Source organism: Mesoplodon densirostris, chromosome 9 (assembly GCF_025265405.1).
Source record: "Mesoplodon densirostris isolate mMesDen1 chromosome 9, mMesDen1 primary haplotype, whole genome shotgun sequence".
Lineage (NCBI taxonomy): Eukaryota > Metazoa > Chordata > Mammalia > Artiodactyla > Ziphiidae > Mesoplodon > Mesoplodon densirostris.
In genome coordinates this window covers 10,783,065-10,855,153 of record NC_082669.1, presented here as the reverse complement: position 1 = coordinate 10,855,153, position 72,089 = coordinate 10,783,065, and the positions used below count along the sequence as shown (strand labels likewise).

At 34.7% G+C, this 72,089-nt stretch overlaps 2 pseudogenes; both read left to right on the top strand.

Annotated features, from left to right (window-relative positions):
* The first annotated feature begins 27,152 nt into the window (after positions 1-27,152).
* Positions 27,153-28,199, top strand: LOC132496450 (DNA (cytosine-5)-methyltransferase 1-like; annotated as a pseudogene).
* A 156-nt stretch (positions 28,200-28,355) lies between these two features.
* On the top strand, positions 28,356-28,890 carry LOC132496449 (serine/arginine-rich splicing factor 3-like; annotated as a pseudogene).
* Positions 28,891-72,089: the final 43,199 nt, after the last annotated feature.

Here is a 72,089-nt window from a genome sequence, read left to right as displayed (position 1 = left end):
AAATAGATATCTTAAGATCTTAAAGCATCAAAAAGGAAGGCATATTACATAAAAAGAAATAAATGATAATTATTGACTTCTCAACAATGGAAGATAAAGAAAATATCTTCCAAGTGATGAGATAAAACACCCATTATCTAGCATTGAATATATTGTAAAATTTACTTCCCAAAATGAGGAAAAAATGTTTTCAAGAAAAAACTAGAACATAAAAGGTTTGCCACTACAAGACCCTCAATAACAGAAATACTAAAAGCTATAATTCAAAAAAAAAAAGAATCCTAGTAAGAGATGTGAGGTACAAGGAATAATGCTTAGCAAAGAATGAGCATGGAAACTGATAAACATTGGGAGATAAATAAATAAGCATTTTCTGTGTGAAAAATTTTAAAAGTCTTTTAAGATTAAAATGCAGGAAAAAACTAAAAAATATAATTTAATCCGGGATGGAATGAACATAGCATAAAGTTTTGTAAAATTCTTATAGTTGATGTGATAAATGGTAAAATTATTAGCTAATATTGATGAGTGAAATATCCATGCTAAATTTTCTCAGATAACCAAGAAAAAAATAGAAATATAATGTATAAGACTAAAATTAGAAGATAAAAAAATAAAATGAGAAAAAAAAGATTTAATCAACCACTAAGAAGATAAGGAACAATTTTTCAAATGAAATAGAAAAGAAGGGCAAATAAAAAAGCATGTAACAAGAATTTGGAAATAAATTCAAGTTAATGTGAAATAACATCAAATAAATGACTCAAAAAACAATTTTTTTCGAATAGAACTAAATAAAACAAAAAAACTACAATATAGTGCCTACAAGAAACATATCCTAAGGGTAAACTAAGTTTGAGAGTAAAGTAATTACACCCACACATACTCATATACATACATAAATTCATATGGTATTTTTTATATTTTCTGGTTAAAAACTCACCAAAAGCAGGATGGTAAAGCTATATTAATTGCATAAAATATTTAGACTTCAAATCAAGAAACAAAGACGGTCAGTACATAATGATAAAAAGCTCAATTGACTAATGAAATACAAAAGTTTTAAAGTTCTATATATCAATTAATCCAGGCTCAAAATAAGTGAAACAAGAGGCTGACTGAACTATAAAGGGCACTATGGTAATACATCTTATTGCTAGATTTTAGCAGCTCTAATAATGAATAGATAAAGATATTTTTAAAATAGTAAAGATTAGAATATTAAAACAACTGAAAAAGTTTGAGCTCATGTATATATTGAAAAGTAGTCCTTTTTGTTTCAATCCATGTCTATATGAATTTGTTCATATGAGATAGGTAAACAGGGTGATAAAATCAGCAAACATTATTTTATGTTACTTAACTTATTATGAGATTATTATACTTTGCCCTACCCAATGACATCAATTATGCCCTAATATATAACAGTCATAATCTGTGACAGGCCTGAAAGCTAAGTTAGCCAGTCACAGTTTTAAGTAGTAGAAAACACAAAACTCCTGGGTTAGAGACAAAGTGCAGTTGATTACTCACTGCAGTTTCAAAAAGCAGAGAATTAGCATTTGCTTGCACTGCTTCCTCCAGTCTCCATTCCCACAAGGCAATATAAAGAGGGCCAGATGATACCTGCACACGAGAGGAATCCTGAGTTCACAAAACTCAATCATTTTATGCCCAAAGGGAATCACTATCTGTATCTTCCAAGGATTTTTGTGATAAAACCAAACTTGAAAAGATAGTTTATATGTAGAATCAAAAAAAAAAATGGTACAAAGAACTTATTTACAAAACAGAAATCGAGTCACAGATGTAGAGGACAAACTTATGGTTACTGGGGGAAAAGGGAGGGGAGGGATAAATTGGGAGATTGGGATTGACAGATACACACTACTATATATAGAATAGATAATATAGACCTCCTGTAGCACAGGGACCTCTTCTCAATACTCCATAATGACCTATATGGGAAAAGAATCTAAAAAAAGAGTGTATCTATGTATATGTATAACTGATTCACTTTGCTGTACAGCAGAAACTAACACATTTTAAATCAACTATACTCCAATAAAATTTTTTTTTTAAAAAAGAAAAGATAGTCTAGAACAAAGGGAAATAGTGTCTCACTCAGAAAATTTGAAGGAAAGTGAGAGGCTCCTGGATAATTGCTCCCAACAATCACTCCCCTTGTCTCTCCACCATCATCTTGCTTTCTGGTAAACTTCCCCATGAACATGTTATTTTCCTGGACAGGCATGGTCCTCCACCTTTTCCCTCAGCACATACAAGATGTTCTTGATGGCCCCAACTTGATGGCCATCACCTTTCAGATATCTTCCTTTGAGACCCAGAAACCCAGATTGTGAAAGATGTTCCTGCAAAGGAAGCAGGGGGCACAGCCCTCAGAGCAGTGTGCCCTGGAGGGCCAGGCAGTGGACCCCACTTCCCTTGGAAGAGAGAAGCTGGGACTGGGGCCCCTTTTTGCCCCTGCACCCCTGGAGGCCCAGTTGCCATCTCATTCCCAGCCCTAATGGGTCAATATCCCATCAGGGTTCACTGAACATTGGGTAGCAGGCGAGTCCCAGTTGGGGCCACCATCTGTCTCCCCAGTAATTGTCTTAGAACTCATCTTTCTGCCCGAGTCACCCTTTGCTCTGTGAGAAAGTCCTGCTTGCTCACCTTCAAAGTGCCCAGAATCTGACTTCTTACCACCACTACAGCTGACATCTGCCTGTATCTAGCACCCTCTTGTCCCAGACAATTAGGGTTTCTACTTCCCCCGAAGTCTCCTCTCCTCTCACAGAAAGATGTGTGTGCGCGCACGTGCACGCACACACACACACACACACACACACACACACACACACGACATAGGCCATAATAATTCATCTGATCAATAAAGAGACTGGGACAAAAGCTGTTTCATCTGTCTTATACAACATTTAACTAAAGCTTCCACCAACATGACTACAAACAGCAGGATGAAACCAACCTACAATGTTGACCTCAGTCATAGCCCCCAGGGTCAATACCCAAATAAGCTGAAAAAAATCCTAAACCCTCAGGATCTACCTTAGAAAATCTGATGTCTTTCTGCTTAATTTTCTGTACTACTGTTTCCACTTGGACAAAACGTTTAATGCAAATATAGCAGGACATGTTAATGATTACAAAAATATCACCTCGACCCACAAAGAGGTCTAGGCCAATTCTATCATCAGAAACAACCTGGATAGTGAGTTGAGGCTGACTTGAATGTCTTCTGCTTCTGAGTTGGTATCATTGATCATATCACCTAAAATCAGGGACCGATTTTATACCATGTATTTTAATTGGATAATTCTCATTACAGGGATAACTTCCCAAAGGGTAGGTAAATATAACAAGTCAGCTCTCCCAACAGCAAGCTTTTCGTAGGTAACCAAGGATGGCTTCAGTCATCTGAGGGTTACATATGGTATTGCCTTAAAGACTTTTGGTCTCGTATGGTCTTGTACAGCCATCCCTCATATGCCAATCACTGTGTTCTCAGGAGGGAGGCAAGTTCATGCCTGGCTTTAACAGTCTGGTATATTTTATGGTTCGCAGTTTGGATCAAATAATTAAGTCCAGATAATGGAGTGAACATGAAACAAATAACTAAATAAACAAACAAGCTAATTTCACTTCAGCACGTCCTTCATGAAGCAGCAAAAGTTTTAAATTTCATTGAATTTTGACCCTGGATTATATCTTTTTACTATTCTGTGTGATAAAATTGAGAAAAACACACAAATTATTTCATCTATATATTAAACCTTGAAGACGATCTTGAGGAAAAGCATTTGTGTGATTGAATTGTGAACTCAAGTAGATACATTTTTCATGAAACATTTTTTTTCTGATAGAATGAGTGACAAAATCATGGTTATTAGACTTGGGTATTTGGCAGATATATTCTTGTAAATGAATGATATGAGCCTGTAGTTTCAAGGGAAACTATTGGCTGTAATTGTTGTCAATGATAAAATTTGGGCTTCAGAGCAAAAATGAAAATTTGAGAAAACTTGTTCTGCCACTGTGAGCTTGATAGCTTTTCAATACTTAGAGATTTTTCTGATGAGATTGGTGGAGATATTAAAGAAGGTGATTTTGTAATACTGTATAAGAAAATGTATCAATATTCTTCTTTGGAATATCTGCATAACTTAGTGAACTAATATTTTTTGACTAATCAATGCATCAGGTTTTCCTTTTTTTCTGTGCTGCATATACTCATTTTCTCCTCAAAGAAGAAAAGACAAATGCCCCACTCAGTCACAGTATCAAGATCAAACTTCAAGATCCATGGGTAATTCTCAGTAGTCACCACCTGAGGGGTGACTAGAAGTCTCAAAATCAGGCTCACATACAGCTCTTCTTGAAACAGAGCACTTTATTTTATTTTTTAACATCTTTATTGGAGTATAATTGCTTTACAGTGGTGTGTATGTTTCTGCTGTATAACAAAGTGACTCAGCTATATATATACATATATCCCCATATCTCCTCCCTCTTGTGTCTCCCTCCCACCCTCCCTATTCCACCCCTCTAGTTGGACACAGAACACTGATCTGATTTCCCTGTGCTATGCAGCTGCTTCCCACTAACTAGCTATTTTACATTTGGTAGTGCATATATGTCCATGCCACTCTCATCAGTAATATTGGCCTGTAGTTTTTTGGTTTTTTTTTTTGTTTTTTTTCTGTGACCTCTTTGTCTGGTTTTGGTCAGGGTAATGGTGGCCTTGTAGTATGTGTTTGGGAGTATACCTCCCTCTGCTATATTTTGGAAGAGTTTGAGAAGGATAGGTGTTAGCTCTTCTCTAAATGTTTGATAGAATTTGCCTGTGAAGCCATCTGGTCCTGGGCTTTTGTTTGTTGGAAGATTTTTAATCACAGTTTCAATTTCAGAGCTTGTGATTTGTCTCTTTATATTTTCTATTTCTTCCTGGTTCAGTCTTGGAAGGTTGTGTTTTTGTAAGAATTTGTCCATTTCTTCCAGGTTGTCCATTTTATTGGCATATAATTGCTTGTAGTAATCTCTCATGGTCCTTTGTATTTCTGCAGTGTCAATTGTTACTTCTCCTTTTTCATTTCTAATTCTATTGATTTGAGTCTTCTCCCTTTTTTTTTTGTGATGAGTCTGGCTAATGGTTTATCAATTTTGTTTATCTTCTCAAAGAACCAGCTTTTAGTTTTTTTGATCTTTGCTATTGTTTCCTTCATTTATTTCTGATCTGATCTTTATGATTTCTTTCCTTCTGCTAACTTTGGGGTTTTTTTGTGGTTCTTTCTCTTTCCTTTAGGTGTAAGGTTAGGTTTTTTATTTGAGATGTTTCTTGTTTCCTGAAGTAGGATTGTATTGCTATAAACTTCCCTCTTAGAACTGCTTTTGCTGCATCCCATATGTTTTGGGTCATCGTGTTTTCATTGTCATTTGTTTCTATGTATTTTTTGACTTCCTCTTTGATTTTTTCAGTGATCTGTTGGTTATTTAGTACCGTATTGTTTAGCCTCCATGTGTTTGTATTTTTTACAGATTTTTTCCTGTAATTGATATCTAGTCTCATAGATTCTGGTTGGACAAGATACTTGATACGAATTCAGTTTTCTTAAATTTACCAAGGCTCGATTTGTGACCCAAGATATAATCTATACTGGAGAATGTTCCATGAGCACTTGAGAAGAAAGTGCATTCTGTTGCTTTTGGATGGAATGTCCTATAAATAGCAATTAAATCCATCTTGTTTAATGTCTCATTTAAACCTTGTGTTTCCTTATTTATTTTCATTTTGGATGTTCTGTCCATTGGTCAAAGTGGGATGTTAAAGTCCCCTACTATTATTGTGTTACTGTCAGATTTCCCCTTTTATGGCTGTTAGCATTTGCCTCATGTATTGATGTGCTCCTATGTTGGTTGCATAAATATTTACAATTGCTATATCTTTTTCTTGGATTGATCCCTTGATCATTATGTAGTGTCCTTCTTTGTCTCTTGTAACATTCTTTATTTTACAGTCTATTTTGTCTGGTATGAGAATTGCTACTCCAGCTTTCTTTTGATTTCCAGTTGCATAGAGTATCTTTTTCCATCCCCTACTTTCAGTCTGAATGTGTCCCTAGGTCTGAAGTGGGTCTCTTGTAGACAGCATATATACGGGTCTTGTTTTTGTATCCATTCAGCCAGTCTGTGTCTTTTCGTGGGAGCCTTTAATCCACTTACATTTAAGGTAATTATTGATATGTACGTTCCTACTACCATTTTCTTAATTATTTTGGGTTAGTTATTGTAGGTCTTTTCCTTCTCTTGTGTTTCCTGCCTAGAGAATTTCCTTTAGCATTTGTTGTAAAGCTGGTTTGGTGGTGCTGAATTGTCTTAGCTTTTGCTTGTCTGTAAAGTTTTTAAGTTCTCCGTTGAATCTGAATGAGATCCTTGCTGGGTAGAGTACTCTTGGTTGTAGGTTTTTCCCGTTCATCATTTTAAATATGTCCTGCCACTCCGTTCTGGCTTTCAGAGTTTCTGCTGAGAAATAAGCTGTTAACCTTATGGGGATTCCCTTGTATGTTATTTGTTGCTTTTCCTTTGCTACTTTTCATATTTTTCTTTGTATTTAATTTTTTATAGTTTGATTAATATGTGTCTTCACATGTTTCTCCTTGGATTTATCCTGTATGGGACTCTCTGCACTTCCTGGACTTGATTGACTATTTCCTTTCCCATATTAGGGAAGTTTTCAACTATAATCTTTTCAAATATTTTCTCAATCCCTTTTTTTTTTCTTCTTCCTCTGGGACCCCTATAATCCAAATGTTGGTTTGTTTAATATTGTCCCAGAGGTCTCTGAAACTGTCCTCAATTCTTTTCATTCTTTTTTCTTGATTCTGCTCTGTGGTAGTTATTTCTAATATTTTATCTTCCAGGTCACTTGTCCATTCTTCTGCCTCAGTTATTCTGCTATTGATTCCTTCTAGAGAATTTTTAATTTCATTTATTGTGTTGTTCATCATTGTTTGTTTGCTCTTTAGTTCTTCTAGGTCCTTGTTAAACATTTCTTGTATTTTCTCCATTCTATTTCCAAGATTTTGGATCATCTTTACTATCATTACTCTGAATTCTTTTTTAGGTAGACTGCCTGTTTCCTCTTCATTTGTTAGGTCTGGTTGGTTTTTACCTTGCTCCTTCATCTTCTGTGTGTTTCTCTGTTTTCTCAATTTTCTTAACTTAATGTGTTTGGGGTATGTTTTTCGCAGGCTGCAGGTTCGTAGTTCCTGTTGTTTTTTGGTGTCTGCCCCCAGTGGCTAAGGTTGGTTTAGTGCATTGTGTAGACTTCCTGGTGGTGGGGAGTGGTGCCTGTGTGCTGGTGGATGAGGCTAGATCTTGTCTTTCTGGTGGGCAGGACTGCATCCAGTGGTGTGTTTTGGAGTGTCTGTGAACTTATTGTGATTTTAGGCAGCCTCTCTGCTAATGGGTGGGGTTGTATTCCTGTCTTTCTAGTTTTTCGGCATGGGGTGCTAGTTGTTTGGCATGGGGTGTCCAGCACTGTAGCTTGCTGGTCGTTGAGTGGAGCTGGGTCTTAGCATTGAGATGGAGATCTCTGAGAGAGCTTTTGCCATTTGATATTACGTGGAGCTGGGAGTTCTCTGCTGGACCAATGTCCTGAACTCAGCTCTAACCTAATAGGCTCAGGCCTGCCACCCGGCCAGAGCACCAAGACCCTCTCAGCTACCCTGCTCAGAAGAAAAGGGAGAAAAAAAGAGAAAGAAAGAAAAAATAAATAAAGTTATTAAAATAAAAAATTTTAAAAATTATTAAAAATAAATAAAAAATGAGAAAGAAGAGAGCAACGGAACCAATGAACAAATCCACCAATGATAACAAGCACTAAAAACTATACTAAAAAAACAAAACAAAACAGACAGACAGGACCCTAGGAGAAATGGTAAAAGCATAGCTATACAGACAAAATCACACAAAGAATCATACACATACACACTCACAAAAAGAAAAAAAAGGAAAAAAATATATATATATATATAAAGGAAGAGAGCAACCAAATCAATAAACAAATCTACCAGTGATAATAAGCTCTAAATACTAAACTAAGATAAACATAAAACCAGAAACAAATTAGATGCCAAAAGCAAACCCCAAGTCTACAGTTGCTCCCAAAGTCCACCTCCTCAATTTGGGATGATTCGTTGTCTATTCAGGTATTTCACAGATGCAGGTACATCAAGTTGATTGTGGAGATTTAATCCTCTGCTCCTAAGGCCGCTGGGAGAAATTTCCCTTTCTCTTCTTTGTTCGCACAGCTCCTGGGGTTCAGCTTTGGATTTGGCCCCGCCTCTGCATGTAGGTCACCTGAGCGTGTCTGTTCACAGCCCAGGCAGGACAGGGTTAAAGTAGAAGCTGCTTAGGGGGCTCTGGCTCACTCAGGGCAGGGGGAGGGAGGGGTATGGAATGAGGGGAGAGCCTGCGGCTGCAGAATACGGTGTGACGTTGCAACAGCCTGAGGTGTGCTGTGTGTTCTCTGGGGGAGGTTGTCCGTGGATCATGAGACCCTGGCAGTGGTGGGCTGCACAGCCTCTTGTGAGGGGAGGTGTGGATAGTGACCTGTGCTTACACACAGGCTTCTTGGTGGCTGCAGCAATAGCCTTAGCATTTCATTCTGGTCTCTGGTGTCCGCACTGATAGCCGCAGCTCTCGCCTGTCTCTGAAGCTCGTTTAGGCGGTGTTCTGAATCCCCTCTCCTCGTGCACCCTGAAACAATGGTCTCTTGCCTCTTAGGAAGTTCCAGACCTTTGCCTGGACTCCCTCCCGTCTAGCTGTGGCACACTAGCCCCCTTCAGGCTGTGTTCACACAGCCAACCCCAGTCCTCTCCCTGGGATCTGACCTCTGAAGCCTGAGCCTCAGCTCCCAGCCCCCGCCCGCCCTGGCGGGTGAGCAGAGAAGCCTCTGGGGCTGATGAGTGCAGGTCGGCACCGATCCTGTGTGGGAATCTCTCCACTTTGCCCTCTGCACCCCTGTTGCTGTGCTCTCCTCTGTGGCTCTGAAACTTGGCCCCCGCCCATCCCCCGTCTCCGCCAGTGAAGGGGCTTCTAGTGTGTGGAAACCTTTCCTCCTTCACGGCTCCCTCCCAGAGGTGCAGGTCCCATCCCTATGCTTTAGTCTCTGTTTTTTTCTTTTTCCTTTTGCCCTACCCTGGTACGTGGGGAGTTCCTTGCCTTTGGGGAAGTCTGAGGTCTTCTGCCAGCGTTCAGTAGGTGTTCTGTAGGAGTTGTTTCACGTGTAGATGTATTTTTGATGTATTTTTGGGAAGAAGGTGATCTCCACGTCTTACTCCTCTGCCATCTTGAAGGTTCCCCGAACTAGAGCACTTTAAACTAAAAACACAAGTTGTGCTGTCCTCAGTACACCTGATATACACAGTGGTGGAACAGAGACAGGGATGATTCAACAAATACTCCTCTGGGGAATTGTGAATGGGAAAAATCAGAGAAACATAGCATAAACTGATCATTGAAAATTCTGAAATCTTTTGTGGAAGATATTTCAAGGGCTTGCCCTCCTAGGAATGGGGAATGTCCCTTGTTAAGCCTCTAAATCTGTTCCCCGGGAGTAGCTTCCTTGTTCGTCATTCACTCTCAGAGATTCTTCCTTTTCCATTATCATCATTAGCCACCTGTGAAGTGACTATGCCATGACATTTGCTCCTTGGAGGCTGACCAGCTTTCTTAGTCTGCTTTTGGCTCTTAGAAGATTTTCCCAGTGGTTATTTAAGGCATAAATTCTTATGGTCTCAGCTGCTGGTTCTGTTGACAGTACAGTTCTGTAAAAAATTTAGTAGATTTATCTGTTTAATTCTCAGTTCCATATGCAGTAACCGTACCATTACTCTTTTCATAATATAATTCTCTAATCTGCTATATTTCTTTGTCCACTCTTTCAGATCCTCTGTCTTTCCATTTAAGAGTGTACTTATCAGGCTTTGGGAAGAACGCACTTTTATCTTTCACAAACTGCCCCCCTTCAGCCATTTTGTCCAATTGAAAGCTTCTACTATGTGCCACCTTATCTATTCAAAGTTTTAACAATGACTGTAGTTTTTAAAAAATTATTAATTATTTATTTATGTATTTATTTATTTTTGGCTGTGTTGGGTCTTCGTTGCTGCACGTGGGCTTTCTCTAGTAGAGGCGAGTGGGGGCTACTCTTCGTTGCAGTGTGCAGGCTTCTCATTGCAGTGTCTTCTCTTGTTGTGGAACACAGACTATAGGCACTCAGGCTTCAGTAGTTGTGGCTCGTAGCCTCTAGAGCGCAGGCTCAGTAGTTGTGGCACACGGGCTTAGTTGTTCCATGGCATGTGGGATCTTCCTGGACCAGGACTCAAACCCATGTCCCTGCGTTGGCAGGCAGATTCTTAACCACTGCGCCACCAGGGAAGTAAGTCCCTATAGTTCTTTTGATAGTTGAAGAAATTGGGAGATTAAGTAATTTCCTAAGACCACAAAAGCTGGTAAGTGACAGATCTGGACATTGAACCTGGGCAGTGTGGCTCTACATACTGCACAGTTAAACATTGTGCTCCACCACTTTCTTGATGATGGTGATCATTTACTTTTCATAGAGCAGCACAGATGTGAGCTATGTGGGCATCTTTACATTAGGTACAGCTAAGCACAACAATCCATCAAGGATGTTACTCAAATGCTTTTACTTGAGATAATTATATTGTGAATTATTTTAAATATATTCCTGCTGGAATGTTACTGTTGTTTGTCTTTTTTAATTTCTTCACCTCCGAGGGACATAAACCTATTTTTTAAATGTTAACCCTGTGTACTCTGTAGAGTTCTAAAAATCTAGTTCAGACAGGGAAATGATTTTCTCTTACCAGATTGCCATGAATATCAGAGAATATGCTGCTTGTTTAAACAAAAGCAAAGGTTGTTTTCATTTTACAAGGTGTTATGAAGATATGTTAAAATATGAACTATATTTGAGGCGATGTCAACCCTTGCAAATGAACTTTTCTATGTAAGTGCTCAAGACTAGGTTTCTGCTTTCCCATCTGTGCATAAATGGGTCTAATATCACAGAGGATCTAATTTGAAAAAAGTTATTAACGAAACTTAAAATTCAAGTACAATATAGTGCAACTTATACAATATATTGCAGCTTATTTTTAATATTCTATACTGTGTTTCCTTTTGGATGGATCATCCTCACCACTTTCCAGACTATTCCTAGTACTTCTTATCTAACCCTCCAGCGAAGAAACCACACATACTTCAAATTTTTCTTCTCCTCAGCAAAATGCAGTGGTCTCATGTTTTGTTTTCCAGCTTTGTTCTCTTCTGGGTTATAAATAAGAAGTTTAGCAGTGTATGCTAATGGGTAAATGGATACTAATGGCTAAATATATGTTCTCTTTCAAGTGATCTAATTGCATTTTAACAGGGATTTCTAATTTTCTAGGATTTCTAATGTCACAACCCAAGATACTGAGATAAAAGCAGTAGTAATTTCAGACAACCTTCAAGTTAATGGGATAAATAACTTCCAAAAATTAGACTGAGTACTGCCCAAATCATCTGATGCAAGGACACTTTTATGGTCATTATTAGGTCTAATTATTAGCTCTCCTAGAAAGTCATCAGCTTCAATATTTTTAATAATATACACTACTCTTTAAACAAACAGATTAAACCATGTATGTATGAAAGGTTGAAATAAATTTAAAGTTATTAATTTATGATTTACTTTGATTGTCTTTCACCATAAATAAGAATATACAACAATCTTTGAACAATTAATGTTTGCTTTCTATCTTTTTCAAGAGAAAATGTACAATATTTTTAACATGCAATAAAGAGGTATGTGGAATTAAAAGTAGGCTTTTGTTGTGTGTGTATGTGTGTGTGTGAGAGAGAGAGAGAGAGAGAGAGAAAGAGACAGAGACACAGAGAGACAGAGACAGAGAGATAGATTGTGTTTTAATGGGGGTGATCCTGAAAAAGTGGCTCAGTCTTTTCTACAAGTTTTACAATAGAAGATGCCATTTACTCTTTAAGACCAATTATTTGGAGAGCTCATTATTTTATCTCCTCCTCCCTTAAGTGTCACTGAAATGGAAATTGTTGCAGTGAGACTGACTAGTGATGACAGCTCTGGTCAAAACTGACCTTTACTCTCTTGATTCATGACATCTCAGCAAGGCTTTGTCATCATTCATGGCAATGTATTCAGACAGATTCTCTAAAATAGGGCCCCAAGGCTTTATTTTATTGAATTATAATTGATTTCTCATATCTTGGTTTCATGTAGAGAGAAAGAGAATGAAAAGAAGAAAAGAGAGAAGAAAAAGTTAGAAAAATCTTTATAGCTTTCTTTTAATGACTTTCTTAAGTTTAGATTAGAAATACTTATTTTTGAAATATTTATTTTGAAAATTAACTCACATAACAAATATTAAGTCTCTGTTATGTTTTAACAACAAAGCACACAGCTAAAAAGATTATATTGTCAATTTGTAGGGTGACCAACTGTCCCGTTTTGCCCAAGACTATCTTGCTTTTAAAACGGAAAGACCCACATCATGGGAAACTCCTTAGTCCAAGGCAAACTCAAAGTATGACTATTTGTACACGTACCTCTAACAGTCATAACATAAATGCAAGAAAAAGCACTTCAAATAATATGCTTTATACCATTATATACTTTTCAGGTATCCAGAACTGGCAGATCATTGGCTAACTTGGCTTACAGACTTGCTTTGCTTGGTGTATTGTTTATTGCAACATAACAAATTGCCCCGACACATCTTAAAACAACATACTTATTATCTCAGTTTCTATGGGTCGTGGATCTGTGCATAGTTTAGGGGTTTGGGACTGACGGCTTCATTCCTCCCTGGCAGTTGGTTGGAGGCCACCATCCTCAGTTCCTTGCCAGTGGACCTCTCCAACATGCCAATTTGCTTTATCAAAGTCAGCAAAAGAATGAGTCTCCTAGCAAGACAAAAGTCATAATCTTATGTAACAAACACAAAAGTGGTTTGCTGTTTTTTATTCATTAAAGACATGTCAATAGGTTAAATCCGTATTCAAGGGGAGAAAGTTACATAAGAACATAAATAGCAGGAGGTGGAGACTAAGGGAGGACATCTTAAAGTCTGTCTGCCTTACTTGGCTGTCAGAATTACTTAAGATAAATTAGTTTTATACATATATGTGTGTGTGTGTGTGTGTGTGTATATAACTATGCAACATCATTATATAGGATAACATTCTCTGTCCATAACACACCACCCCTTCTAGTCATCATCCTCCCTTCCAAAGTTAATGATTTTTCTGAATTCAGGCACTACTGACTACTTTCATCTCTTTTTGATATTCATATGAGTGAAAACATACAGTAAGTACTCTTTTGTTTCTAGCTTCTTTTATTCAACATATTTTCTTTGAGATTCACATACATTACATATATACATCAGCTTATTTTTCCCATTGTTATACAGTATTTCCTGTATTAATATCTCATGATTTATTGATGCATTTCACTGTCTCAATTAAGGAATAGATGTTATAAAGAATAATCTTGCATTATAACCTCTTATACCTCAATTTCCTTTTCTAAACCTTTTCCCCACTTCAGTTTTTCTTCTCTTCCAGTCTTTCATGTTCTCATGGTGCCCTAGCCTTGGCTCATATAAACTTATTGCCTAGTCTTCCTGCTTTAATGTTACCATTTTTTGGTAAGATATATACTCTCTAAAATTAAAAAGGAACTTTTAGAATAATATCTTCATTTTAGGGCTTCCCCGGTGGCGCAGCGGTGGAGAGTCCGCCTGCCGAATCAGGGGACACGGGTTCGTGCCCCGGTCTGGGAGGATCATCCCACATGCCGCGGAGCGGCTGGGCCCGTGAGCCATGGCTTCTGAGCCTGCGCATCCAGAGCCCGTGCTCCACAGTGGGAGAGGCCACAACAGCGTACCGCAAAAAAAAAAAAAAAAAAAAAAAGAATAATATCTCCATTTTAATGGAAGACACTTCCTAGCTGAGAGGATAGTTCAGGGGGAGGGGGATATCTGTTGAAACACACCTGACTGAACACATTCATTCCATCTAACGTAAAGATACTTTAGACTTTCAAGATTCTTATCCTATGTTAGTTACAATTGAGAAATAATTTCTTTCACAGAATACCAAATATGATTGGAGGTGATAATGCGATATCAAATCCTTTATCATATGCTTATCTAAAGTAAGGTGTCCATTCTCTGAGTATATTGAGGTGCTGTTGAAATAAAAGAGCAGAGGTGCACAAATGCACTCTTGGAAGGGAGATGTTGTGCTTAGAGAGTGTAGAAGGAGAAAAACAAATTAGCTACAAATTCAAGAGTTAGTTATTTGAAGCATTTAAAAAATTTTAAGCCCTTTATGCAATTCCTCAAAGCTTATTAGTATGTTAAAAGTATTACAGGAACTTCAAATTTATTCCTCTGAAGAAAACGAACATGTTTCCTAAATTCTCCCATTTAGGATTTGTAATTCTGAGTAAGCCTATTTGCACCAAATTCTGCATTTCACATTCATGTTTGGGGAGTGGTGTCTACTTTAATCTTAAAACTCATGTACATGTGTGCTGATTTTCAGAAAAACAAACTGAATATTCAATTATGGGTGTGGTAACTTCCATGTTTGCAGATTTGGAATTTTCCATGTGTTGAAATCCTTGCTTTACTTTCAGTTTTGGGCAGTAATCATATCTTCCGAATAATCTCAATCAGCATGATGTATTGAGGAGGAGAGAGGGGCACTCCCCTAAAGTTATGCGCCACGAGGAAATTTCAACACTTTCACCATCTAGCTTATTTCAAATAAACAAAAAATGGAAGTGGTTCATGCATAATAAATCCCTGCTGTGCTATGCTGTGTTTTCATGACTAATTTTTTCACTAACCACAGCTTTGCAGCCCACAACTTTAAAACACCAGGCATCCTTTATAAAAACATGGGCTTACTGTTAGGGTTGTGCTTTTTCCTATCCACAAACTCCCTAGTGACTTGTTAACTGTCCAAACATAAATGTCTTCAAAAGACTTATGGAAAATGCAGTTGTAAGATATTTTTAGAACCATAAAGGAGCCTTCCTATTATAGAGTCGAAAATTAAAATAATAGTAAAGAGTAAGTTGTTACTCTAAGAATTGATCTGATGCTTTTAATTTTTACTCACAGAAATAACAGTTCTGGTAGAAACATTGAGGAATTATCTAGTCATTTCCTCATGATTGAACAGAATGACAAACCATCTCAGCTGAGATTTCTAAGTGACTTACCTGAGGCTAACAGGGGAATTTGAAGTGCTTGAACTTTATAAAGTCTGCTTTATGACTTCTTAAAAAACATAGTCTCCAGTCCAAAACACTTGTCTAACATTTTCTACTTGCTTCATTTTCTGTTAGCTCCACTAGATATTGTTACTATCTCTTGAATTTTTTTTTGATCTTATAGGAAAAAAATCTCTTATTTTCAAGTGAAATCTACTTATATAGGTAATAGTGAGGTTCAGGTCAAAACCAGGAATCTTCCCTGTCAAGCTTCTCATTCCCAAGAGCAGAACCAAGATTGTTCTCAAGTTTCAAATAAATATCTTAAAATTTTTAATTTGTTTTTCTACTTCAGCATTCTCCATGATTCAAGCACAACATCTTCTTTTCATTCTCAAGGGCTGAGGATCTCCTTAGGAGTCTGCTGATTGTGCAAGTGGGCAGCAGAATTGAACTAAGATACTGACTGAATAAGTAACGAATACAGTTTTTTTTTTTTTTCGGTACGTGGGCTTCTCACTGTTGTGGCCTCTCCCGTTGCGGAGCACAGGCTCAGCAGCCATGGCTCATGGGTCCAGCCGCTCCGCGGCATGTGGAATCCTCCCGGACAGGGACACAAACCCGTGTCCCCTGCATCGGCAGGCGGACTCTCAACCACTGCGCCACCAGGGAAGCCCATGGATACAGATTTTTTAAAGTGTCCATTAAGGGAGAAAAAGCAAGCAAATGGCTTGAATTCTTGCAGTTCCTTGTCCCTTCTCTTCAGCATTCATAGATAATACATAAAAGCACTTTTTCAAGCTTCAATATTCTTGGGGTTTGCTTTGCTCATACTTCTCTCTGGGAGAATTGCACACCATCCACCTTCAGGAACTTACTTCTGTGAGCATGCTATTTTGTGTTATTCTTCCCTTCCTTACTCATTGCTAATTGGAGCAGAGGTGGACAGCGGGAATCCAATCCTTTTGCTTAATGGAAACAATCTGTTTCTTCCTGCGGTAGTTAGGATTAAGGGCATGGGGATGATAATGGTATGACTGCTTGTGCTGGAGCTAAGAGGAAGATCACATATTAATGATCTCATTCATAATTATTTTTTCCCACTGTTTTCCTATTGTTTGCACTCCTCTAGTTCAGCACTTATGGACATTTTGAACTTGCAGTTTGCATTTTATTTTGGTGTTTCTTTCTGCCTCCTTGCAATGGAAAAGAAGCTTTTGAGGCTAGGTGCCATGGCTTACTCATTTCTTATCCTATTCTTTGTCTAGGATAGTGGCTAATAAATAAAGTGCGAATTAAACAATTTTGTTGCTTTTTTAAAATTCTGTTTCTGTCCTCTATTATTCAGCTTTTTTTTGTTGTTGTTCACCCTAGGATGTACTACAATGATCTTGTAACTTAATTCTGTTACATTTATTTATTATCCTTTTTCCAGATAATTAAGACCAATTTAAATTTTGAACATGTGTTCTGACAACCATTGCTTCTGTCTCTGGAACTCAATTATGTATGATGTCTAATCTATCAATGATGAAAGCATGAAACAGCCTTTGTGAAATATTATTTATGCCTTCAGGTTGGGGCATTGGTTCACTGATATTTACTCTTTGGTATGTTCCCACAACTTTGTACACCGACCTAATAATTTTATAGTTTAGATGGTGTTTATTAGTTTAGGACTAATATACAATGTTGAGATAAGATGAAAATTCCTCTAAAGATATTTTATATGATAAAAATATAAATATTTTGAGAAAAATAAGTTACTTACAGATTAATTTTTTTGTAGAGGTCTCCTTTAAGATTATTTCCACAAAATACTTAATGGCAGATAGTTTTGTATGAAAATACAGTGGGAAAATAAACTATTAGATGTGTAAATATCTACATTATTTCATAAATTAATTTTTTCTAATTATTTAAAAAGGGTAATGCATTCCAAGAATACTTTTTCATTATCTACTACTGGGCAAGTACTATTCTGTGACATGGGGATATAGCAGTTAAAAAGTAGACAAAAATCCCTGCCCTCACAGAACTTTACATCCTAGAAAGAGAAGGAAATAAAATAAATACATAAGTATAGTACTAATGACTCAGGAGAAAATTTAAAGCAGCGATTAGGTGACTGTGTTGCCGCAATTTCAAATAAGGAGATGGGGCAAGGGTCGTCTCACAGGGAAGCAAGGATCTGCAGGAGAGGCAAGGTACTATGTAATCTGGGGAAGAGCATTCTAAGATTAGGTAAAGGCAATTCAAAAGCCCTGAAGTGCTGAGCCTGGGGATTTTGAAGTAGGGAAATGAGGCCAGAGCAGTTGGAGTTGAGTAGGTTAACAGGAAGAGCACACAGGAGACTGAGGGGTGATGGTGGCTTGGAAGAGGTTATTAGCAGTGGAGGTGGTGAGGTGGGTATGGCCTTATTATGGATGTACATTTGACCCTTGAACAACAAGTGTTTGAACTGCACAGGTCCACTTATACTAGGATTTCTTTCACTAAATATATACTTTACTACTCCAGGATCTATGGTTGTTTGAATCCAGGGATGCAGAAGTGGGGATAGAGGGCCAATTGTAAAGTTATATCCAGATTTTCAACAGTGCATAAGGCAGTGCCCCTAACCCCAGAGTTGTTCAAGTATCAACTGAACTTTGAAGTTACACCTGACAGGATTTTCTGACAATTAAATGGAAGTTATGAGAAAAAAAGAAGAATTCAGGGTGACCAGGATTTTGGTAGAGAACCTGGATTATTTATCTGTGTAAATCATGAGTAAAATACAATTGAGGTCTAGCTTTACATATTTTTATTGTCCCATTGAATTTCTGGAAAGTCTGACTGAAGGTGTCAGAAAAAATTATTGAGATGAAATAACTCATTTGGCAGTATATGATTTTTCCCTTTATTACTCATGTATTTTAATATTTGAGTTGTATAGCTTTTCTTTCCTGCTTTGCAATTTTCTTAGTTCTACATTAACTTTTCAAGTTCTCAATTTAAAATTTTCATTGTTCTATACTCTCCTTCCTGATTGACTCACCATTTATATGAATGAATTAGGGCAGAGTCTTCAAAATATTACAGTTAAGGCTAAACCAGTATGACCACTATGGTGTGCCTGGGGGTCCAAATTGAAACACATTTATTGATAAACATTTTTAACTAACATTGTACTCATTTTTCAATATTTAATTCTTATTTGCATCCATGTTTTGTAGTAGATAAAACTTTCCCTAATTTAAAGATTAGAAAATTGAGTCAATATTAGTTAATGCACCCAGAGCTATGCAGGTATTAAATTGTGAAATAGTGTGGAAATGGGGGTAGAGAAATCTTTCAAGTCTGTATTATTAATACACAAACCCAAAGTGCCCTGTTAACTACTTAGGCAGTCACAGTCTGTCTTCCAGAGTGGAAAACAAGAGCACAGTAACCTTAATTGGTATATCATTTTAGTTTGTTGGTAAGATGAATAGCTACAAGTTTAACATAATTAAATTTTAGACATAAATAGTGTCCCTACGTAACTTTTACCAATTGATATATAAATTATGCAATTTCTTGGCAGTCTTCCATTTCTCAGTTATGACTTGCAACTTCATTTAGTGAAAACAGTGCTAGACTTATAATCAGGGGACCTGGTCTCAATCCCAGTTCTACAGTTTGCTGGTTTTGTGATCTTGAACAAATGTTATGTATTCTTTGTGTCTCATTTCCTCATTAGTAAAATGGAAAAAATAAAAATTTGCTTGTTTCACAGTTTGTCATGGGGATCAGATAGGATAGATGATGTGAAAACCCTTGGAAAGTTAAAAAGCTCTACTATTAATCTGTAGAATTAAAATGTTCCATTGAATTTTCTCTGGGGACTTAAAAACTTCTGTGGAGCTATATTAGTCTCTGATATTTCCAGCTTCTAGCACAATTGCATCATGCAACTTCGACCTGATTTCCTCCTGCAGGTATAGCTGCTCTTTGTTAGTCACTTTACTTTATAAGGTTAAAGTCTCAGAAAAACTTTTTGCCTTAATGAGATTTTGCCCCAAATTCCCTCTCAGAAAAAGAATTTCCAGTCAGGAATTGACTCCCAAGCTGATTTAATTTCCTTCAGGATTTACCTACCTGCAAATTCTGCTACCTCTGAGCTTGGCAAAGAGGGATCTAAGGGCATAGCTTTCTGTTCCCTTTCACATCAACACCCATTGAAAGAATTATCTACACTCCTTGTCTCCAATTTCCCTCCTACCATTGTCTCCTAAATCTAGTCTAATTATACTTTCACCCCCCAGCACTTACCAGGCTGACCTTGATGAAGAGACTGATGATTTCTATGTCGATAAATCCAATGCTCAATTATCTGTCCTCGTCATATTTGACCTATAAGCATAATTTGATAAAGTGCTTGAAAATCTTTATTCACTTGGCTTTCTTGGGTACACAGCCCTAAACTGTTTTTGTCTAGTCCCCCTCTCCTCAGCTCTCTCCTTTTCTGCTCTTCCTCTTAATCCCAAATATTGATATGACACAGGATTAAGCCCTTGAAACTCAACTCTTTTCTATCATCATTCACTCAGTAACTCATCTCACTTAGTCTTATGGCTTTTAATATTATCTATAGGCTTATAAATCTCAAATATTTCCTGCTGAATTTCTCTCATGCATTTTGGGCTCAGATTTCCAACTGCTGACTTTACATCTTCATGTAAATGTCTGATGTCTCAAACTTATCACATCTAAAACCAAGACCAAATTTTAGTCTTTCCCCTCAAACTTGCTCTTCCCGAGTTTCTTCTTCATCTTAATAAATGTCAACTGTATTCTTCTCTTGATTACTTAAACTGAAAACAGTATCAGTCTTCATTTTCTCTTTCTGGCATCAGACTTCACATTTGAAATCGTGAAAGTTTGAAGACAATGAATAGCATCTTCACACTATTGCAAACCAAGAATCATATACCAGGCAAATTATTTTTCCTTGTAAACTTGGACATATTTAAGGAAATAAAAAAAATTCAGAAAGCATATATCTCATATATTTCATTTGAAAATTATTTTTTAAATTACTCTAAAATAAAAAACTAGAGGACTCTAGATGGGGAAGAGTTTAAGAAGATAGGAAATCTCAACTACTAACTAATCTCAACTCTGTCTACCTATCTATCTATCTACACATATACAATTATCTCTCTACAGATATTCATAGATTCAAGAAATGCCCATTAGTCAGGGAAATAGTAGGATTTGCCTCAGAAAAGTTTCTAGAACTGGGTCCCTGAATCCTAGACCACTTAGTGAAATCAAGAATATGTGAAACCTGGATTAGATCATGTAGAAGAGAGTGAATTTCCTGAAGTTTTTCTATAAGCTATATTCCTCCTCTACCCAAGAGGTAGTTGCCAGCTTTGCCACATGAAGCCTAGCAGGTGGTGGTGCTTTAAGTGGATCACTTAAGAACTTAATGCGTGACCACTGTAATTTGGGGATTATCTGATCCAGGAAATCTTGAGGATAAAGAGAGCAAATCAGTTCTGTGGTTTCAGGGCCAGGTCAGTTGCATTAAGGCTGGAATCAGACTGTACTCTGAGTTTGTTGGAGAAGAGGTTGTGTATTTCCTATAAAACAGAAGTGAGCTATGCACTAGAAGACCAACGCCACTGTGGAATCTTCTTGGGACCTGGCTGATGGGTCACTTACGTACAGGGACAAAGAGACTCAAGCAGCAAGAAGCCAGAGTTATATAAGGACTTTCTAGGGGCTTCTGAAGGATTGCAAACCACCTTCTGAACTACTTATATATGAGTCAAAAGAAGTACATGTGGGAGAAAACCCCAGGAATCTCAGAAGAACTTCTGGTGTCCCAGTAGAAAAAGAGATAATTCTAAACATTTGCTAGGCCCAGTACTAATTTATAACAGGAAAAAACAGTGATCAGTTCAAATGAAAAATGTTTTATTTCCCTTATCCTTCTCTCTACCATACTTAGAGGTAGGCAGAGCAGGAAGATAAAAAAGCCAAGCACTTCTCCTTCCAAATGTCAGAGAACGCCAAACTGCTGGCAAGGTGGAAAAGAAGTCTTAGTTTATAGTGAAGATTTATGTTAAATGACATCTTGGACTAGATATTTTTAATTTTTGATTTAATCTCTGTTTTCAGAGACTAAAAATCAATATAGGACCCTTGATGACCAAAAAGTTAATAGAAAAGTCAGTGAGACCTACCTAAATTTCTCCCAGTGGCACAGCAAAAGATTTACCAATTAAATAAATTTGAAGGGAATATGGGAGACAAAAATATGTTACATTTTGATCACGATTTACATTCTACACATTATGTTTTTATTAGATTTATGCACAAGTACATACTTCTGACTACTATATATATGTGTATATATGTATTTCTTTCTGACCTTGACCTTTGTAAAATAAGAATCTGACAATATAATGTAGAATAACATAAAGCCACAGCTTTAAACTAAAAGATGACTATGATATTTTAACTCTGAACATTCTCTATTATTTTTATGCTTGTTTTTAAAATCTTACAAAATTTTAGTTAAATGATGAAGAACCAGTTCTAGCTCTTGGTGTGCTTTGTGTTTATCAGAATGTTTAGGTTAGAAACACATTGTTTTTTATATTTATTTGCATATAGAGAATAAAGTGCTCTAGGGAGGAGTGCAAATATATTTAGTAGTCAGTAGTAAATAATAGTTGCATGCAAGTAAAGGACTGTAATTTTTTTTTTTTTTTTTTTTTTTGCGGTACACGGGCCTCTCACTGCTGTGGCTTCTCCTGTTGTGGAGCACAAGCTCCGGATGCGCAGGCTCAGCGGCCATGGCCCACGGGCCCAGCCTCTCCTCGGCATGTGGGATTTTCCCAGACTGGGGCACGAACCCGTGTCCCCTGCATCGGCAGGTGGACTCTCAACCACTGCGCCACGAGGGAAGCCCAGGACTGTAAATTCTGAAGGTTGCCATAATGACTTGATGCTTTTAAAAAATCTAATTCATTGTTCACATTTATTTTAATGTATTTTTAGACATGATAATAGATATTATTTTATGTACATTTATTGTAATGTCATTAAAATGAGTATGTTTTAGGTAACAAATATTCATAGTTCTATTTTTTATGGAATCTTCTGTAAGTGTTCTTATGGCCAAGTGGAATAACATTTTTAAATTAAACAAATATGGACATGAGCTGAGATTTTGCCACTTAATGGCTGTTTGACTTTGAACTTTAGTTTATTCATCAGTAAAATAATTGAAAAAATAACATCGGCTCTTTAGGATTGCATACAAATATCTTTAAACTTCCTTATACTTAAAATTCCTTTCCCATATCTCTTTATTCATTAGGTAAGAAGCAAAGTAACAGTAACTGACTATTCTAAAACAAGTAGTTTATAAACTAGCATCTCTTCCTGTGTTATGCAGGCTTATTTTGTAGGGTTTTCTTGCCTTATTCTTAGGTTTCTATTTAAGAATATGCATGTGGTCATAACCAAGTATTTAGCTCTCTCTGCTCTTCTCCACTATAACATTATTTTTAACCACCTGTTTGTTTTTTCCAGTTGTAGAAAATATGAAGCATCAAATCTATTAAATCATTTAAAATTTGCTTCATCACTAGAAAAGTTTGGGGATAAAGTTGTTTACTTACTTTTTTTTCTTATTTATGAGCTTAAAGTTATCAGCTTTTCTGACATTCATCTGTGCAATTGCCTAGATGGATAATAAAACCCTTTTTCACTCACTGCAAATTCCCATGGGGCTGAAATTCATCTGCTTTGCATTATTGTATATCACTGCCATGTGGATAGCTTACATCACGTTAACTTTAAAAGGTACTGAAATGGTACTTTGCAGATACAAAGGAGAAAGGAATTGGATCAACAGTCTCCAGTAAACAAATGATATCCCTTTCAGAGGAAGGAACACTCCCAAACTCATTCTACGAGGCCACCATCACCTTGATACCAAAACCAGGCAAGGATGTCACAAAGAAAGAAAACTACAGGCCAATATCACTGATGAACATAGATGCAAAAATCCTCAACAAAATACTAGCAAACAGAATCCAACGGCACATTAAAAGGATCATACACCATGATCAAGTGGGGTTTATTCCAGGAATGCAAGGATTCTTCAATATACGCAAATCAATCAATGTGATACACCATATTAACAAGTTGAAGGAGAAAAACCATATGATCATCTCAATAGATGCAGAGAAAGCTTTCGACAAAATTCAACACCCATTTATGATAAAAACCCTGCAGAAAGTAGGCATAGAGGGATCTTTCCTCAACATAATAAAGGCCATATATGACAAACCCACAGCCAATATTGTCCTCAATGGTGAGAAACTGAAACCATTTCCACTAAGATCAGGAACAAGACAAGGCTGCCCACTCTCACCACTCTTATTCAACCTAGTTTTGGAAGTTTTAGCCACAGCAATCAGAGAAGAAAAGGAAATAAAAGGAATCCAAATCGGAAAAGAAGAAGTAAAGCTGTCATTGTTTGCAGATGACATGATACTATACATAGAGAATCCTAAAGATGCTACCGAAAAACTACTAGAGCTAATCAATGAATTTGGTAAAGTAGCAGGTTACAAAATTAATGTACAGAAATCTCTGGCATTCCTGTACACTAATGATGAAAAATCTGAAAATGAAATCAAGAAAACACTCCCATTTACCATTGCAACAAAAAGAATAAAATATCTAGGAATAAACCTACCTCAGGAGACAAAAGACCTGTATGCAGAAAATTATAAGACACTGATGAAAGAAATTAAAGATGATACAAACAGATGGAGAGATATACCATGCTCCTGGATTGGAAGAATCAATATTGTGAAAATGACTCTACTACCCAAAGCAATCTACAGATTCAATGCAATCCCTATCAAACTACCACTGGCATTTTTCACAGAACTAGAACAAAAAATTTCAAAATTTGTTTGGAAAAACAAAAGACCCCGAATAGCCAAAGCAATCTTGAGAACGAAAAAAGGAGCTGGAGGAATCAGGCTCCCTGACTTCAGACTATACTACAAAGCTACAGTAATTAAGACAGTGTGGTACTGGCATAAAAACAGAAAGATAGATCAGTGTATCAGGATAGAAAGCCCAGAGATAAACCCACGCACATATGGCCAACTTATCTTTGATAAAGGAGGCAGGAATGTACAGTGGAGAAAGGACAGCCTCTTCAATAAGTGGTGCTGGGAAAACTGGACAGGGACATGTAAAAGTTTGAGATTAGATCATTCCCTAACACCATACACAAAAATAAGCTCAAAATGGATTAAAGACTTAAATGTAAGGCCAGAAACTATCAAACTCTTAGAGGAAAACATAGGTAGAACACTCTATGACATAAATCACAGCAAGATCCTTTTGGACCCACCTCCTAGAGAAATGGAAATAAAAACAAAGATAAACACATGGGACCTAATGAAACTTCAAAGCTTTTGCACAGCAAAGGAAACCATAAACAAGACCAAAAGACAACCCTCAGAATGGGAGAAAATATTTGCAAATGAAGCAACTGACAAAGGATTAATCTCCAAAATTTATAAACAGCTCATGCAGCTCAATAGCAAAAAAACAAACAACCCAATCCAAAAATGGGCAGAAGACTTAAATAGGCATTTCTCCAAAGAAGATATACAGACTGCCAACAAACACATGAAAGAATGCTCAACATCATTAATCATTAGAGAAATGCAAATCAAAACTACAATGAGATATCATCTCACACCAGTCAGAATGGCCATCATCAAGAAATCTAGAAACAATAAATGCTGGAGAGGGTGTGGAGAAAAGGGAACACTCTTGCACTGCTGGTGGGAATGTGAATTGGTACAGCCACTATGGAGAACAGTATGGATGTTCCTTAAAAAACTAAGAATAGAACTACCATATGATCCAGCAATCTCACTACTAGGCATATACCCGAGAAAACCATAATTCAAAAAGAAACATGTACCAAAATGTTCATTGCAGCTCTATTCACAATAGCCCGGAGCTGGAAACAACCTAAGTGTCCATCATCGGATGAATGGATAAAGAAGATGTGGCACATATATACAATGGAATATTACTCAGCCATAAAAAGAAACGAAACTGAGCTATTTGTAATGAGGTGGATAGACCTAGAGTCTGTCATACAGAGTGAAGTAAGTCAGAAAGAGAAAGACAAATACCGTATGCTAATACATATATATGGAATATAAGAAAAACAATGTCATGAAGAACGTAGCGGTAAAACGGGAATAAAGACACAGACCTACTTGAGAATGGACTTGAGGATATGGGGAGGGGGAAGGGTAAGCTGTGACAAAGCGAAAGAGAGGCATGGACATATATACACTACCAAACGTAGGGTAGATAGATAGTGGGAAGCAGCAGCAGAGCACAGGGAGATCAGCTCGGTGCTTTGTGACTGCCTGGAGGGGAGGGATGGGGAGGGTGGGAGGGAGGGAGATGCATGAGGGAGGGGATGTGGGAACAGATGTATATGTATGACTGATTCACTTTGTTATAAAGCAGAAACTAATAAAAAAAAAAAAAAATGATATCCTTGTATTTAACACTGACTTATTTTAATTTATTTCTTAAAATTACCTATGTTCATTGAGAATAAAGGGTCAAAACTGAATTTGGTTTTCTCAGAATGATGTATTCTAGGTAAATTAATAAATTCATTAATGCTTCCATATTTGCTGATTTAACAAATCTTATTTGCTTACAAACTATGCACTAGAGAATAATAGGCTCTATGCAAAATCTGCCCTCCAAATTTTACTATATTCTTTTAATAATTGTGTTTATGGTAAATTATCACACAATGGGGGAACATTCTTTCTAATTTGATAGTTTATTGGCATATTTATTTGGTTAATGTTAAAAATTAGTGTGGAACTTTAGGCGTATGGCATTCAAGGCAATTCCTTATGTTTGGTGGGAAGAATTAGAGTGGTAGAGTAAAAAAAAAAAAGACTTAACTGAATAAATTATAGCATACATCATTAGAATTATTTTACTTATTTATTCATCCATTTATAATTTTTTTTAAAAAATCTTAAAACAGCTTTAAAAAGCAGTATTTAACTGTGTTTAACAAAACACAGTTAAATACACTTGATATCAAAACTTCTTTCAGCTATTTAAATTATTTAATCTGATTCTTGCTGCCTTATTTGTGAAATGGAATTTTACTGCATACTTCATAGTTTATGGAGATTTTTAATTGAATTTAGAGCAATTTTGAACCTGGTTCAGTGTAAGTGTTCAATAAATAAATAGTTTCAATAAAAACTATAATAATGTGATGTTCAATATCCAGCAAGATTGTACATATTAGGAGTAAGTAAACAGTTAAAAGAATGACAACATTGTGTATGGAAAAATTTAGTTGAACTTAAGCCAGATGATTGAAGAGAGTATTTATGATTGAGCAAAATTAATATTATATATATATGGCCTTTTTAAGAATAACTGCGTAAGTAGACAAGTAGAAACCATTAAGGAAAACACTAATTGTTTTAACTACATAAAAATTAACATTGGTTGTGTGCAAAAAAATCACAACAGTATAAAATCAAAACAATTAACTAGAAAAATCATTTGCTTAATTCATTGTAAACAATAAATTTCTGTCTCTGAAAACGCTCACAAAGCAAAACCAAAAAAATGACAAATATTCCAGGTTAAAATTGAGTGAAAGGCCCCGCCCCTCCGCCCACCACCCGACTGGCATGGTGTGGCGGCCGCGCGCCCAGACATGGCGGAGAAGCTGGAGCTGAGGCTCAAGTCGCCCATGGGTGCCGAGTCCGCCGTCTACCCGTGGCCGCTGCCGGTCTACGGCAAACCCCACGATGCTGCTCACGAAATCATCGCGACCATCCGGCTCAAAGATTTGGAAAGAGATAGTTTAACAGAAAAGGAATGCGTGAAGGAGAAATGGAATCTCTTGCCTGAATTTCTGCAGACAGAAATAATCAGTTATGTGACTTGGAAACCAAATTACATAAGGAAGAATTATCAGAGGAGGGCTACCGAGCTAAAGTCAAATCCCGTTTAAATAAATACTTGTCCTTGAGAACGGAGCTCATGCTTTCAGTCGGGAAGTGAATGGATGTCTAGAAAACGGGAGCCAGACAAGTGGTGAGGACTGCAGAGTGGAAATAGCAGAGAAAAACTAGTCCCCCAGACCTGTTTCCAAACTTTGCCTGCCCAGGAGAAGCAAGTCCGATGGAGAAACAAAATCAGCTGAAATCTCATGTAGCCCCAGGATTACAAGGCAAACTACCAGGCAGACCACCATCACAGCTCATTTCACAAGGGGCCCTGCCAAACGGAAACCTGAGGAAGACCCTGAAAAAGCAAAATCAGATGATTCTGTCGATGAAGACGAAAAGACCAGGAGGAAAAGAGACGTAGAGTTACATCCAGAGAGCGAGTTGCTGGACAGCTCCCTGCAGAAGAATCGGGAAGAGTAAGACCAGGAACACACGTGGAAGAAGAAGAAAGAGATGATAAAGTAAAGCCTGGTCACCTCCAGGAAGAAAAGAGACTCAGAAGTCAAACCGAAGGACTAACACCTGAACAGAAATCTAAGGAGGAGCCAGACAGAGATGCGAGGCCCGGAGGAGCTCAGGCTGAAACGAATGAAGGAGAAGACGAAGTTGAAAAGAGGCACAGAAGTGCACCCAAAGATCTAGCTAGCAAACGGACACCAGAAGGAAAAGAACCTGAAAGAGTAAAACCACAAGTTTCTGATGAGAAAGATGAAGATGAAAAGATAAACAGATCCCAGATATATTACTGAAATATCCACAGAAGTGCTTCTAAAAGGAGAGGAGTCTCTTCCTAAACATCACAGTGGGCTTCCCTGGTGGCTCAGTGGTTAAGAATCTGCCTGCCAGGCCATTTCGTGGACGACGGGTGTGCAAGAGCATCTGCGGGTGCCACGCGGGAGGGGACCGGGAAGACCCAGCCAAGGGTGTGTGGATTTGAGCCTCTGCGTTTCTAACCGGAGATCTCGAAATGCATCGTGATTCCTGTCCATTGGAATGTAAAGTTTATGTAGGTAATCTTGGAAACAATGGTAACAAGACTGAATTGGAATGAGCTGTAGGCTATTATGGACCACTCCGAAGTGTGTGGGTTGCTAGAAACCCTCCTGACCTCACTTTTGTTGAATTTGAAGATCCCCAAGTTGCAGCCGATGCTGTCCGAGAGCTAGACGGGAGAACACTATGTGGCTGCCGAATAAGAGTGGACCTGTCAAATGGGGAAAAGAGAAGTCAAAATCGTGGCTGCCTCCTTCTTGGGGTCGTCACCCGTGAGATGATTATCAGAGAAGGAGTCCTCCACCTCGCCACAGATCTCCAAGACGAAGAAGCTTCTCCCGCAGCCGGAGCAGGTCCCTTTCTAGAGATAGGAGAAGAGAGAGATCACTGTCCCTGGAAAGAAATCACAAGCTGTCCCGATCTTTCTCTAAGTCTCCTATCAAATGAAAGGGAACAGAAGACCACTTTGCAAGAGGAATGATGTACAGGAAATAACTTCATTTGACAGGTGTATGTACAGAAAATTCAAGTTTTGTTGGAGACTTATAAGATTGGTGCATTTTTAAAACGTTTTAGCTGTTTACATTTGTTTGTCTCTTGGAACAGTGACACATAAAGGTGTAATTCTCTATGGTTTGAAATGGATCACGTGAGGCATGTAATATGAATGATTGTTACTTTACAATGTTCCCTTAAGCAAAATTGAATTTGCTTTGAATTTTTAGTCTTGCCTAGACTGATAATAAAACTCTAACTCCTGACCAGCTTAAAAAAAAAAAAATTGAGTGAAAGACACTAATAAACACACCAAAAAAAGAACAGCAAGGTCAATAAATACTTGAAAAGATATAATAAAAATACAAGTTAAAGTAAAATATTTTATTGGTATTGTATTCGCAGAATTGTTAAGAAGTTATTATGGATGCAGAGGAAAGATTATCCTACTACACCTTCAGTGAGGGGATAAGATGGAGGGCAAATTCTTTCAAGAAGCAAAAAAAAAAAAAAGTGTGCAGAAGCCATAAAAACCTCTTGATCTAGCAATTCTAATTTCACGTAATTATTCTGAGAACATGTTTAATAATAGGAATAATTTGTACATTATCGTTTATAATAGCTATTAAAGAATAAAGCTTTTGATTTGTATTTATTGTCATGAGAATATGAGCATGTTATGCTGTTCATTTTTAAATGATCAAAAATGCATTCAGAATAATCTCCTTGTTCGAAATAAGACTATGCATACATACATACACACATACATACATACCTTCTTATAGTAGCAACTCATATACATGTATATACACATGCACATATATATATGAATATATATATGTGCCTATATAACAGGTTGTTAACTAAAAATAATTATCTTTAGGTGGTAACATTGATGGGTTTAATATATTCTTTATTTATTGCATCTCATCATTGTTTTAGTGAGTCTCTATAGCTTTTAAGAAGAAAATGATACAAGCTATAATAAATGATGTTAAGCAAAGGAGTAGGTGAGGATAAAGAAGACAAGCTACACACAAACAAAACAAAAATGTAGTCAATTAATTTATATCATGAAGTCTAAATACCTGAACACCAGTCATCACTGGTATTATATGAATTCCTCATTTATGTTTGCTAATGTTAAGTGTAGTATAGTCTTGTCTGTTGGAAAATATTGATGGGCAAATTTAGGTTAAAAGTTTTAATAAATCTATCTGCAGCTTCCCATAATTACAAACACATATGTGAATCTTTTGTACCTGGGGATGACACATGCCAAACAATTCTTCCATCACTGTTGAACTTGAAAAGGTTCCTTTGCATCTGAAGTTTAAGGAACCTCTGATATGTGATTATGTATTTTTGCTTCATGAAGTACATCCCTACTTCTACTTTCTGCACCCTTCAGTTGATGCACTGACTGCTCAACTCCTCATATTCCTTTGGACAATTAAGTGATGTTAAGGTTAATGTCTGCTATAGCATTCCTTTTGAGCCTCTGTAAACTTCTTGCTCCAAACTATTTTCCATAAATATTTATTTAAGATTCTAATAGCAGGCCTTTCCCATTTTACTATATCCTTGGTTTCTTGCTTGGCAGATTGGTTAGGTTATGTGACTACATTTTGGGTTATCTTTTTTGATATTCAGCGTTGACATATGACTCATAGGTGGCCTGGTTTTGAAAAGACATGTGCAAAATATATGAAAGGGGTATTTTGAAAGGGTTACATAGTATGACATAATAACAATAGAAAAAGGGTTATGTGGCATGACATAAAAAGAAAAAAAAATAATATTTGTTGAGATACAAAAGAAAGTAGAATTATATTCATGATAATACTCTTAACAGAAGGACATACCAATCACTGTTTTCAGTTATATAAAATTCTTCCATCTGGTACAATTCTAGCAAGAAAATAAATATTAAGGTGGAGTTCTGAATCTCATTTTACAGGGTTAATAATAATAATAAAATAGAGTAGAAAAAATGTATTCTTGTGTGCTCATTTCTTTTGCAACAGCATACAGCTGGGTTCTATCTTTTATTGTGTATATTATTTAAGAATTCTATTTCTTTAAACTTTGTTCATGTAATTTTCTTACATCTGGTTTTGTTTGGCACTTGCTAGAGAGTGTGTATAAAAGGTTAGTTGAACATGTACACTCATCTATAGTAAAAAGAGTGTAGATCTTTCATAAAATATACATGTATAATATTTATGTGCAATTTAGTTGCTATTTATATTGACTTAATAAATATCTGTCAGTGTGGTTTAAAATGGTTTAAACTAGTTAAAATTATAAGATGTTATTTTAATTCTGAATCTTTTGGTTGTTGCTACCAATCTATTCCATATATATTTCATCTACTACCACATATATTTTAAAATATATTTATTTTTTCTGTATCTTAGCATTGATCATGAAGCACTATAATTACAGGTTGAGACTTCAGATTCTGGTCAACTCTGTGACCCTGAGCAAGTAACTAAACCTCTCATTACTTAGCTGAAAAATGGGTCTAATCATAGCATTCACATCATGGTGTGATTGTAAGCATTCAAAGTGATAATGCACATAAACTATTTAGAATGCTGGGTGGTATGTAAACACTCAAAAATGTTACCTGTCATTATTATTTACCTTTATGATTACATTGCATGTGTCCTTTTGTGACGTAAGAATTTACTGTCTCTTTAGAATCAGTTATTTTAGGATAAAGTGAATCTGTAATAATTATCAAAACTGTGTTATTCAGCAAAATTTATGAATATTGAATTCCAGAAGTTGCCCAAATGCTATATTATTTTTTCCAAAGTAATTGTTCTAATCTTTACTCATTGAAAGGGCATTTATTTGAATAAAACATAAGATACACAAGAACAGAAAAAAGTAGAATGGTATCTTTTGTTATAAAAAGGAAAAATAAGATTATTCATATATCTAAATAGTGATATATGATATTGGAGATGAGAATAAGACTCTTAAGAGAGTCTTAAGAGTCTTAAAAATAAGAATATTCTTAATAGAATTTTTACTTTAGAACCATGTAAATTTTATATATTTGATTTATAAAAATTAAAAAGAAAAAAATGAGGCTAACACATAATGTGAACATGCGTGAGAATGCATTATTTCAGATAACTTTGAAATACAGTATGGTGACTGTACCTTAAGGCAGCTAGTCTACAGGGAGATATATTCCATTGCTTGAAATAATAGGTGCTATATAGGTTAGAGATATGTTCAATAATTTGATACCTGAATCTTTCACTTCAGTACCACAATATTATGTTTTTAACTTCAGGATAACCCCCGTGAGATCTTAAGAATTAAATGATGTGTAAAGGAATGTTTCACGGCACTTGATTTTCTTCACTATTCAGAAAAAGATATTGATGATAAATATTTTAAAATATGCTAAAACCACATGAAATGTTACCACAGAACATGACAAAAATCATTTTCAAGTGCCAAATGCAACTGAAACAACATACCACGAAGAAAATGAAAAAGGCAAGTCACTGACGAGGAGAAAATATTCACAACACATACATGTGAGAAAGAACTTATATCTATAATATATAAAGAACTCTTACAGCTCAATAATAAAAGGACAAACCAATTTAAGCATGGTCACAAGATTCTAACAGACACTTCATAGAAAAAGATGTACAAGTAAGCACATGGAAAAGTGTTTGACATCATGGAATGCAAATGAAGCTGCAATGGGATACCACAGCATATTCACTAGAATGGCTAAAATGTGTTGACCAGGATATATGACTCTCGCATGTTGCTGCTGGTGATGTAAAATGGTACAACCACTTTGCAAATTTATTTGACAGTTTCTCCTAGAGTTAAACATTCACTCTTATAATGCAAGAGAATTAAATACATATGTTCATAGAAAGACTTTACACAATAGTCATAGCAGCTTTACTTATAACGGCCAAAAACTGGAAAGAACTCAAAAGTCCAACAGGTAAATGGATAAACAAAAGCTGGTATATCCATACAAAAGAATACCAACCAGCAATGAAAATGTTTGAACTACACACAACAGTGATGAATCTCAAAATCATTATGCTAAGTGAGAGAAGCCACTTCTCTCACTTATAAGTATAAAAGAGTACCTATAATATGCTTCAATGACATGAAATTCTAGAAAAAGCAGCTCTAGTTTATAGGAATAGAAAGCAGGTCAGTGCATGCCTAGGACTGGGAATGTAGGGGATTGACAGGGAAAGAGCACAAGGAAACCTATAGAGTGATGGAAATGTTATATGTATATCTTGATTGTGGTAAAGAGTACCAGAAATATACATTTGATGAAACTCTTCAAGCTGTGCATTTAAAATGGGTACATTTTATTATATGTAAATTAGAGTTCAGTAAAGTTGATTAACATCTTCTGCACCTTATGAAAGGGGGGTTGAATTCCCTTTGACACTATTTCCCATGTTGAAAGTCCATTTTTTTCTTTTGAATATAATATGTGTTGACTTTGAATCTAAAATAGCACTGAAAATAGTTTCAGAGAAATTTCTCCTATTTCTCGATCTATCTATATCCACAGCTATCTTGTAGACATCATAAATATCTGCAGCCATTTCCAAGGACCTATATGTTTGAATTAAAGTTCTAAATTTGAAAAACTATGGATTTCTGATTAAACTGGCATTTTAAGATCACACATCATCTATTTCACACAGAGCAATAATAGGCTAAAAGTTAAAAAGAAAAATGAGAACTGCCTAGAGTTCTTTTAAAAAAGAAAAGACAGTTTCACGGGCAAACAAGAAGCAAATGAAATACAAAGAGTGTGTGTGTGTGTGTGTTTATTTATATTACAGATCACAAAATATACTGATGTGGTAATTCACAAAGCCAGTCACAATCATCACAGTTTTTCTATATTAAGCATCCTTTTGGTGACATGGGACTTTTACTAATAACATCTGTCCATGTCTTAAAGTAAAGAGCATACCCTTGGACTCTTTTTTGAAAACAGCATCTTTGATTAATGAATCTACTGTACTCATTAATCAAAATGATGTATTACTTTTTATTTATTTTAAAATTATTGGGAAATAATTTTGCATAGGATCTGAAAGAAATAATTCAGAGAGAGTTTATATTTGTGAATGACAATAAAGACAATAAAGAGTTTATATTTGTGAATGACAATAATGACAGTAAAGACATTGACAATGACAATTTTATTTTATTTTTTTAAATTTCTAAACATATTATAAAATCTACAAAATAAAGAAAAAGGATACTTCTTTTGATTACACAAAAATTCCAATTTTAAAAGTAACATACTCCCTTTACAGAAAAATTTAGGAATTACAAAATGATTTAAAACAGAAAAAAGCCACTATAAATATTTTATTTAATCTTTTAAAACTATTTTACATGCTTAGTTGTGATATTCCTCATATATAACTTTATATCCTACTTCCTACCTTAACATGACAAAAATAACATTTCTATGTTAACACTAATTTATTTTAATTCTTTTAAAATAGTTACATAGGGCTTCCCTGGTGGTGGAGTTGTTGAGAGTCCGCCTGCCGATGCAGGGGACACTGGTTCGTGCCCCGGTCCGGGAAGATCCCACATGCCGCGGAGTGGCTGGGCCCGTGAGCCATGGCCGCTGAGCCTGCACGTCCAGAGCCTGTGCTCCGCCATGGGAGAGGCCACAACAGTGAGAGGCCCGCGCACCGCAAAAAAATAAAATAAAATAAAATAGTTACATAATGTCACAGTACAATTTCTTACTTAAAAACTCTTGTACTAATGTACATTTAGGAATTTCCAAATTTAGCTCTAGTGGGTAACTTGACCTTTTATTTTCGTATTTTAAGCACTTTCATAAGAACAAATTTCCAGAAGTGAAAATACTGGATCAAATGGAACATTTTTGAAAAACAAGTGGAATACAAAACTGGCCTTTAGATGTTGCCTTTTACTATTCTCCAAATTACTTATCACAGCTCAAATGTTGTAGTGTTAAAAAGGCTTTCTATCCTTTCCACATCTGTACAGCTCTCTCTTTGTCATCAAATTCTACTTTTATATCCAGTCATAATTTCAGCCATGAAGATGGCCATCAAAAGAAACATATATAAATGCAACGAACCAGTTAGTAATTGGATCATGTTGTAAAGGTTTTTGGAAGGCAGCTGCAGAAACTGGCCTGAGTTAATTATTTGACTTTACTTTCCTCATTTGAAAAACGAGGCTAATAATATGTCCTATAGGGTAATTGCTTAGGTTAAATAATATTAGACAAAGCTGCTCTTGTCCAAATGTCATTGCCTTCTCATTCCCTTCTCAAAATAAGAGAAGGCGGCAAGTCTACATGTGTATTAAACATGAACTTTGGCTCTTGTCTTTATTGAAGAAGCGCTCAGGAAGGGTTTCTATATTAAGGACCAGGCTTCATAATTTAGAATATGGATAAGTGACTCAGTTACCAGTGTGTCCAGTCAGACTTCAGAGGATTCATTTGGTAATGTTTAGATATGGTCCTTTTCATGAATTGACTGGATAATGAAATTGCTGAAAATGAAGATTAAGTTTACTTTCTCACAATTTAAAATTGCTAAGGCAATTTTCTCTACTTTTTTAAAAGGAATTACCTTTATTCCACACTAATTTTTGTTGTTGTTTTTCTGGAACTGAGGGGACTTGGATTTTTAAAAATTTTCATATATATCCAGTTATCTTAAAATAGCATATGGTTATCTAGAAAAATAATTGAATTACAATGTCAGCATGAAATAAGTGTTTACTTTTGAACTAAATATTATTTTGTAGCATTTCTATTACATACACACCTTTAAAAAGTCAGTGCAAATCATTATTTAAAGAGTCTTTATATTTTGCTGTTTACATCTAGAAAAATAACTTCTGTTAAAAGTAATGCACTACTACCTGAAACTAACACAACGTTGTAAATCAACTATACTTCAATAAAAAATAAAATAAAACACAATTTTTAAAAAAAAAACTAAATAAATAAGATTTGTTTAGCTACTTAAAAAAAAGTAATGCACTACTTAATACTTTAAATAGAAAATTTTTATATTTCTCTAATTTGAGCCCATGAAATTTAATAAAACAGAATAATATTGGGGATTACTTAGGTTTATTTTTAGACTACTCAATTGTGTTTTACAACAGAAGTATAGAACTATGAATCAAAAGGTCTGAGTTCTCAAAAATGCTATCACTTTATTATAATATGATCTTACTTAATTCTCACCCAAAGTCCTGACATTGTTTTAATACAAAATTCACTGATAAGACAGTATAGACTCCCAGAGATTAATTTTGTCTAAACAAATCCTTTATTCTTCTATCGTGCCATCTTGCCTCAGATTAAATATTGGGTACAAAAGGAGTAATATACTGAGCCCTAGGCTGAAATATGAGGTTTTATCATGTATATTAATCTTGATACTTCACTGTGTCCTATGATGCTCTTCTCTATATGGACATTTTAATATTGTCTTGGAAGAAAAAAATCAGAGCAAAGGAAATGGAGGAAGGAAGAAAGGAACGAAGGAAGGGCTAGAGTGAGACTATGGACACACCTGTCAGAACTTGAGAGCATTATGGGAAAAAACATGACTGGGGTAAATTATAAATAAAATGATAAAAGGCAGTTGACAAGAGAAATATGAAGAATTAAGAAAATATAGGAAGAAATTATTTTTAACAAACTTGATATTTTGTAAGAGTTTATGAAAAGACTGTGTGTTCCACTACACACAGACTTAATGAGCTGGACCTCATATGCTGGATTCCTTCACTCCCACAAAATTCAGGCTTTCTTTATAATACTGTCATTGTCTGTCTAGATGTCTATGTCCTATCACTGACTTTGGGAAAATTTGAATTTCCTGGGATATTGAAAAAGATGGTTGTCTAGAAAGAATAATTTGAGCAAAATATTGGGCCAGTGGTAATCATCAGTCCTATTGGATAATCACTGGGCAACTGTCAAAGAGAGATCCTCCCCCGGTGCCTATAGAACTACAGACATACTCAAAGGCCCTGGAGATGGATGGTGCTCATTGATTGCTGAATGCACAGTCTGCAGGTTCTAGAAAAAATTCAAGGCTTCTTGTGCTTGGGGACAATAAAATTTACTTGGGTAGGGATAGCGTCAGTAGTTACTCCACTTCTTTCCATGAGATATAATCAGGTCTGGATTCCTGGTCCTATATAACTCTAGCCCTTCTCTCTATTTATTTATAATCTCAGAGCTTGGAGATTTCTTCATAGCAAGATACCAAAATTCAGAAAATATTTTGGAAAAGATTGATCAATTCAACTAAAATGCAAACAAACAAACCAAAAAAACCTCTGTATATCAAACAACAAAAATATTAACAAAAACCCTTTGTAATGCTAAAGATTGGCAAGAAACTCAGTTAATAGTTTATGAAGCAAAAATCTCATACAACTTGATACGACAGAAATAAATAATCCAATAGCGTAAGTGAATGATGAAATGGTCAGGCACTTTATAGAAAAAGAGATTCCAGTGGCTTATACATATAAAAGAAAATACTAAGTCCATTAATAATTAAATAGAAATTAAAATAGGTTTTATCTATCAGATTGGCAAGTATGCTAAGAGTTTTGATAAGTGATAGCAAAACTATAGAGAAATTGTCACTCTCACACTGTAGTCGGAATATGAATTGGTGCAGTCCTTCTACATGGCATTTTGACAATATTCATCATATTTTATAAACCATATACGTTTGTTCACAGCAAAGCACAGCTGGGAATTTGCCCAATGAATATATTCCCAAAAGATAAATGTTCAAGAAGGACTTTTGCGGTATTGTTTCTATCAGCAAAATTCTAGAAAAAAAATCAACCAAAATATTCAATATAAGATAATAATGTTAAATAATATATATTGCATTGTTATGATTAAACATTTTGCTCTTTTTAAAAGAAAGAGGAAGATTTGTACCTCTGAGATGGAAGTTTTTGAGCTCTAAGTTTTAAACTTGGAAAAAATAATGTACAGGATAGTGTGGATAGTTAACTACCTTGTTTTCTTTCTGGGCACATAATACATCCCAAGTGCTTGTCTACATCTTTCACATAAATAATCATCTTCTGTTATCTAATCCAATCTGTTATCTTTGGCCTTCAATTTGTTCTGCAATTGGTCATCATGGGTGTAGTTCAAAATAAGTATTTGGTAACAGGGCTTATTTGTGTTCTTTGTTTTAAATCACTAATTTACAGCCTCTTAAATATTTTGTACTAAGCCCCATGTAAACAAAATAGCATACCATTGCATACATATTTAATGCCCTTTGCCTGCTTTTTTGTTTGTTTGATAAAGCCTTGGGTAATTAAACAGGTAACTAATTCAAATTACTAATAAAAAAAGTATTTTTCTCTGTACTAACCCACCAAACATGATCGATCAACTTTGAAAAATAACAGTGCTATGCTTTCATCCCTGATGAATTAAAAAGTACAGTTCTTCATCCCCCCAAATTTGATAGCTTAAAAAATAAACACCTATTTTACAGTTTCTGTGGGTCAAGAACCTGGGAGCAGCTCAGCTGGGTGGTTCTAGCTCAGGGTTCCTTAGGAGGTTGCAGTCAAGCTGTCAGATGAGACTGCTGCTATCTCAAGGCTCAACTAGGACTGGATAAACTGCTTCCAAGCTCAGTTGTGTGGTTGTTGTCAAGCTTCAGGTCATCCTGGCTGTTGGGTGGAAGTCTTCATTTTCCCCCCCATCCCTACCTAAACGTCACAAGGTTGTGATTGGCTTCCCCCAGAAAAAATGATATAAAAGAGAGTGCACCCTAAAGATGGAAGCTGCAGTCTTTTTATAATCTAACCTTGGCAGTGATATAACCCATAACTTCTGCCACATTCTATTAGAATCAAGTCACTAAGTCCAGACATACTCAGAGTTAGGGGAGTTAAGTCCCACTTCTGGAAGCATGGTGTGTCAAAAAACTTTTTGGGGACTTCCCCGGTGGTGCAGTGGATAAGACTCCACGCTCCCAATGCAGGGGGCCTGGGTTCGATCCCTGGTCAGGGAACTAGATCTCACATGTATGCCACAACTAAGCAGCCTGCAAGCCGCAACTAAGACCTAGCACAACCAAAAAAAAAAAAAAAAAAAATCTTTTTGGACATATTTTAAAAATATCTCACCTGCAGAAGAGAATCATTCTGTTGTCCTTTTTCTCTTTAACATGTCATAATTTAAGCTTTAGATAAGGTGACTGTGGATGAGAATTGATCTATAATAAACAACATAAAGAGCACTATTCTACCTGAACATTGCAGTGTTATTAGTTAATCACTAATATGAAATTTCCAGCCTTGATAAATATTTTCTTATTAGATATGAATAAGATAATTTTGATGTAGGTAATTCCCTTAACACTGAAAAATTTTTATTTTTGCCCATCAATCAAAATAGCGCTTTGGAGAATATTTGATATCTATATAGTTTTTAGAGAAATTGAAACCTCTAACCAAAGACTTCCACACATTTTCATAATTCTACAATTGTATTTCATCTTTCACATTTTGCAGTTAACTTGGAAATATATATATTTATATATATAGTATATACAATAGTATATACATATGTATATATATATAATTTTGTATATTTGGATAGGAATCTATATCTTAATATTGATAAATGACACAAAATACTTAAAATTATTCAAAATTAAAATGGCTCTTTATAAAATTACCATAACTAAATGACACTCTTGAAATATAGATATTTGAAGTTTTATTTAAAATTCGTATAATTCATTTCTATCCACAACTTTCAAATTGGATTGTTTCCCACACATATCATGAGTTAGGCAAAACTTCAAATTAATTAACACATTTTTATCTGAGGATGCTTTTATTTAGTAATTTATATTAGTATTTCCTTCTTTGTGGCACTTAGCCTATTATAAAAATAAAGTTAACTATTTTACTGAACTGCTTGTTACTCTACTCTTTTATACTTAGGAAAGTACATCATGATGTTGCTGTTGTTTTAACTATACACACCTGGCTCCTTTTCATCCCCATATCTATTCCTTGTCTATCATAGTTTTTTATACAAAATTCGGAGGTAATATTGACAAAGGAAATACAAGCAATCACCATTTGAAACTCTTAAGTTAGGATGTCTCAAATGAATATTGGCTGGAACACTAGAGTAGGAAATCTGAAGACATAAAATATCAGGAAAACCAGGAGGAAGAAAGGGAAAAGAAAGTAGTATTTCAGCAGGATTACAAAATTGAGAAATGGCCTTGAACCAAGGGAAGAAGAATAATCCTAGTCTTTAGTTAAATTAAAAGAAATGTTTCTCATATTGAGTAAATTACTCAAGTTGGGAGTTAGAGTGGGAGAAACCCAGGAGCTGGTTACTGGATCTTCAGTAAAAGCCCTATTCAGTGCAACAAACTAAACATATTCATTGGCTTGATCAGATGCTAGAGCAGTTAGATTGATTCGCTGCAGCATAAACCAAGTGCTGAATTAAGGGTTTTATATATTTTAAGTATTTGTATTATATATTTAAATAGAGAAGGTAATATATGTACTATACTGAGAGCATGAAGGACTAGTTTAAATTTTAGATTTGCTACCAATCTTATATGGTACATCCAAAGATACAAATATTCATATTATTTTGGTAGCATCTAGAGATTTTCCTACATGCTTTACTGACCCATGTCAGAGGTTGATTGCAACTCCTTGCTGCAATCAGAGCCCTATCACAGCTACTTGCACTTAGCCCTCAGTGTATATACGAGCTTCTCTGCATTCTTCAAAGGAATGTTAAAGAAATTAACAGAGAAAATATTTGCATACCACAGTCCTTTCTAGTAGGATATGAAATTGCTTTTTGTCTACACAGCTGTATTAGCAGGCAGCAGCCTCTTGCATATTTCTCATTGAATACCAGTTTCAGTGATACTTTCTGCCTGGCTGACTTGGATATGTAGGATTTTTCTAACACCTACCCCAAATAGTGTGCTGGATCTTGTACATACTGGCTTGTAAGGGCTGATTGGTAAACTTTCAGAAAATTTACCAAATGGTAATTAAATTATTGGTAGGGTGAAATTGGCCATAGTGGGGTATCGATGTCTGTTCCCACCCCAGTCTCCACCTGGGCCTTTGAATCTCAGGAGGATAGTGTTCTCTATCAGAGCCAGTCTGAGGTCTGCTTTCGCAGCTGGTTTCTGCCAAAAACTTAAGTTTGGGAAACTGGATTACAGACCTCCCTTCTATCTTTTTGGGAAAATTTCTTTTGTTGTACCCTTGTTTTGCTTGAAATTAACACACTTTCTGAACGTTTATTTCTCCCTTGCACATCACACATGCCTACAGCTAGGATAGATTCCTTGTGTCCTTCTTTAATTCTGGTTCGTGATTGTTGCTCTTCCTGAGTTGCTCTTCCTATCCCTTCCTACCTGTCTCACCAAAAGTTCAGGTGAGAACGGAGTGTCAGACGATGCTCCTGATAGCTAGTGCTGACAGAGATAAAAGCTTTGTACATACAGGGAGATGTCTGGGAATCTGATTCTTTCTCTGATGCTCCTCCACTGGATCTTATTTTCTACCCTGGCTTTAGAAATTTCATTTTTGTAATATGTGAAAATGGAGACAGTTGGACTCATTGTGCATTTAGAAATCCAGTCTCTGCTGGATCTGAATCATATGGATCATTAATTGGGAATGTGAAAAAAAAGTTTTCTTGGCACTATAACAAAACACTTATTTGAAAAGTTGTAGTCAGTCTGTCAGCATGACTACATGATGTCACAGGAATTGACTTAGTTTTGAAAAGTACCTGAATCAGCCATTTATTCTGAATTTAGTTACATAGGGTGATGATTACCAACTGAATTTTTAGCTGAAAACACTGAATGCCTACACTTATTTGCCTATATATATTTCTCTAGCAGAATTTAATGTCACATAAGCATATTTATTCTTTCAACATATTTTATTATTAATCTAATTTCAGCAAGCCTAATTAATTTATGAATATTTTTAAACTTTTCAAATAATTTAAAAGTATAAAGATATACTAAAGTCTTATTCACCACTCCTTGATCACAATTACACTATCTTCTCCAAAGGGGTTATTGTCAACAATTTAATATAAATCCTATTATCTAAATGCTTTTCATTTCATAAAATTAAGTGCTTTTCATAAATAGGGCTTTATTATACTCATTATTTTATAACCATTTCATTTAAAAATATATATTTTTGAAATTTTCACTTCATTATATATAACACTCCTTAATTGGATTCATAGTGTTTTATTTTAAAATGTGGGTATACCGTAATTTATTTAATCATTTGCTTTTTGATTGATACTTAGGTCATTTTAATTTTTTACATTATAAAAAATCAAAGTTGAAAACTTTCAACATAAATGTTTGTGTGTACTTTTGTAAAATAAATTTCGAGAAATGGAATTACTAGATCAAAATGAATATCATGTTAAATTTTGAGAGATAGTTCCAAATTGTTCACCAAATGAATATATATACTTGTCCTCCTGTGAAAATTGTATAAAAATATCCACACTCTAACATTTTGAAATGGTCAAAATCCTGTTCTGAATACATTTTTCTACTCATTGTCAGCAAGAACATACCAATTTATAAAGGAAAATGTAATATGATGATATAAAATTATCATTGATTTTCTCCTCTCTACTTTTTAAGGAAAAAGGCATCACTCAGCATGGGTGCAGGGAATGGAATGGAAAAATCCAATATTTAGTTGACCATTAGGACAATAGAAAGGAATGTGAATAATCTGCAATGCAAATGATTGGAAGTAAGTGCTGCCTGACAGACATGTGTAAGGGGAAAGATGAATGATAAATATTTAACACAGAAGTAAATAACACTTGGACATAACTGATAGTTTTTCAGAAAGATGACATGCCCAAAGTTAAAGTCTCAGAATAAGGATGAAGAGAGATGAGTGTAGTAATCAACCTGGCAAGTTGTAGTTTGGAAAATACTGAGCATGAAGAAGCATGCCTCAGTGTGTGGAGAAATTGTAGTTTAGCCATGAGGAATCCCCAAAGACCTTCCACCTCCACAAATGAGATATTAAAACCTATATTGTTAAATAAGAACCAGGATGGATTAATGGATTTAGTGAAGAAGTGAAAAATGGTCAGGCAGGATAAATACAAAAGAGCTAGGTAAAAATGTAATAAAAATAGTCTTGAAAGGGAGATTGCTTATAATAATATCCAGAACCATTTGTTGAAAAGACTATTCTTTCCCTATTGAATGGTCTTGGCACCTTTGTCAAAAATCAACTCATCACAGATGTATGGGCTTATTTCTGGACTTTCAGTTCTATTCCATTTGTCTATATATCTATCCTTATGTAAGTGCCACACTATTTTGATTACTATAGATTTTCAGTAAGTTTTGAAATTAGGAAGAGTGAGTCCAATTTTATTCTTCTTTTTCAAGATTATTTTTTGGCTTTCTGTATCCTTTGAAGTTCCATATGGATTTCATGATTAGCTTCTACATTTCTGCAACAACAACAACAAGTAGAAATTTTGTTATTGATTTTGTTGAAAGTATAGATCAATATGGGGAGTATTGCCATTTTAACATTATTAACTCTTCTAATCAAAGAACATGAGATGTCTTTCCATTTATGTAGATCTTGCTTACTATCTTTTAACAGTTTTATAGTTTTTGGTGTACCTGTCATGCATTTTTTTGGCTGAATTTATTCCTATTTCATTCTTATCAATGCTATTGTAAATAGAATCGTTTTTAAAATTTCACTTTTGGGATTGTTCATTGTTAATGTAAGAAATGAAACTTTTTTTCTTTTAATTTTGTATCCTGTAATTTTGCCAAGCTCATTATTAACTCTGTTTTGTGTGTGGATGTGTGTTTGGATATTTTAGAATGTTCTATATATGAGATCATGTGATCTGTGAATATAGATACTTTCACTTCTTTTCTTCCTATCTGGATGCCTTCTATTTCTATTTCTTGTCTAATCTCCCCAGCTAGAAAATTCAATACAATGTTTTAATAGAAGTGGTGAAAGTGGACATCCTTGTTTTGTTCCTAATTCTTAGGGAAAAGATTTTAATATTTCACTGTTGAGTGTAATGTTAGGTGTGGATTTTTAATAAATCCACTTATTATATTGAGCAAGTGCCCTTCTATTCATAAATTGTTGAGTGATTTTATTGTGAAAGGGTATCTGATTTTTATCAAATTCTTTTTCTGTGTCTATTGAGATAATCATGTGGATTTTTTGGCTTTGTTCTACTAATATTATGTATTATGCTGATTAATTTTTATACAATGAACCACCTGTGCATTCCTAGGATAAATTTTACTTGGTCATAGTGTATTATCCTTTAGCTATGCTTCTGGATTCAGTTTCCCAGTATTTTATTGAAGATTTTGCATCTACATTAATAAGGGATATTGGTTTATAGTTTTCTTGTGATGTCTTTGACTTTGGTGTCAGGGTAATATTGGCCTCATAGAATGAGTCAGGATGTTTTCCATTTTATTGTTTTGAAAAAGTTTGAAAAACTATTGGTGTTAATTCTTCTTAAGTGTTTGGTAGAATTCCCAGTGAAGCTATCTGGCCCTGGACTTTTTCTAGTGGATTTTTTTTAGATTACTAACTCAGTTTATTTACTTGTTATAGGTCTATTTATATTTTCTATATCTTTTTGAGTCAGTTTTAGTAGTTTTTGTGTTTATAGGAGTTTGTCCATTTCATCTAGGTTATCTAATTTGTTGGCTGCTTCAAGTTCAGCAGAAGATGAGACCTTAGAACCTCATCAGGTCTTTCCTGAGCATGCAAACAGCTCTTAACATGCATGTGACCTTCCAGGTTCCCAGGAATATGTTGGAGCTTTTCAAAGCCCTTAAAGACATATAATTCCCCAGCCTTTTCTCCTAAGCATTACTTATCAACTGTTATCTATTTCCTCTGGCAGCAGCATCTAAGAAATTAAAACTAGTCTGTAAATTTTTTTTTTTTTTAAATGGCCTTCCCCTGCCCTCTGGAAGCAACTTTAGCACTGGAATAGTTCTGAATTAGGCATAAAAAAAAAGATAAGTCTTTTGAGCTGTTCTTCCAGGGAGCTACCAGCCAGATCTGAATAAATAATTAATTAAAATTCTTTGTGAATGAGGTCCATTGGTGAATGGGGTCCTGGTTCTTTTAGTACCAGGAATATGGACTGTTATTTTTTGCCTACTGCTAGGCGGAGGAGTGGAAGATGGGACTAGGGTAAGTTAAAATGCCACAATTTTAGTATTCTTACTTGGAATCAGCTGTTTTCTTGAATGGGTATTACCTGGGTTAATGTAAGCTTTTGACAACTTTCCAGAGGTCTGTTGATTTTGACAGGTTTTGCCCTTTTTAAAATTACTCTCATGGAAGGATGTATTTTGGAGGTCCTTTCTCTGCCATTTTTGCTGATGTCACTCTTATTCAATTTTGAAGCCCTTAGCAACTTGCTCAGTAACAAATGCAATAAATGTTCGTTGGTTGAATGAACGCTTTAACACATGAATGAATTTCAGGTGGCACACTTCATGTAAAAAAATGAGTTCTTTATAGGGTAAATATTTCAGTGGAATAGGATGTTTAAGATATAAAATTACTTACTCCCAACATTTTAATTCCTAAAATAATATTTTCCATGAGAGCTGCACATTTTTAAGGCTGTCATTATGTATTGCTCTGACATTGGTCATTAGAGAACACAGCCAGTTATATAGCTATGTTCTGTGTGCATAGATCATTCTTTTTTTTCTTTTAACATCTTTATTGGAGTAGAATTGCTTTACATTGTTGTGTTAGTTTCTGCTATATAACAAAGTGAATCAGCTATACATAGATCTTTCTAAAATCTGTTTATAAGTAGCATGAGGTCAATCCAATAGGAAACATAAGAAAACATGGTCAGTTCTTGAAAACTGAAAAGAGAAGGCTAAGCCATGCACAATTCAACAAAAGGAAATATAGCTGTAATCCTGAAACACAGAACTTTCAAAAAGTTCTGGCAAGAGTTTTAGGCGAAGGTCTATGCAGTGAGCATGATACCAGGAATATTGTTTTATATTTTAATACACATTAATGCTATTAAAACTATTGGTGAAGAAACTTCTGGGAGCTCAATATCTCAAAATAAATCCATCTATTGTCTAACTATCCTGGTACCTTTTATTTATTTATCTAATTTATTCATTAACTTATGTTTTATTGAAGATGGTTGACTTAAGTATTATATTAGTTTCAGTTGTACAACATATGATTCAATATGCACAATACAAAATTAATGCAATATTAGTGACTGTATTCCCTGTGCTGTACATTGCATCTCTGTGACTTATTTGTTTTATAACTGGTAGTTTGTACTCCTTAATCCTCTTCGCCTATTTCCCCCATTTCCCCACCCCCATCCTCTGGCAACAGCTAGTTTGTTCTTTGTATATGAGTCTGTTTCTGTTTTGTTATGTTTATTAGTTCGTTTTGTTTTTTAGATTTCACATGTAAGTGAAAGCATACTGTGTTTTTCTTTGTCTGACTTATTTTACTGTTAAATAAATATATTTGGAAAGGCTAAAATATGAATGTTTGAAATATGATTACTTTCAATGTTTTATACATGATTAGAGTCTTCTAAAATGGATTTTTAAACCGACAAATAAAAATAAGTAACCATGTAATAAAAATAGCACAAATAATAATGGATGAAGTCTGATTTTAGTTGTAAACCTTATAAAGTTTTGTGAAAAATTCTTTCTAGGCTAATTTTGACTATAGTCACTATTAGGAAACTCCTAGTTTCCTAACAATAGAGTTCTGCCTGCTCTAAAATCAGAGCATATAATCATTATTCCATCATTCAAACATAAATTGATGAAGGTTCTTTTATCTTTTTTCATTGTGTAATGGATAAGCCATTTTCTTATTACCATTATTGATCCTGTGATTTGCTACATTAGAAGGCTTAAATCACTGTAATATAGTGCCCTCCCCTCTACCAATTGTGGCCTAGAATTTATGATCAAAGGAGTAGAGAATCTGCATAAATGGAATATCATTATACTTATACTCCACCTTACTGGAAGTCTTCTGCAAGCCTAATTAGACCTTCATTAATAACTCAGTAAGAGATATTTGTGTGTTGTTTCTATATTGGTCTATTGTGGTTCACATTAGAATATCAAGCAACTCTCTTCTTCTACTGTTGCTGATCCTGAGAGCCTCATATTTAATGGAATGGAAAAAATGAGGGGATAAGCAATTTAAAGGCTATTCTTGCCCACGTAAGGAAGCAGCATCTTGTTTTATGCATATGAGAAGCAGCAGCAGGAGAGTATAACCAGGGTCACGACTAACCAATACTTTTCCTAAATAGAGTCACCTCTTCCCTTCTGGATCACCTGCATCCTGGAGGTTCTTTCTATTTCTAATCAGGTTTCCTTCTTATGTTCCAATTTTGCTTTTTGCTATTTTGTGAGAAAGCCTTAAACTATGCTTGAGGAGGTAGCTGATAGATACATTAGGTGCTGTGTTGAAATGAGTGAAACAAATAACACCAGTGTCTTTCACACAATGATGATTAAGATAATTAAGACCACCCCCTAAAAGAATAAGGAAAATTTGAGAGCAAAGCTATTCATATTTATAGTTCTAGAAAAGAAAAATCCTCTCAGATAAAGCTTCCATTAGGCCTAAACCAACTGTACTAAATTGAATTGATTGTATTCCATGTAGTGAGTCCTGTGGATATCTGTATCCCTAGTGTCCTTTTTTAAATTAATTTTTATTGGAGTATAGTTGATTTATAATGTTTTGTTAGTTTCTGCTGTACATTAAAGTGAGTCAGTTATACATACACATATATCACTCTTTTTTAGAGTCTTTTCCCATGGAGGTTATTACACAGTGTTGAGTTCCCTGTGTTATACGGTAGGCCCTTGTTGATTATCTGTTTATATATAGTAGTGTGTATATGTCAATCCCAATCTCCCAATTTATCCCTCTCCCCCTTTTCCCCTTGGTAACCACAAGTTTGTTTTCCACATCTGTGACTCAGTTTGTTTTGTAAATAGGTTCATTTTTACCATTTTTTTAGATTCCACATATAATCAATATCATATATTTGTCTTTCTCTGTCTGACTTTACTCAGTATGACAATTTCTAGGTCCATCCATGTCACTGCAAATGACATTATTTCATTCTTTTTTATGGCTGAGTAATATTCCACTGTATATATGTAGTACATCTTCTTTATCCATTCCTCTGTTGATGGACATTTAGGTTGCTTCCATGTCCTGGCTATTGTAAATAGTGCTGCAATATATCCAGAGAAAACCATAGTTTGAAAGGATACATGCACACCAATGTTCATTCCAGCATCCTCTTTTTAAATTTAGATATGTCGCCTCTGCTTCCCTATCAAAATGGAAGGATCAGATATGACATTTACACTTGTTTATTAACTAACTGTACTCTGAATGAAACCTACTCATGCAAATGTGCTTTTATAAAACAAAGTTTATTAGCTTTTGTCACAGTTGTGGAATAAAAACCATGATACATGAAATTTGAGAGATAATTGATTAGGGAAACTCATGAGAGAGTATACATAGAGAGGAGAGGTGATTGGTTGGTTTTGTGGAGAGGGGAGTGTCCTGAGGTTGGTGGTATAGTCAGTTGAATACACAAATAAGCCTAAAAGGCTGCCCTAAATATGAATAGAGTTCTCTCTCTCTCTCTCTCTCTCTCTCTCTCTCTCTCTCTCTCTCTATATATATATATATATATATATATATATAGTATATATGTATGATTTGGTACACAAGAAGCACCAAGCCTCTCTTCCAACTGACTAAAAAAATTTTTTCTTTGATCTAGCTGCAAGGCCATCAATAAAGAAAGTTAAGTCTAGCATGAGAATTGAAGGATGAGGATAGAGTTCTACGTGTGAAAACTTAGAGGGCAAATGGAAGGAAGAAGGCATATGACCTCGGTGGGTAATACATGTCTCAACAATGTTTGCCTATACTAAATACAACATGGTTTTTCTTGGTTGGTTATCAAAACTTCTTAGGATGTAGGCTAATAACATAGTATCAAGCTCAGCTTAATAAAATACATTTTATAGGGCACTAGAAAGATATGTTCCAAATACAAGACTCCCTGACGAGCTGAGTATATTCAACTTAGGCTGATTTCCACTTAAAAAAGGTTGAAGCATTTTACCTGAACACATTCTTCAACAGAAGGCTACCTTATTTCTGGAATTAGATGCACTACCAGCTCTATGGGCATGGCAGGATCATTCAAAATTCCTTAGATTCACTTCCTTTGATTTTAAAATAGTTTTTGTAATCCTAAATTGGCAGTTATGTTTTGATTATTATATATCATAACATATATGTTGAAACTGGCTGTGTCTATTCTCTTTAGAATGGAAATCTGAGCCTCATTTCAACATAATTTCTGTTTGTCCTTGTCTTATGTATTAGTAAGTCAATCTACAGAATAAGCATCCTAAGAAATATCTAGAACTTTAATTGATTCAGTTGTCAATAAGTATCACTATATTGTCTGGTTCTTCTGTGAAATGTGCATAGTCTCGACTCATTTACTTTAGAGTGGCTTCCTATGCTCTGGAAAAGGCTCTTATTTACAAAAATTATTTAGAAAATAAAATGTAAAGAAAACATAGCTGTAAGATAATATAGCCCTGAATGTACTACTGTAAATACTTAACAAATCTCAAATTAATAGCTGTTATTTTTAGGACTACCTGAATTTTTTAGTGGTTTTAGAAAAATCAAAAATTTGTCAAAAATTACAAAATAAAACCCATGTCAAAGACACAAATGCAAAACTGGCAGAGGAAAGGGAGTCCATACCTCAAGACTTTGGGTATTGGAAATTACTGTTTGGGAATTGAAAGTGAATTTTGTTCTAGTGTTCTTTATCCTGCTTTGCATATGAATGATTCCATATTTTTGGATTTATAATTGAATTAACTGTGGGTTAATGATTGGATTAAAGATAATTTTAACTTTTTAAAGGTATTTCTCAAGACACATCTATTCACTGTAGCTTCTTATAACCAGTAAGAAATTCAATATCTTTTCTGATATATGTTTTGTGTAATATAATGAGCTCATTCTATAATCCATGCCAAAACATTATTCAGTATCACAGTTCACTCTCAAGGGGTAGTACTAGTATAGCATGAAGCCATGTATAAAACATGCTTTTTTAAGAATTCTTTTTCTTTGGTGTTAGAATCAAGACATATGGGATGCATTTAGATCTAGTTTGCTTTTGTAGAACTTGTCTAACTTAGACAATTGTTGAAGTCATTCATCATTCTTATAATTAAAAGTTATTTATTTTTCCCAGTTGTAATGAATGATTAATAACAAATAACTGTCTTTATTTGTAATAATTAAGAGTTTTATATCATCACAAGCTAAAGAGTCCCACTTTTAGAGTTGTATTTTATTACTAAAACACTTTCTCTTCAGCAAGTTAAAACCCTTAGATGAATATCATTAATAGCATTAGAAGTCAAATCACACATGGAATACTGTGTATTATAAAGTGGATTCATCAAAATACAGATGAGTTGGGTAATTAATTAGTACTAAACAATTATTTAACCTTAGTAAGGTCCTACTAAAAGCTTGATAATGCAGATGTGAAGAGATATGACATATTAGCTAATCTCAATATTTTTTAAATTAGATTGGAGTTGATGGTAAAATTAAAAAAACAATTAACAAAATAATAATGCATATTCCAAGATCTTCATATAGGTCTTGAGAATTCAGAAGAAGAGAAAATGCATACTGTAATAGAGAAAAGGTGCTTCATGAAAAAGCAGGGAACTGAGTTTTTTCAAGAATGGGCATGGTTAAGCCAATAGAGAAACACTTAAAATGGGGAAATGGTAAAAGTAGAAGTTAAGATGTGAAACCGATATGTTTTTAGATGACATTAAATCTCGTTTCTTTCAGAAGTTTGATTCAATTAGACAGGTTTAGAACCTGAGATGACAGACTAAGTTTATAGACATTATGGAGCCATAGTTGATCAGGAAAAGAGTACAATCAAAATATTCTTTAATGGGCAGCATTATTTAAATGATTTGGACTATGGGAAGAATTGGATAGGATGGACTTAGAAGTGGAGAAACCAGTTAAGTGCAGGTATTGGTTTAATAGTACCCTTAATACAGATACAGAAAATATTTGAATTATAGGTTAAAAAGTTAAATGGTTCTATTATTATTATTAACATTTATGAATTAAAAATGAAGTGAATGGGCTTCCCTGGTGGCACAGTGGTTGAGAGTCCGCCTGCCGATGCAGGGGATACGGGTTCGTGCCCCGGTCCGGGAGGATCCCACATGCAGTGGAGCGGCTGGGCCCGTGAGCCATGGCTGCTGGGCCTGAGCGTCCGGAGCCTGTGCTCCACAACGGGAGAGGCCACAGCAGTGAGAGGCCCGTGTACGGCAAAAGAAAAAAAAAAAAAAGAAGTGAATGAAATCTATGTACTGAAGTGGGACTATAATTTTTAATATTCCGAAATAACTTCAACTAATTAATGTTAAATGCATATTTTAAAAGATAATTTGGAAAATATTTTAGTTAAAACCTTATCCCTGTGTAATATCAACATAAATCAGAGCTATAAATAAATTTTGTAAGTATATTGTCTCAAGTGAAAAATTCTCATGTTTCCAAAGGAAACTGAGATGAAAAGAATGCCGAAATTATATAAGAATGTACCTTTTAATTTATCTTTTCAAGTCACCAGCGAATTCATAATAAAAATGCTTGAAAGGAAATTATAAAGGTTATACGATATCTAATCTATTAGAAAGTGGTAAATCACTAACCCAAGTAGGGATGTATCTACTCATAGGAGATACTTTGTCAACAAATTCTATATATCTTTAATACTGTCTGATTGTAAGGAGCCCTTCCTTTGAAAATTATAACAATGCTTTATATATGTTCAGATTTTTTAGGTGTAAAGTTTATTGTATAATAATGCCATGTAATAATTTATTAGTTTATTTGGCATAAAAATGATTATTTATATAATGCATATATTTTGCTCATAGAAAGTTCCCAAATGGGTTTGATTTTAAATTGCATTAAGTATTTTTTTTTTTTGTATTTATGACTAGGAAGACAACACAAGGTATGATGATGATAAAGAGCTGAAACACCTTAAAACATTGTAATTTCCCATTGCTCCTTTCTTTGGAAGTTTTTATCATTCCCTGGCTGCTAAATCCTTTTATATTTATAGAGTGGGGTGCAAGCTTTAAAAAAAAAATGCTATATTAAATATAAAGGGTCATTCTGAGGTAATCCTTCAGAAAGAGATTTAAAGTTTTAAGTTAGGAGCTTAATGACTAATGATTTTTTAAAATACTATAAACATTGACTATCTCTTCTAGCAGTTCATGTTAGGATTTATATATTTGAGCTTTTTGAATTTTAATATTTAGTTTTACTTGGAAGTTTTTTGCCTCATGATGTGTTAAATTAAGCTTTAGATTTAGCTTTAAGTTTTAGGATGTACTGTGGATACTTACGATGACACAATGCCAAGAAAAATGATTTTATTTAATATTTCATGAAGAAAATAATTTATATTGTTCAAAGTGACAATCTTTTATCCTAATAACATATAAATATTGTTAGAATGATTATATGAATATCTAATTTAAGATTTCAGAAACTTTTTTACATTTAACAATAATCTATATGTCAAAGAAAATGGCACCATATTGCATATTTTGACTTACTCTGTGCACTAATCAGAATGCTGAAACGAGTTATGATTGCTATTTCCTGTAAATAAATGAGGAGAATTGCCTGCATTCTTTCCTTTTTTTAAGACTTTTTTTTTAGAGCAGTTTTAAGTTTTAAGTTTACAGCAAACTTGAAAGGAAGGTACAGACCTTTCCCCTATATTCACTATTTTCATACAAGCACAGCTTTGCCCATTATCAACATCACTCACCAGAGTGGTACATTTGTTACAAGTGATGTACCTACATTGACACATCTTAATGATGTGAAGTACATATTTACATTAGGGTTCTTGGTGTTGTATACTCTATGGGTTTGGACAAATATATAAAGACATAGAACATCGTTATAGTATTTTCACTGCCCTGAAATTGTGCTCTTCCTCTTTATCCCCCCCAAACTCTGGCAATTATTGATCATTTTACTGTCTCCCATAATTTTGCCTTTTCCAGAATGTCATATAGTTGGAATCATATAGTGTATAGTATTTCCATATTGGCACTTTCCTTAGTAATATGCATTTAAGTTTCCTCTGTATCTTTTCATGGCTTGAAAATTCATTTCTTTTTAGCACTGAATAATATTCCATTGTCTGGATGTACCCACCTTTTATTTATCCATTCACCTATTGAAGGATATCTTGCTTGCTTCCAGACTTGGGCAATGATGAATAAAGCTGCCATAAACATCCATGTACAGATATTTGTGTGGATATAAATTTTCAACTCCTTTGGCTAAATACCAAACCCAAGAAGTTGACAGTGGTACAGTATTGTTAACTAAACTAAAAAGCACATAAATCTTAAGCATGTAGCTCAATGGCTTTTCACAAGTTGAATATTCTATATAATTTCATGCATACAAAGTTCAAAAACAGGCAAAGTGAATCTATGTGGTTGGAAGTTAGGACCCATTGTGGGGGAAACAGGAGGGGGCGTGAATGTGTGCTTCTGGGGTGACTACAAACTTCTTTTAACATTTCTTGCAAGGCAGTTTTCACTTCTGCTCAGAAGCTCTGCTCAGGTGTGCCATGATGCCATGTATTTACCTGTTTCTCCAATCTTGGGACAGTGGTGTGTCCGGTGTCTTCGCCTCTCTTCTGGCTCCAAGAAAAATCGATTTTTCAGTTTGGTCAGCTTTTTACTTGTTGTTAGGACAGAATGGTGACTTCTAAATCCCTTACATGTGGAGCCAAAATCCAGAGTCCATTTAGAGGCTTTTTACAAACCCTTATTTGTGTTCTTTATATATAGTCAGGACCCAGTATAGAACAATTTTTAAATATAAAATTATGTTATATTTTGATTTAGCTATGAAATACCTTTGAAAGTGTAAATGGAGTGGAATTCTACATTCTTTATTTAAAGTTCGAATACCCTTGAAGGGAATTTGGATAAATCAAATTCTCTGATTAGTGTCCCAAACAAGATTCCAGCTATGTAATATCCAAACATATATATCTTTCTTCTTAACTATATTTGTCACAGAATGATTATGTATGTGAGCAAATAATATAGTAAGCAAGTAAGAAAAAGATCAAAGTAAGCAAAGCAAGCAGGTAGTACTAAGTATTACTTCTGGATTCAGATTCTAGAAGCTGAATTTTGTTCCATATCTATTTTTATCTCTTTATTTTTATAATCAATTATCAAAACATGTAACCTGTCAAAACTAATAGGGACATAAAAATATGCTACTTACAGTGGTCACCAGCTCTAAAAGAATAAAAACTGCTTTACCAAGATTGTGGATGGACTGGACCAACATCACAGTTCACTCCAAGTATATATGAAAGTTATGAAAAAATTAATCTTAGTTCAGTAAAAGGTGAAAAGAGAGGCATTGGCATAGAATATGATGCTTTCCTTTTACAACCAGTAAATTATTCATATCATACCTTTACTAACTTTCATGTTGTCCTTATATTTCTACAGACTGCTGATTTTGTAATCATCCTCTACTATGCTCTATAAAACTTTACTGGTATATGAATCAAATGTAAAACATGTGTTCGTAGGATGAGATAGGTTATGAATAATTTTCACAGTCTGCTAGCTTTTGTTTTCCTGGAACTTATTTTTTATTATTTGAAGAATTCGGTTCAACTTACTCTTTGGAAATATAGTATTAAATTGACCTCAGGCCATTTCCTGTGCAACTTTTTTTTGGGGGGGTGTCACTTTTTGTTTTTACATTTAAGATGGAAAATACTGTGCATCTTTGTAAGCTTATGGGAATGTTTAAGTATAAAGAAAAACTGACATTTCAGGAGAGAGGAGATACCTGAAAGACTGATATCTTTAGGTAGTCAGGAAAAGAGTGGGATCTAATTAGAGAGGCTGGCTTTACATGTGTCTTAAGAATCATTAAAGTAATAGGAGTGTGGTGGCAACTATGTAGCAATTCTCTTCTGATTGCTTCTGAGGCTAATTCATGGGTTGAGAGCAAGGAGAGGGGAAGGATTAACAGGTATTTGAGATGGAAGGAGAAACTATGAAATTAAATCATAGAGAGTCAGAAAGTGAATTGACTAAGGAAATTTAGTTGGATTGCTTGTAGCAATAACAGCAAAATTGATGTTAGGTAACCATGACTGTAAAGTCAATATAATGTTATGAAGAAAGAGTTTGGCAAGGGAGTTGAGGAGGCGTATGAGGATGTTATTACAAAAACGGGCCATGGAACCTAAGCCATGTCTGGAGGGTTTAAGAACAAAACAGGTGAGAAACAGTGTAAACTGTGTAGGTCCTGAAAGAGTGAAGACTATATTTAGCAAAACCTATCTTATGACCATGGAGGTAGCTACCCGAGGAGGGATTGGAGATGGCATCATTGGCAAGGAGGAGATCAGGAAATGGTGATACGAGATTGGAAGCATCCTTTCCAAGTATGTTGAAATCATCAAGAACATTTACAGGACTGATTAAGAGAGAGGAAATAATTGTTGTTATAAAGTTGTGGGTGTTGGTGGTAAATTTCTAGGAGAATGAGAGTCTCTGAGGGTCTCTGCTTTAGTCAGCCTCTGATGGCAGAATTGAGGTCTATAGAAGGTGGGTGGCACTGAAAGCATGAGTACCTAGATAGAATCACTCAAATTATAATGAATTATTAATAAATAATAGGTATAAATATTAGCTTATAGGTTGATCTATATTCCAATTTTTCTCTTGAAGTTTAGTTCCCAAAAAGTTCCTGATAAAAATCCCTCATTAACTCAGTTTTATAATTCTTTACATGTTTCTGATAAAACAGAGAAAAAAGTTTTAAACATTTTCAAATAGCCAAAAGGAAGGTCAATTTGCATTTTCTATGATTGCATAACTCACACCAAACTAGGCAGTAAATAAACAAATGGGCCTCACAATGGCCAGACATTGTGCTGTTACCATGTAGCTATCTTGGTATTTTAGCCTTAGTTTGGATACAGGGACTAAAATTCATTTAGTGGAGGTCTAGAAAACTTCCATTTTAAGAATATAAAGAATATAATGAAAGAAAATTACTGAAAGAAAGCTGACTTTAGTGGAAATTGGACTGTCGTGGAGCAGTTTTCTGTCTCACTCACTTGCTCTCTCTCCTAGGCTTCATTTCTTTCTGATCTCAAACTGTCCTTTCATACATATTCTTCCTTTATTGTCTTTTTGCAGACCAATTCATTACTGCTGCCCAAAAAGCAGCAGTCCTCACCCTTGATTCTCCTCACAGTAAATGCATCACAGCCAACTAACTTTTTGTCTCATTTTCAAACACTTAGGCTAGAAAATTTGTTTGGGTGTCTCAGTGTCAGTCAATTGTTTATCATAAACTAACCATCTGGATCCAGCGTGAATGGGGTTGATGATGGAAGGAAGAGTTGATGCAAAAGTTGTACAGTATTCAGTCTTATTGATTCCAGACGATGCATGGGTCAAGTTCTCCAAGAAGGGATGTTAGGTTGAGAGGGAATGACTGACCTCATAGAAAAGAAAGAATTATAAGGTGGTATCAATAAATCAGAGTGGATTACCATTTTGGAGAAATAAATTTATGATGCATGCACAGTTTACCAATGACATGATATATAATATATAGTTTATTAATCTTTAACAAAATTTATTTTAAATTTATTTATTAAAGATTTCTTTAACAAACATAAAGTAGTGTGTATTTATGAACAATATTGACTTTGAGTGGAAAAATGTGTTTCCTGCTCTAATTTAAACTTGCTACACCAAATTATCAGAATATGCCAACTAATGTTTCCAGGGCCCATCCTTGAGGGAAGATAATATAATAGAATTCATAATTAGAAAAAGAAATCTATGATTGATTTTGACTGAAGATACCTTAGTTCTGTAGTACTTTATAGCACTAGGTATTTTGCAGAAATTAAATTTTTTCTAATTATTACATACCCAGACTCTATGAGTTCTGCTAAATCCAGCATCATTGTTATCTATTGAATTTATTGACCTTCATGTGCTTGTGAAACATAAATTTCATGCAATTCTAATGGAATATATTGTTCCCTAGGAAGCTAAAGATAAGAATACGTTACATGCCCACAAGTAATTATAGACCCTTACAGTTAGTTAGTTGTCACTCATAAACTCCAGCTTTTACCTGCTACTACATTACCTGACACCCTTTAAAAAAAAAAAAAAAACTCAAGAGTTTACTGTCCTTAAGAACTTAATAATATGCACTCTCACATTTACTTTTTACTTGTAATTTGATCTTTCCAAGGAACAGAGGGAGAAAAACTTAAGTAAGAGATGTTTTATGTTGAATCACTATAAATGCACATTCAGGTTATGTCTACTGTAACCAGTACTATGCAGAAGAAAAATGGGATTAATTAAATCTTTCGTTCTCGCCATTATGTTCAATTAAATGATTCTTTTATGGTTCTTTTCTTGATGTTTATGACTTTGAACAACATTTATGGACTCCATCTAATGAAACAAATTAAAACAGAATAAGAGATAAAAAGAAAAATCAGAAAGTAGACTCTGGACTTTGATTGTAAGTATACAAACATGAAGAACTGACTAAAAAATTCTGATTGAAATCCATTACTTATAAGATTCAAGTTGATTACCATTCTTAGGCCTCAAACCTGTAATTTGGGAAGCTATCACCATAAAACAGTTGCACTTTGGCTAAATAATGAAGTAATCATAGCAGTGAATTAAAAAATATATTAACATGATCCAGTCATATAACTTATATATTAAAATGCTCAATTTATAATTATTTGTGCAAATTAAATAATTATTATAGCAATGCTTATACATGAAAACAAATAACATATATAAAATTTTAGCATTTTAAGCCTCACATGAATCCTTGGCCCTACCATGTTTTTACAAGTGAGGAGCTAGAAGGAATACTCCTACAGGATGTCATATTTTATCTATCATCATCAGTCATTATCAGTTTTTAGTTTGCCCTGGCTATCCATGTCAGGCTGTATAGAATTTTTTTCACAGTACCTTGAAGCTATCTTACTCTGCTTTTTTCTTTGTGGCATTTCATCAAAAGTTCCACAAAGCTTCTGATTTTTTTTACTTTCTGGTCCTGACTTAAGAGTCAGGTACCAGAGTTTCACATGAACTATGAGGTACGAATTCTGTGAAGACTTTAATTACAGTAGCTGTATCTTATTGGTCAAAGTCCTGACAATTCCCAGTGTGGTTGAAAATTTAGCGTAAGTCCTTATTGGTTTTAAGGAAATGAAAATTAACCATATAAGGGTGCTTCTGCCCCTAAGGAATAACATCCTAGGATCAAAAAAATCATATTGAAATAATGTGACATAACTTCTTGCTTGTTTTTATGCTCTTACCTTGAATAAAAGCATCAACAAACATATTTATTAAACCCTGTTCATTGATCTCTAAGATTATGGGCAATTTTCCAGATAAAGCTCCATGGAGAAAATCTTCTTCAGAGTGCATTTTTTCATCTATTAATGATATACATTTTAAAAAGGTAACCATGAGTGGAATCGAGTGGATAGTAGAATAACATTCTCAAAAGCAATCTTACACTACACTTCAACTGCAACAACAAAGTAATTACTTTTTTTTCTGAAGTAGAAAAGGTAGTTAAATTATCTTTCATTTCAAAGTGCTGAGACAAGGCCATCTTATGAGAACATAGTGTGGAGTATATAATTGTTCTTGAATGATAAGTGAAATAACATTTATTAACAAATGTTTTGTGATCTCTCCACAGATATGGAATGGATCTCATCCCAATTAATAGATTGGATGCAGAGGCTGATGCAACTTCGAGCAGCGAAGAATTTGAAAGAAGGTTTATTATTCACACAAAGGACTTCTGGAGAGAGAAAGGTAGGTGCAAGGCATGGTGGAAAGGCATGTGCAAAGAGCAGAGAAAGAGTTGGGCCTTTTTGGTGGCTAGTGAGTGGGGCTGGACGATGGTTCCATCCAAGGCTAGGGCTGCAGTATTCAAACTTGCCACCAGTGACTAGCTTTTTTATATAAAGTAAGTATAAAAGAAAGTGCCGGATGTGCATTGGTGAAGAAAGGAAGAGTGGAAGCCTAAATGCTTTTGTCAGTAGGTCAATGGTCGAACATCAAAAATGGAGTCAGACTCTTACACCAAGATAGGAAAAATACCTTGTGTGTGTGTGTGTGTGTGTGTGTATTTGTGATTTTGTGACTTTCCATGTTATTCATAAAATGACATGTTTAACATCTAGCAAATTTTCAGAAAAATGGTATCATAGCATTTAAGAACTTAAAGAGGACTTTGAAATCATCTGGTTCAACTGTTTCATTTTACAGAGGAAACTAAAGTCCCTGAGTTTCAGGGACTTATTGAAGATAACCCAGCTTGAAAATGCCCAGATTTCCAGGCCAAAACCCTGGGCTCCTAATTTCCAAGCCAGCACTCTTTCTAGTTCCATATTATTGTTGTGAAATCCATTCAGAAATGCTTGCAAAGAAACTAACTTAGTAAATTCAGATGTGTATGAAAAAACTCTTAGTTATGTAATATTTCTGATACAACACTTAAAAAAACATTCTTTTAAGTTTTTGCATTCCAATATATTGTGAGACCATTTATTTAAATTTAGCTCTTACTTTTAAATAAGTCTATTGTGCTACTTCCTGGCGTATTTGAGTAGTTTCATAAAAGAGCTGTATAAGAGAACTAAGCATAAATTCTGAATAGACATAATAATTAAACTTGACTCTGCAGGATTGTCAGTGTTTTCCTAATTCAGGGTGATAGGATGCAGTGCCCATAGAGGCCACAGGTACCTCTCAAGATCTGTATGTGAAGACATATTTCCCTGGAATGTGGTCTAAAATAATCACTGCAGGGAAATGCTCCAGTACACTATGTACACGTAGCTCTTGGGTAACTGAAGAAGCTCCCCTCAATATTTAGAGGTCTTTGATGCTCTTCATCCCACTGAGTGGTTTGCTTTAGATGAATTGTGAGCAGGTGAAAATTATAGAGATCCAACATTATTAAATAATTATATAATATATTATTTATATAAATGCAGCTTATGAATAGAAACTAAACTTTCATTATTAATTTTATGATTAAAATGTTTGAAAAACATTTAAAATTGCATATTAGATCTCTATTGATACCCAGCACCTAGATCTTGGTTTCTAATACCATTCTTCGATGAAAAGAACCAGTGCTCCTTGGAGAAATAACTGAATCTAGGACGGGGGCAGGAAATATACAAGATGAGCCTAGATCATCTTGTGTGCCAGGAACTAAGGAAGTGATCATAAAATATTAAAACCTGCAATGATGGAGTATATCAAATAGATACAAGGGGCATCCAAAAGAGTTCCCAATGACCAAAGTTGGAAAAATTTGAGCAACAAAATAAGTAAAGTGATATTGGGTTATAACCCAAAGTATAAAATAAATATCCATAAATTTATACTGATGTAAATTAATTAATTAATCAGCTAGCTAGTTAGTAATTAATAAGGTAGAATAGATAAATCTCCCGTTGAAAAGACTTCCAAATAATTTATGTAGCTACTTCAGTCTTAGGGAGGGGTAGCATAATTCCATTCTCCTTTAAATTTTAGCTTCATTTAGAGACTCTCTTCCAAAGTGTACAGTATGGAAAGTGAGAAAACAAAGGAATAACTTAACATGGAGAAACCAGACAAACACAAACATCAAGCTAGGTAATCAAGGTTAACAAGTGATAAGTGATAAGTTACGCTGATACTATACCCTTGCTGTGATGTGATGAAAATGGTACTTGGCCTCTGTGGTCTTCCTCCTTAAAACACATTATTCCTGTGTACTCATGTCCCAAGTTGAGGGGCATTCTACAAAATATCTGACCAGGAATCCTGAAAACTCTCAAGGTCATCAAAAAGCAAAAAAAAGTCTGAGAAAATGTCACAGCCAAGAGAAGCCTAAGGAGACATGACCATTAAATGTAATTTAGTATCCTAGATAGGATTCTGGAATCAAAAAAGAACAGAAGGGAAAAACAAATACTGTACACTAACACATATATATGGAATCTAAAAAAAAAAAAAAAAAAGAAAGAAAAGAAAAAGGTCATGAAGAACCTAGGGGCAAGAAGGGAATAAAGACGCCGACCTACTAGAGAATGGACTTGAGGACACGGGGAGGGGGAAGGGTAAACTGGGACAAAGTGAGAGATTGGCATGGACATATATACACTACCAAATGTAAAATAGATAGCTAGTGGGAAGCAGTCGCATAGCACAGGGAGATCAGCTCGGTGCTTTGTGACCAGCTAGAATGGTGGGATAGGGAGGGTGGGAAGGAGGGAGATGCAATAGGGAAGAGTTATGGGGATATATGTATATGTATAACTGATTCATTTTGTTATAAAGCAGAAACACACCAAAAACTAAACTAAACTAAAATTAATTAATTATTTTTTTTAAAAAAAAGAACAGTAGGTAAAAACTGAGGAAATCTGAGTGAAGTATGGACTTTAGTTAATAACAGTGATTCAATATTGGTTCATTAATTGTGACAAATATACCATACTAATGTAAGATGTTTATAACAGGGGAAATTGGGTGTGGAGTATATGGGAACTCTCTGTAGTATTTTCACAATGATTCTATAAGTCTAAAATCGTTCTAATATAAAAAGCTTATTAAAAATACTTTTGAGTGAATAATACACATATATTTAAATATGTTTCCATAATACATGCTATTATAAAGTTTGAATATGTATACATATATTTATTTTCTTTTAGGAAAAAAATAAGAAATTCTAAATACCTCTATTGAAAATTTCTTTAGGTTTGGATATTTTTCTTATTGATCTCACTATGATTTCCTGGTTTAAAAATAGCTGGCTTTGTATTCAGGTTCTTTTTTCTGAACAAATTTTATAATTAAACTGTCACATAAATGAATGGCTTTTTCAGCAGTGAACAGATGTGTGGTATCTGGTAACTCCTTGAAGTTCTTTTGTTTTGTTTTGTTTTTTCCTTTTTTTTTTTTTCCTTGAAATTTTGACAGTAGTCTGAGTACAACTGGGAATCTCTGTAAAAGTATGATTATTAATTCTTGTAATAAATAATTCTAAAGTATATTCTTTGTTCATTAGAAAGGTGTTTCTTAATATCAGAGGACCAGGCACGGGGTTTTTCTAACTTGTGTTTATTGGTTTTTTCTTCCAAATTTTACAGAATTTAAAGTCTTTTTCAAATGTGAAACAGGTTTACAATTTGGAGAAAACTCCACTTAGTGCTTAACAACTTATGTCTTGTATATGGGTGAATATATGTGTATATTTATAAATCTGAGTATCATGTTCTTTCCAGTAAAATAATTATGCAGATTTAGCTGATAGAGACCTTAGACTCCAATTTGTTTATTCAGATGATTTGTTTAGGGCAACAGAGGGTAACTATTTTTAGGTAAACTAAGTGAAACTACAACTCAGTCTTTCTTGAGTCACAGTTCAAGGATCCTTCCACTCCATCTCACAGAACAAGTTAGCAGAATAGTATTAACTAGCCTGGTAGAAAATTCTATGAATAAGGTGTTAGATAGACGATTCTTACATCACCAAACATGAGTGAAAATTATACACCTTTTTCTGACAAGCACACTGATTTGAACTTTCATTGGTCTATGAAATATCTGTATTCTAAATTCCTATAGTTAATTTTTTGTACATTTATCATTAACAATGTCAGAAACTTCTGCTTTCATATTTTTATGATTGATTCCCACTCAATCAAAATAGATCTTAGGGAGAGTCATGAAGGGAGTTTACAAATAATTTTATTTTAGAACAGTAGTGGTATTTTTAAGTGATAATCTAACTTTAGTTGGACATGTATTTGAAACTACTTCGTAACTGTCCTGTAGGGTGTTAATAATTCTTGTTTGAACTGTTTGTTTCTTCTTGCCTTTTTTGTTTTTTAACACCTACTGGAAGTCTTGCATTTTTTTCCCCTATTCAATAGTACCTTCAAAAATGACTAGGAAAGAAGAAAGCTCTGAGGAGTGTAAAATTTACATGGTTGGGATTTTAGAAGACAGAGGAACCTCAGACATTCCAACTGGAGAACAGAGTCTCAAATAGATTAAGTGGCTGCCTATGTACGTAAAATGGCAAGGTTGGAACCTGGAACTCATTTTCAACTCCTGGTCCAGTACTCTTTCTGAACGTTTGCATTACTGCTAGGTAATTTATAAAGATTATAATCTCTCTTACACCTCGCACACACACACACATTCACAAAAACACATATACACAAATATGACACAGCGACAGCTGTGATTTTTTTCTTTCAGACTGATGTTTAGAAATACTCTACACAGATGCCAATTTTATATTTATAGCCATGTAGTTTAATTCCTAGAATAGAATATGAATACATTCTTTAGATGGCAGCCAAATTTGTATATGTGCTGTTTGTGTGTGTGATTTGGAATGTGTTATTCTTACATTACATTAAAGGATCTATAGCTGACAGACTTACTTTGGGAAATATCAGATCCCTTGATAACTTTTCACTGTTGTCCACTTTCAGAATCAGTCTTGGTCATTTAAAAGGGGATTAATCCACAATTCTCTAGAGTGTGTACATCTTGTTTAAGTAAATTTTTTTAAAAAATATTATCAGTCTGCAAAAAAAACCCCAAATTTAATTAAAATGATGATATTCCAATCCTCAATGCTATCCAACATTCTTTGGGGATAAAAGAGTTCCAGAATATGTAATGAGCTGTTTTTTCTTTTGTGTGTATATGTGGTATGTGTGAGGGAGGAGGCAGGGTATGTGTGGGTGTGTGTATGTGTGTGCTCTCTAACAAACAATGAAAGAAAACCCTACTAAGGATATTTAGTCTGTTTAGCTAAAGGGAAGAACATTTATAAAATGTTGGGAAATGTATCTGAGAGTTCTCAACTTTTCTCTTAATTCTCACAGTTATGGTTTACAGGGGCAGGCCAAAAGCTCACGTGGAAGGAATATTCCATTTGGTTATATGAAGCATCAAGAAGACATGGTTAATCTTAGTCAGATATACAGCCTGGCTCATGCATTCTAAGCTGATCTCAGTCTTATCCTAGCACAGCAAACTCATATTTCTTTTTCTGTAAAATAATAGTTTTAATAACAAATTGAAACCATAAAGAGTGAGCTAATTAAGAGAAGAGACTTTTGACATCACCTTCAGCCTAATGGTGCCTTAGAGATGCATTTTCATCAAAACCCCACCTAAGGGTGCATGTTTTAAAATTTGGCTATTTTCCTTGCAAATGTGGTGGAATGTATTACTGGCATATTACATTTTTGCTTTTTATGAGCTGTGTGCTCCCCTCCCTAATCTCATACAATTAAATGTCATATCCCTGAGGATTCTGAAAATATTATTAAAAGTTGGCACAAATACTAAATTTAATCTCTATTTGTACCTTAGTTATCATGGCCAATTCTAGTAATTATAGAGGAGAAAGGGCCTGCCTTTGTCTACAAGATACCTAAGAGTCTCGTAAATTTACAGGGTATCACAGAAGAAAAAATCACATTGGCTCATGCCTTCATGCCTACCACAAATACACACACCCACATACATGCTTCTAAAGAATTGTGATGTGTATATCATGTAGAAACAAACTACTTTAGGAAAAACATTAATTGTAGTGAACAATGCTTGATTTTAGATTGTCTAATGTTTACCAAATAAATCAAACTTTTCATACTTAATAAGCAAACTTTAATTTTATTTCTCAGAAAGAGGGATGTATACCACTATATAAAGGTCTTACCCATTCAAGCTGGGCAGGTCTGTAAACTAATCTTGACTTGGCCACAAAAGAGTTGTATGATCTAGGGCAAGATTTTTAACTTCTTGGAGACTCAGTTTTTTCTTTGCTAGTAGAACCGACGGGATTGTTGTGATTGTTAAATGAAACAACATACATAAAAGTCTGGTACAGTAATGGCATATAATTAAATGTCAGTGAATATCCTCTTGAGAAATAATTTTGCTTTTCATAATTACACTTTTAGTTAGGCTGCTTATTATTAAAATGATATCTAGATACTATAAGTACTTTGAGGATAGGGCCATATCAGGGCAGCTTGAATTAAATTGAATTAATTTCATAAAACTTTTACTAAATATGTGTTAGCTTTTGCAAGATTCTCTCATTTGAAGGATAGTGAATTTCTTTTTCATTTCTAGAGCAAGTGAAATCCATGCTTGATATGATAATTATTAATTAGATTTAATTTAAAAAGACAGTCAAACTAGGCTTGTGACTGAAGTCCCACACTGAGAAAACTTCAGTGAGAAAAGGGAAATAAATAAATGATGAGGATGTTGAACAATGGAACCTGTGTACAGAAAGATATTCCAAGGTCTTCAAATTGTTTAGGTATCCTAGGTTCATTTGAAAATGATCTGTAGATTTTATAGACATGTAGAATATTCCCACTGTAATTAAATCGGGGCAGGACAACTTGGTCCAATTTAAGTGATGCTTTTATATTTGGATCTTCCTCAGATTGAATGGATGACTCAAAATACTCAGTCACTAGAAGATTCTAAAAGAATTTACAGGAATGTTTGGTTCACTCTAATGGTCACAATGAATACTGAATGCCACTATCATTGCCTTGTATACAGGGAGCTGATTAAATAAGTGAACCCTAGTATACATGTTCTGTGAGACTAATACAAGTTAAAATATTCTTGTAATAAATTTTATGTTATATTTTTATAAAACCAGGAATACAAACCAGTTTTACATAAAATAAAACTGGCATACTTTCTATTTTCATGCACAATAAAAACCTTAAAAGTATGTGTTAAATTTTAAAGAGTATGTCTGAGGCAATTCTCCATAGTGATTTTTTTAAGCCTAAAATTCAAACTTGTCTTGCCTCAAAGGTAGACTGTAGTAGTGATTAGGGTATGTGAGCATATCAGGTGAGAAACCCAGCCACCCTCAATGAGATCTCCAAAAGTTACATAATCCTATTTAATTCATTCAAGTCAATAGTTTGGACCAGGCTTATAGATCAAACTTCCTCATTTTTGTCCATAGAGTTGACTTGTCTCTTTGGAATTGGCTTATGCTTTTGAGATTTTTAAGTGGCATATAAATATAAAAACCTCAAACTTCAAAGTATTAATTTACAATGAGAAATTAGAGAACTATATTTATCATGCAATTATAGGAGCCCCCAACCATCGGAAGTATATGGCCTCTTGAGTCTAGAACAGCCCTACAAGAGGCTTCAGAGTATACTGTGGGCTTCGATTTGGAGGGTCTTGACTGTGAAGAAATGGCATGCCTCTGCACTCTTCCCTCTGACTTCCAGTGGTTGGTTGATTACTGGATCTAATACACACACACATGCACATATTTGGTGCCAAGATGATTAAATAGAATATTTTAGATTGTTTACAAATTATTAATTATTACCTTGATGCATAGTTTACAATGATTTGAATATATTTTTCATCTTCAAATATTACCTTGATATTTTAAAACTTTTATATTGAGTATACCTTGAAGAGGAAAGTAGTAGAATTTTAAAGCAGATAATCCTTAAAAATGACTAAAAATTGTGTGTGTGTGTGCATGTGCGTGTGTGTATGTGTGTGTGTGTAATGAAGGGAGAAAATGCAGATATTTCAGAAAATAAGAAGTCTATGTCAAGATAAAATAATATTTAAAAAAATTATACTTCCATACATTTGTTAATCCCTTAAATTAGAAGAAAACTTTGCCTGAAGAATTTCAGAAAATCACTAAGAGAAAATATTTCTGCTGAATCCAGGATACCAGGCTCTAGCAGAAGGGAGTTACCTTCTGAGCCATAATTCTGCATCATTTTATGGCTTAGATCCATAGAAAATAGTTGATTTAAAAAAAAATTTCTGTCTTGTGGTGAACAGATTTTTCTGATGAATCAGCTAGTTCTGGCTTTGTATAAAGCTCTGATCTATAGAGTTACTCAGCTTAAAAGTCTCAAAATATTTTCTTAGCAATGTGGAAACCAAAGAGTGAAGGCAACAATCATATACTATATCCTTTATGCCTTTCATAAAAAATATTATTACATAATTTGATCATTTGCTTTTGCTTAATGTTACGTTTATATAACTTGTATTCCTTATTCCAAGGTTTTGATGTCAAAACTTATGTAACGTGGAAAAGAATAAAACTCAGAAGTGGTAAATGAATGTCTTCAAAGCCCAAATATAATATAAAGATTACTTTCTGAGTTTAATTTTCTTTATGAAAGGCCATTACTTTTGTACTATTAGTGTATTACAATCTCTCATTTAAACACAGGTAATTTTAGGAAAGAAAAATAAACTTTGCATATTATTATAGACCTTTATTTAGTTATTGAAATAAAGAAAAGTTACCAAAATTTGAGATTCTTCAAACTACAGGCTTTCCTCATGGTACATCTACCCTTCTGAATTATTTCACCAAAGTTACTTATGCCCACTTAAAGAATAATAACTTGTCTAAAATTCATATTTCTAGTTCAGTCCATTTAATACCCATTTCTTCTTTGAACCTTTTTTCTCTCTTGCTGCTTGCAGTTTGTATCACCCTGAGGTCAACAGATTTAGTAATTTCTTCACTTATTTTATAAATATTCATATTCAATACTAGTAAACATAAATAAATAACAGTGAAATAGATATGTTGTGTTACCAAATTATTTAGTATCTAAGCTTGAACAATTTTGAGAGTGGGAGGGAGAGAAAATAATAAATGCTCTGGGCCTCAGGAGTAAACAGACTTTTTTCCCAGTCAAACTGCCTTGCATGGCCATCCTAATTATGTAAATCCAACGAAGGTCAAAAGCATAGAACATATTTGAAACATTTAAGTTGGAAAAAGGAAATACATACAAAAGGTGAAAAAAGTTGTAGAGTAGTGTGTTTTATTGAGGACTAAATAAGTGTTACAGTCTATATGTATTTTCACAGGTAATAGATATAAGCATTTGTGTTTTCAAATTTTCAATGTCGAAAACAAGCATGTTATAGAGATTTTGATTGTGAATATGCAGAGGAAGTAAAAAGAAGAGTGTGGGAAAAACGCAGCATCAGCATGAAATGTGAAGTCACTGACATCAGTCAGTTGAGTGCCAGGCATTTTGCTATGCACTGTAGGTGGAAAGTGTACATTTCATACATTGTCCTTGAAAGGCTTATTCTAGTGAGAAGACCAATAAAATTAAATATTTAAAGAAATGCTAAGTGCAATATTCAACATTCATGAAGTTCTATAAAAGCATATGTGAGGGGAAAAATGTGTCTTTGAAAACTGGGGAGATGGTTCAAAGATGTTTTTTGCTGAATATAGATGAAGGATGGGTAGAGGAAAGAGTGTGGGGTTACTGTATTCCCAGAAAATGAACAGCATCTTATAAGCCAAAAATGTGCCTGTAGTCATGACTGTAGTATAGAGTACATGTCTGAAAATAGCATAAGGGTAGAGATGGCTGAAAGGTCATGTCATGAAAGGTTTTTGTGTGCAAAATTGGGAATTTTACTGAATTTGAGATTTTAATGAACGTGATGGAATGAATATATTTTTATAGAATTTGAGATTTTACTGATTGTGGTAGGGAAGTTTTAAGTAGAGATTTACCTTTGAACTTCAGATATATTACTGTAACTTTGATTATAAGAATGGATTAGGGAGTTACCATACCTGAAGCAAGAGGACAATTTAAAAGGATTTTGTGGTAAGCTAAGCAAGAAATGATAAAAGATCTGAAATTAAAGAAATATGCAAAACAGAGAGATAGCTTAAAGAGATATTAAGTAGGTCGAGTGAGCTGAGTTGGCTAAAGACGACTCCCCAGAGTTCTGTGGGAGAATGGAGATCCTAGGTGGTTGTGGTGTTTCTCAAACAAGAGAGGTTGAAGAACCTACAAAATATTTTAGGTGGAGATATCTGGTAGAAAATTAGAAATCTAGAGCTCAGGAAAAAAATTCGGATTAATTGTCAATTCAAAACTATACTTCATATTAATTTACCTCCCACATATTTCTGAATATTATCCATCACCAGCCAGGACCATCTTCCACACTCATGATTTTTTTTTCAGTTAACACATTTTTGCTGCTGTGCTAATGACTTGATTCTACTCTGGATCTTTTACTGACTTTTCAAGACTCTAATAATATGCCCAGTTATAGACACTCACTCTAGACTACTGATGTGAACTTCTTTCTGGGGGAAAAAAAAAAAACCCACTACTGCAAGAAATAAAAGGAAGACATATTTTGCTGTCAGTACAAACAATTTTCCATGATTAAACAAAGATTTAAATTTAGGTCAACAAACATTTATCAAATGTTTCTATGTACTAGGCACAATGCTGGAGATAAAGAAAAATGTAGACTGTCATTGTCGGTCCTCAAAGAGTATGCAGTTAAATAGAGGATAATTGAAATTTAGATTTATCAATGCAAAAACAGAAGTATGTAAGGTATCCATGGGCTGCAAAGAAGCATTGATCAACTCTGTGGATAGAGTTCAGTTCAAAATGGAATCGACACACAATGCTTCAGTTTTTTCATGCATTTCTAATAATTTTATTTAAACATTAAAAAATACAACTAGAGGGCCTCCCTGGTGGCGCAAGTGGTTGAGAGTCCGCCTGCCGATGCAGGGGATACGGGTTCGTGCCCCGGTCTGGGAGGATCCCATATGCCGCGGAGCGGCTGGGCCCGTGAGCCATGGCCGCTGAGCCTGCGCGTCCGGAGCCTGCGCGTCTGGAGCCTGTGCTCCACAACGGGGGAGGCCACAACAGTGAGAGGCCCGCATACCGAAAAAAAAAAAAAAAAAAATACAACTAGAGAAGAAGACATATTTCTTAGAAATATCCCATAAATTTGTCCTAAATTTTATTGACATACCACTAGGAAAGTGAAGCTTAACAGTTATCTATGTATAATAGTGATCCCTATAATTTTGCTGTAGATCATGAAAAACGTATTCATCAAAACACATGTCTTAGGTTAAAACACATGTTTTAAATGCTGGGTTTAGTTTTATCAGCATCCTCTTACTTCACTAAAGGAATCTGACAGCATGCATTATAACCATATGGCTTTTCTCTCATCTCAAGAATAATGGTTCACATGGGATTTTATTATAAAAATTAAAAAATTGGCTAGAGAATAAATGATTTCTTAGAACCACACCTAACCATGGTATAATATGAGATTTAAGGAGAAAGTAGCCAAGTTTTTCATCATAAATACCTAAAAAGAAAAAGAAACCTTTCATTCCAAAGAAGAAATCTATTTCATTTTTTACGTATAAACATTCTCTCCTATTAGAATCTAAAGTAATTTAGAGGGCCTCCCTGGTGGCGCAGTGGTTGAGAGTCCGCCTGCCGATGCAGGGGATACGGGTTCGTGCCCCGATCTGGGAGGATCCCATATGCCGCGGAGCGGCTGGGCCTGTGAGCCATGGCCTCTGGGCCTGCGCATCCGGAGCCTGTGCTCCGCAACGGGAGAGGCCACAACAGTGAGAGGCCCGCATACCGCAAAAAGAAAAAAAAAAAAAAAAGAATCTAAAGTAATTTAGAAAGTTGGCATAATTGTTAGTATTTGATTATAAAATAGTTTTTTGTGGAAACATATGCAAATGGATTAAAAATACTCTTATTGGTTCTATAAAATCCAATAAGCTACCCCATGTCTCAGGTCTATAAGAGAACTATCAAATACTGAGATTGGAGACACTGTACCTCAAACTTAATTCTCAGTACAATCATCCATTATAGTTGTAAGAAGTATTTTTGTACTATGAATTTTATATAGGGTAAAACCAAAACACAATGCTACTTTTTATGATATATACCAGAGGTGTCATAGTTCAAGTATGATTCTAAATATAGTTCTCTTGAGGGAAAAGTCAATTATAAAAATTATTTATTATGTTTACATTTATTTAAACTATTTGATTTTATATTTGTACTTAAAATAATGTTTAATAAAGATTTTGTTTTAATGCTTCTTACAAAGCCCTTTTATCTTTCCTTAAAATCCCCAAAGAATCTCATGTATTTATTCTACTTATATTTAGAAAAAAATTAAATATAATGGTACACACTCAGAATCAATTTCTAAAAAATATAATGAATGCTGTGATTGATGGATCATTGTGCTGGAAACAAGCAAAGAAGTTATTTTTGCCTTCAAATTGGTAGTAGAATTGTTATAACTTTCATACCATTAAATCGGCTCCAATAATTCTATTCAGGATTACAATTGGAGACAGATGGTTCTGTGTCTCTGGCAATTGATCATATGATTTTGTAAACAGATAAGATAATATCAACCTGGCAGAAATGATAGACACAACCTTTCATTAGCCTTTCAGAAACTTAGCCCTTAATCCAGTTTAGGTGGATCAAATTTAATGTGGGAAAGGACCCTTTCACCTTGCAAAAGAACACAGGCAAGAGGAAAGAGCTACTGCTAGAACAGATTTCCATGTGAATGCTTATATGAATTGTATCTTGCCTGTTTTTTTTCATGTCATGAAGTCCCTGTAAAACAGGGATATGTTTTATTTATTTATCTATTTTTTGCTGTGTTGGGTCTTCCTTGCTGCGTGCAGGCTTTCTCTAGTTGCGGCTAGTGGGGGCTACTCTTGGTTGTGGTGCGCGGACTTATTGTGGTGGTTTCTCTTGCTGCGGAGCACAGGCT